The sequence below is a fragment of the Nerophis lumbriciformis genome, linkage group LG20, assembly GCF_033978685.3.
Source record: "Nerophis lumbriciformis linkage group LG20, RoL_Nlum_v2.1, whole genome shotgun sequence".
Lineage (NCBI taxonomy): Eukaryota > Metazoa > Chordata > Actinopteri > Syngnathiformes > Syngnathidae > Nerophis > Nerophis lumbriciformis.
The window spans coordinates 30,267,086-30,339,174 of record NC_084567.2 but is presented as its reverse complement, the minus strand read 5'-3'; the positions used below and the strand labels follow the sequence as shown (position 1 = coordinate 30,339,174).

Sequence of the window (72,089 nt, the reverse complement as noted above, 5' to 3'; positions counted from 1 at the left end):
TGAGTTAGTGAGAACTAGTTTGATTTAGAATGGAGAATTGTCACTCCTGAGTGAGTCAGTGAATGAGCAAGTGAGTGATCTAGTAAATGAGTAGGGATGATGTTTGATAAGAAATTATCGAGTTCGAGCCCATTATCGAATCCTCTTATCGAACCGATTCCTTATCGAATCCAGATAGGTTGTTGTATATGGAAAAAAACACAATATTTGGTTTAAAAAGCTCACTTTTATTTTGTAAGAAAAAATAAATAAATAAATATTGACTGTTGTTACCCCCCTAAAAAATATATATATATTGACTGTTGTATGGTATTTTTTTTTTTTTGTCATAAAAAATACAATCATGTGTGCTTACGGACTGTATCCCTGCAGACTGTATTGATGTATATTGATATATAATGTAGGAACCAGAATATTAATAACAGAAAGAAACAACCCTTTTGTGCGAATTAGTGTGAATGAGTGTAAATGGGAGAGGGAGGTTTTTTGGGTTGGTGCACTAATTGTAAGTGTATCTTGTGTTTTTTATGTTGATTTAATTAAAAAAAAAATTCAATCAATTTTAATTTAAATTTAAAAAATATATATATATTTTTTTATTTGTTTTATTTCTTGTGCGGCCCGGTACCAATCGATCCACGGACCGGTACCGGTGGTTGGGGACCACTGGTGTAGGCTACAAGATAACGTTAACGTTATCAGACACATACAAAAATGACTGAGCTGCGTCATTTCCTGGGACGTGCCATAGGGCATTTCCTGTGGGATTCGAATAAAGAACCAACTCTTTTTCTTTACTATAGTGGCCTCGATAACGGGAACCGGTTCTCAAAAAGGGATTCGAGTCCATGGAATCGGTTCTTTTCTTATCGAACAACCGGGAGAACCGGTTTCGAACATCATCCCTATAAATGAGTGAGTGATTGAACGAGAGTGAGCGAGCAATGCAGTGAAATTGATTTTTATTCTCGGGGTGAAAATTCGATGAATTGATTCTTGATTTAAATTGATTCTTACAATATAGTATTCTTTTGTAAAAAAAAATACATATACAGTATATTACAATACATCACTGTGGTATGAATAAATAAAGATGTATCTTTTATTTATGTTCCTCAGCCTAAAGCCAAAAGGAGCACAATTACATCAAAGAAGGCCGAGGAGAGTCTTCTATTAAATATTTCTCAGCGTGTTATTGAAAATGAACATCAGTCTAATGTTGACCTTGTGAGTATTTGAACTTGATGATGTCAACAAGGTGAAAGTGTTAATTACTGAATGGCATATGTGGACTATTAAATTACACATTTGTCATATTTTCCTGAAGCAGGAGCACAACTATTCGTTGCCCAGTTGCCCGTCTGCTCTGAAGGTGAGATTCATTAAAACGGCAGCTCGGGTGGTAACGCTGGAGAAGGAGAAGAGAAATGCACAAGTTCGAGAAAGGAGAGCAAAGGCCACCATCAACGCTCTCCTGCTCGTTCTGACCGAGAAGAAGCTGCTGAACGAGGAACTGTGTGACAAGCTGCAAATATATTTGGGTAAGAAGAAAATATTGTGTATAATGTGATTAATGTTTCGCACCGCCGACTCTTTGTCAAATTTACGTTCAGATCTTCCTTTGGAGCTTTTTAAAAAGAGGAAACAAAACGAGTATTCAGCAGAAGAGAGAGAGTTTGCCAACAATTTACACCTTCATGGTCGTAAAGCCTACAAGTTCTTCAGAGACACTCTGAATCTTCCTCTCCCTCACCCGCGATCACTTCAAAGGTAATATTCATGTTTTATTCTTGGCTTGTAAGAAAATAAACATTTGCAAATGTTACTTATACTCAGAGATGGGTAGTAACTAGGGGTGTAACGGTACACAACAATTTTGGTTCTGTACTACCTCGGTTTAGAGGTCACGGTTCGGTTCAATTTCGGTACAGTAAGAAAACAACAAAATATACATTTTTTGGTTATTTATTTACCAAATTTGTAAACAATGGCTTTATCCTTTTAACATTGGGAACACTATAATAATTCTGCCCACGTTAATCAACATTAAACTGCCTCAAGTTGTTGCTCGGATTAAATACAATGACAAAACTTTTCTTCTACATATAAAAAGTGCAACATTAAACAGTTTCAAGTCAACTCATCATGCTTAATTTATTACAGCATTTGGGAAGCCTGTGGTTGGTTTTTATTATGTAAATGTTATATTTTTATCATCATGTGATAGCAGGGACCCTGCCATTCCAAAACTAGGATGCCGCATTACTAATGATTAATGTAACTATAGCTGAAAAAATGGTACAATAGCAATAGGAGAGACTATTCATCCCTGAACACCATGGAGTTCATGTAGGCTTAATGATGCAGTTACCGTATTTTCCGCACTATAAGCCGCCCCGGGTTATTAGCCGCACCTTCAATGAATGGCATATTTCAAAACTTTGTCCACCTATAAGCCTCCCCGGGTTATAAGCCGTGCCTACGCTGCGCTAAAGGGAATGTCAAAAAAACAGTCAGATAGGTCAGTCAAACTTTAATAATATATTACAAACCAGCGTTCTAACAACTCTGTTCACCCCCAAAATGTAATGTGCAAATGTGCAATCACAAAAATAGTAACACTCAAATTAGTGCAGAGCATCAATAACTCAACGTTGCTCGAACGTTAATGTCACACAACACACAAAATAAACATTTAAAGCCCACTTTCTGAAGTTATTCCTCATCCATAAATCCCTCAAATTCTTCTTCAGTGTCTGAATTAAAAAGTTGGGCGAATACGGCATCCAAAATGGACGGCTCCGTCTCGTCGAAGTCATCAGAGTCAATGTTGCTGTTGTTGTCCAGCAGTTCCGTGAATCCTGCCTTCCGGAAAGCTCGGACCACAGTTGAGACCGATATATCCGCCCAGGCATTTACGATCCTCTGGCAGATGTTGGCGTATGTCGTCCGGCGCTGTCTCCCTGTCTTAGTGGCGCAGGTCATCTTGTTGCTTCCTCTACCTACGCACCATTGATTCATTTATGTTAAATTCTCTTGCTGCTGCTCTATTTCCGTGTTCTACTGCGTGACTTATTGCCTTGAGTTTGAATTCTGCGTTGTACGCGTGTCTCTTAATAGAAGCCATTTGTGGTCTTTACAGATGTAAACACACAAATTAAATGAAACGTAATATCCGCGCGCTTCTTCTTCTACGGGGGCGGGTGGTTGCTTACAGTAGAAGAAGAAGCGCTTCCTCTTCTATGGGGGCGGGTGCTTACCTTGGCGGTTGCTTACCGTAGAAGAAGAAGCGCTTCCTCTTCTATGGGGAAAAAAGATGGCGGCTGTTTACCGGAGTTGCGAGACCTAAACTTTATGAAAATGAATATTAATATTAATCCATATATAAGGCGCACCGGGTTATAAGCCGCACGTCAGCTTTTGAGAAAATTTGTAGTTTTTAGGCGCGGCTTATAGTGCGGAAAATACGGTACATTATTATATCAACTATCAGAGGCAGAAACTCTTCATTTAACATAATGTCCTTTTTTGCTGCTTCAACACAGCTCAATCAACGCAGAAAAAGGTAAAGTGAAATAACAGACAGACAGGGCTTTGCTGTCCGTAACACACACACACGGCAAAATGAGCTAACGTTATGCTAAAAGCGAATTAGCCTTCACCTCAAGCCAGGACTGCGAGCGGGCTGAGCTGCCTTTTATATTTCTAGAAGGTCAACGGGCTCATAGTGATGTTACTAGTAGTTGACTGGGAGGTGTTTATTATAATTTAGGGAGAGTCCGCTGCCTGATGCTTACCTGCTAAACGCTAAGCACTGACTACATGCGCTCTGAATACGCACTGCTGATTGGCTGTTACCGCTCTGTTTGTAACCAATCAGGTGGTTGTGTGGGTGGGACAATGCTGGGTGCTGTGTAGAGTACTGACAGAGACAGAGGCAGAAGGAAGCGGAGGCGGCTACTTAATATATTTGTGTGGAAACTCGTTCGGTACACCTCCGAACCGAACCGAAACCCCCGTACCGAAACGGTTCAATACAAATACACGTACCGTTACACCCCTAGTAGTAACTCATTACTTGTAGGACGACTTTTAGCGGGAACCAAAAAAGGGAGCAAATCACCTCAATTCTTGCCTCCCTGCATTGACATGCTGTTCGTTTCAGGATTGATTCTTAAATTTTACAGTTTGTTTTTAACACTTGGAATGGACTGGCCCCAAAGTACATCACAGGCCTCAGCCAAATTTATGCTTCAGCTCAGGCGTTGAGGTCTGAGGGCCAGTTTCAACTCGTGGGGCCTAAAACACGGCTTAAGACTAGGGGAGACAGGTCCTCTGCGTCCTAAACTTTGGAATGTTCTGCTCCCTCATGTCAAAATGGCCCCCACTGTTGAATGTTTTAAGTGTTGTCTTAAAACCCACTTTTATTCTCTGGCTTTTAAATTGGCGTGAGTCTTGCGGTCACCATTGTTTACTACAAGTTTACAACCACTTCTACACACAGGAAGCTTTCTCTCTTGGGAAGATAGTCAGCAAGAGTTCTGGTTGCTTACACAGTAAAACACTTTCCCTTAGGGTTTTGGAAGAGAATTACAAGTCATGTGCCACCTGTGGAAGGATGCATATATGTTTAAGAGTTCTTTCTTTTTACATAGCCATGTTTAGATCATTGGTACTTTTCCTTTGTGTATTCTACCAGTCTCTCTTTGTCTTCAGATTGTCTGTTTGGTGTCTTAAACCATCAGGAATGTGAAATACAACACCCACTGGTTTCAAATCAGTGATGCGAGGGGGAGATGGGGGTTTTCTTTGCGTGAGAAGAAGTTGTTTTTTCCCTTGGAATGCCAGATCATCCAGAGTAGCCGATATGAATGTATTGGTTAAGTTGAACTCCTAAAGCTTTAGTAAAACTTGAAAATATTCCAATTCTGTCTTGATGGTCCTTCTTACTCGGCATATATGTCATCGAAAGAACTTGGGATTGACCAGTAACTTAGATTCCCTTGGAGGAAGAACTGGTCTGACGCAACACAACCCAGTGGAATAGCTTTGAAGGAAACAATAAGCCGACAGAGTACCGCAAACTATGTGACGCAAGAGTATCCCAAGGCTTAACTTCCTTTGCAAAGGAAATCAAGTTTGCTCTTTTTGCTTCAGACTTTGTCACTCTTGAAATCTGCTGTGTTGTGATCTTGTTCGTACGCTCTTACTTTAGTTTTTGAAATGAAACAAGTTTTTTGAAGCAATTGTGATCAACTTTAACCTTCTTTTTTTTTTTTAAAGGTGGCTCCCTTGTTCGGAGAATCCTGAGGAAGCCGTCCTGTGATGCGTGCCAGGGAAACCTTGTTTCTGCTCTATAAAAATCATCGTTCACAAGCGCTACCACCTGAAGAAAATGGCCTGAAAAAAAACTATCGGGTTACTGGTTTTTTTATTGGTGACGTTTATGTGCTGAGAGCTGCTCAGTGGGCCATTTGCTGTAATCCTGGATGAAGACCACAAGAGTCTGTGGGTACACATTTTGTCCAAGAAGGACGACATTGCCACAACGACAAAAGTTTGTTGTACAAATGTATATATTTTAAAAAAAACCTCTCTTGATTGCTTTCAATGTGTATGTTTTCTTACAAATAAAGCTGCATTACATGTTTTACATTTACATTCTTAAATTTCCAAGGGGCAAGTACAAAGAAATCACACATAACCATTGGCGTTGTTTGGCCTAAAATATTCTTAAGCCCCCGTAATTAATTTAGTGTGATTTATTTTTTATTTTTTTAACAAACAATTGCCTACAAATTTACCGGTAATATAACTATGCAGGAATGTGAGTTCAAACAAATAATAATATAACCTGTCATTATTCACTAGGAATCTAAATCAGGGGTCCCCAACCTTTTTTGCACCAGGGACCGGTTTAATGTACGGTAGGCATTATTATCACGTGTGGCGGATAAATACATGTATAGCAAAAAAGTGCATGAAAAATGAATACATGAAAAAACTCACCATAACGTTGAATTGGTGGGAGCCCCTTGCCTTTTGCCTTTTGCCTTTGCAAAACAAATCTCTCCATAGACTTTGGTTTTGTACTCATTTTTGCTAGTCGTAGGCTTTTTTTTTGGCTTTAGTATCTGATGGGTTATAGGTGATACATCACATTCAAAGACAAGAGCATGGATGTATAATAAAGCTACAAATACTTGCCATTAGTTACAATAGATTCCTGTCTATTTCCATTCTAAAAGTTATGTATTGATATTTTGTGCAATATTTCATACGTAAATACACGGTTAGCTTTTTTTGCTCCAATTTTCTATGCGTAAATATATGTGTTATTGCTAACTACTTGTGTAATAGGAATGTGTGAAATCATAACAGCACTTTACCTTATGTGGAGGAGGCATATGTGATTAAGAGTTCTTTCTTTTTACATAGCCATGTTTAGAGTATCTAGTACTTTTCCTTCGTGTATTCTATCAGTCTCTCTTTGTCTGAAGATGTCTGTGTAGTGTTTTAGGCATTAGAATGTGAGAAAGATGCATCCCCCTCCTTATCAGTGTTGGGGAAGGGGGAGGCATTCCTTTCTGAGGGGGGGGGGGCTGTTTTCCTATTCAAGAAGTAGGCTCTTTCCGTTTAAATGTTCGATTAACTACTGTAGCCAATATGGTCTCCCAAAGATTTGGTATAAATTTAAAATATTCCAATTCTGTCTTGATGGTCCTTCTTACTCAGCATATATGTCATCGAAAGAACTTGGGACTGACCAGTGACTTAGATTCCCTTGGAGGAAGAAGTGGTCTGACGCAACACTTACTAGGCCAAAGGAGGTGTGTATTTTCTTCCTTCAGCACAATTATTTTATGCAACAATTTAGCACTTCTCCATCTTTTAACTACTATGGTCACTTTGTTCCTGATCTGCCCTGATCTTCGGTCATCAACTTGCCACGGACTGCAGATGGAGCCTAGCTTTTGGCTACGATTTGACACCTTTACGTGTGTATTAATGTGCATTGTCCCATGTAAGAAATATGTAACAAATCTAGCAAATGGCGACTTCCTATCAGGAGTTGTATAATACATCTATGCATACTTGCCAACCTTGAGACCTCCGATTTCGGGAGGTGGGGGGTGGGGGGCGTGGTCGGGGTGGGGCGGGGGCGTGGCTAAGAGGGGAGGAGTATATTTACAGCTAGAATTCACCAAGTCAAGCGATTGTAGCTGAGATAGGCTCCAGCGCCCCCCGCGACCCCGAAGGGAATAAGCGGTAGAAAATGGATGGATGGATGGAAGTATTTCATATATATACATATATTATATATATCTATATCAAGAGGGACAGAGACAGCGCACAGTGCATGTGGATCACATGTTACCATGGCGAGAAAACATGGAGAGACTGCCAGTTATCTAGTCTCCACCAGTTGCAAAAAATGTGCAATCAGTACAACTGCTGTTTTAGTTCCATCACCAGGACCATCAGTGAGTCAGACACAAACTAGTCATCATTGAACCAGATTCAAGGGCTGCTGAGTTGCCATCATCACAACCCAGATCACCCACAACAAAAACCCCACCAGTGATCCGCAGGTACCCAGAAAGGTTTCGAGTACCACCAAAAAAACTGAATCTCTGAAGACAGTATAAAAATCTGTGTTAAAGATGTACAAATACTGTTTGTATAATAAGCATGTTATTGTTTACAAATGAGGGTTAAGAGTTCAGTACTAAAAAAAAGAAAAAAAGAATGTGGCTAAAGTACAGTTTTTTAATTGAGCTGCTGCATTTTTTGGTTGGGTTGTTTGGGTGATCTATGTTTGTCTATTGCCATCTACTGGTGAATGTTGGTTATAGCGTACTGGGGTTACTTTTTGGTTGGCCAACGATTTACGTGGTGTTGCGCACCTGACGTCAAGTGTGTGAGTCTGTTCTGAAGTCTACAGTAAAGAGACGTACTTCATCACCTCGCCTGTTTATTGCCTCCAACTCAATATATTACAACAACATTGCTCCATGCAGACCCTCCAGGTCCTCATGGAGCTGGAGGGGGCGTGGCCTCCAGGTCCGCCTGAATTTCGGGAGATTTTCGGGAGAAAATTTGTCCCGGGAGGTTTTCGGGAGAGGCGCTGAATTTCGGGAGTCTCCCGGAAAATCCGGGAGGGTTGGCAAGTATGCATCTATGAACAAGCTAATTGGTGTGTCTGCTGGGACTGATGAAAGTTAAGGAGAAAATGTGGTCGTTTATAAATTATTTAATGTTTATGTGCAGCCCGGTAGCAAATGCGTCATGGACCATTGTACTTTCAAGTACAACAATGAGTAGATGAGTGTTATGTGTGTGTATATGTGTAAATAAATGAACACTGCAATTCAAGTATTTCTTTTATTTATATATATAATAAAATAAATATATATATATATATATATAGCTAGAATTCACTGAATGTCAAGTATTTCATACATATATATATGTATATATATATGTATATGAAATACTCGAGTTGGTGAATTCTAGCTGTAAATATACTCCTCCCCTCGTAACCACGCCCCCCGCCCCACCCCAGACCACGCCCCCAGCCCCCACCTCCCGAAATCGGAGGTCTCAAGATTGGCAAGTATGCCCTCAATTCCCCCCAAAAATGGATTAACTCGCTGGAATATAAAGACAATATAACATACATCCATAAATGTGGACGCATGTGAAAAAGTGCAATATATTTATCTGTACAGTAATCTATTTATTTATTTATTTATATATATTCATTTATTTTATATATATATATATCATATATATTATTTATGTGTATTTATTTATTTATATATGCACCTTATTGCTTTTTTTATCCTGCACTACCATGAGCTGATGTAACGAAATTTCGTTTTTATCTGTGCTGTAAAGTTCAAATTTGAATGACAATAAAAAGGAAGTCGAAGTCGAAGTCTAAGCGTAGTATTGTCATAACGCCACAAGGTGGCAGTAAGAGTCTACAATCAAATGGGCATAACCATTTACGTTATTGGATTTCTTGAATGTCTGTACGCGACTGTTATCAAAATAAAGTTTTAAGGAGAAAAAAAACATTCGTTGTGTCAGCCATTTTGAATCACGTTACAAATTTACACTCTCGCGTTGTCACCACCACGGTGGGCGTTCTCTTACAGACCTTTCTCGGCTTTTGACCAATCAGAGAGCGTATCAGCCAGAGCCGCCAGATGATCTCCTTAATGATTGGTCCAAAAAAAACAAAAACATTCGACAACTCCCCCTAGTGGCGAAAGAGATACAACTCCCAACATGAATGACGTGAAAAGGCTTTTGCATACAAATATAGCGTGCAAAAATACAGAGTCATTATTTGACGTGAACACATATCACATTGTGTGACATTAAATATTATACTTTTCTTAAAATATGACCATTTAAAGCTTTTGGTGTGTTTTTGTGCTTTTTTTCTTTATTCTGAGTGCATACTCTAAATCAGGGGTGGGCAATTAATTTTTACCGGGGGCCGCAAGAGCAACCCGAGCACTGCTGGAGGGCCACGCCGACAATATTTCAATTAAATTTTGCTCAAATTATTTTCGATGTACCGTAAGATAAATAATCATACTTGCCAACCTTGAGACCTCCGATTTCGGGATGCGGGGGGCGGGGGGCCGTGGTTGGGGGCGTGGTTAAGAGGGGAGGAGTATATTTACAGCTAGAATTCACCAGGTCAAGTATTTCATATATATATATATATATGTATATATCCATCCATTTTCTACCGCTTATTCCCTTTGGGGTCGCGGGGGGCGCTGGAGCCTATCTCAGCTACAATCGGGCGGAAGGCGGGGTACACCCTGGACAAGTCGCCACCTCATCGCAGGGCCAACACAGATAGACAGACAACATTCACACTCACATCCACACACTAGGGCCAATTTAGTGTTGCCAATCAACTTATCCCCAGGTGCATGTCTTTGGAAGTGGGAGGAAGCCGGAGTACCCGGAGGGAACCCACGCAGTCACGGGGAGGACATGCAAACTCCACACAGAAAGATCCCGAGCCCGGGATTGAACCCAAGACTACTCAGGACCTTCGTATTGTGAGGCAGATGCACTAACCCCTCTGCCACCGTGAAGCCCATATATGTATATATATTAAATATTAAATATATATATATATATATATATATATATATATATATATATATATATATATATATATATATAAGAAATACTTGACTTTCAGTGAATTCTAGCTATAAATGTATATTTATTTTATTATATATATATATATATATATATATACAGGTAAAAGCCAGTAAATTAGAATATTTTGAAAAACTTGATTTATTTCAGTAATTGCATTCAAAAGGTGTAACTTGTACATTATATTTATTCATTGCACACAGACTGATGCATTCAAATGTTTATTTCATTTAATTTTGATGATTTGAAGTGGCAACAAATGAAAATCCAAAATTCCGTGTGTCACAAAATTAGAATATTGTGTAAGGCTAATACAAAAAAGGGATTTTTAGAAATGTTGGCCAACTGAAAAGTATGAAAATGAAAAATATGAGCATGTACAATACTCAATACTTGGTTGGAGCTCCTTTTGCCTCAATTACTGCGTTAATGCGGCGTGGCATGGAGTCGATGAGTTTCTGGCACTGCTCAGGTGTTATGAGAGCCCAGGTTGCTCTGATAGTGGCCTTCAACTCTTCTGCGTTTTTGGGTCTGGCATTCTGCATCTTCCTTTTCACAATACCCCACAGATTTTCTATGGGGCTAAGGTCAGGGGAGTTGGCGGGCCAATTTAGAACAGAAATACCATGGTCCGTAAACCAGGCACGGGTAGATTTTGCGCTGTGTGCAGGCGCCAAGTCCTGTTGGAACTTGAAATCTCCATCTCCATAGAGCAGGTCAGCAGCAGGAAGCATGAAGTGCTCTAAAACTTGCTGGTAGACGGCTGCGTTGACCCTGGATCTCAGGAAACAGAGTGGACCGACACCAGCAGATGACATGGCACCCCAAACCATCACCCAACCATGCAAATTTTGCATTTCCTTTGGAAATCGAGGTCCCAGAGTCTGGAGGAAGACAGGAGAGGCACAGGATCCACGTTGCCTGAAGTCTAGTGTAAAGTTTCCACCATCAGTGATGGTTTGGGGTGCCATGTCATCTGCTGGTGTCGGTCCACTCTGTTTCCTGAGATCCAGGGTCAACGCAGCCGTCTACCAGGAAGTTTTAGAGCACTTCATGCTTCCCGCTGCTGACCTGCTCTATGGAGATGGAGATTTCAAGTTCCAACAGGACTTGGCGCCTGCACACAGCGCAAAATCTACCCGTGCCTGGTTTACGGACCATGGTATTTCTGTTCTAAATTGGCCCGCCAACTCCCCTGACCTTAGCCCCATAGAAAATCTGTGGGGTATTGTGAAAAGGAAGATGCAGAATGCCAGACCCAAAAACGCAGAAGAGTTGAAGGCCACTATCAGAGCAACCTGGGCTCTCATAACACCTGAGCAGTGCCAGAAACTCATCGACTCCATGCCACGCCGCATTAACGCAGTAATTGAGGCAAAAGGAGCTCCAACCAAGTATTGAGTATTGTACATGCTCATATTTTTCATTTTCATACTTTTCAGTTGGCCAACATTTCTAAAAATCCCTTTTTTGTATTAGCCTTAAGTAATATTCTAATTTTGTGACACACGGAATTTTGGATTTTCATTTGTTGCCACTTCAAATCATCAAAATTAAATGAAATAAACATTTGAATGCATCAGTCTGTGTGCAATGAATAAATATAATGTACAAGTTACACCTTTTGAATGCAATTACTGAAATAAATCAAGTTTTTCAAAATATTCTAATTTACTGGCTTTTACCTGTATATATATATATATATATATATATATATATATATATATATATATATATATATATATACATATATATATATATACATATATATATATATATATATATATATATATATATATATATATACAATAAATACTTGAATTTCAGTGTTCATTTATTTACACATATACACACACATAACACTCATCTACTCATTGTTGAGTTAAGGGTTGAATTGTCCATCCTTGTTCTATTCTCTGTCACTATTTTTCGAACCATGCTGAACACCCTCTCTGATGATGCATTGCTGTGTGGCACACACAAAAGTGCTTTCATCAAATGCACTAGATGGCAGTATTGTCCTGTTTAAGAGTGTCACAACATTGCTGTTTACGGTAGACAAACTGCTTTACGGTAGACAAAAACGTGACTGCTGTTGTTGTGTGTTGTTGCCGCGCTGGGAGGACGTTAATGAAACTGCCCAACAATAAACCCACATAAGAAACCAAGAACTCGCCCTCCATCATTCTACAGTTATAACGTGATTGGGCAGGTACGCTGTTTATATTGTGGGTTAGCGGACTCAGGTCCGCATGGACCTGAGTCCGCCTGAATTTCGGGAGAAAATTTGTCCCGGGAGGTTTTCGGGAGAGGCGCTGAATTTCGGGAGTCTCCCGGAAAATCCGGGAGGGTTGGCAAGTATGTAAATAATAATAATAATAATAATTTCATTTAACCTAACTTAACTTTATACAAAAGCAGATTGCTTTTGATGGTTTTATTTTTAAGACTGTCTTACACAACACTTCCTGATGTATAATACAATGCAAAAATGTCAATTTCTGTCACTTTATCCTGCATCCTCTTTAAAAGTCCAACATTTTTCCCCATCAGATTTGGACAACCATCTGTTGTCACACCTGCCAGCTTGTCCCATTTCAGTCCTAACATGTCCAAACACGCATTTACCTATGTGAACACGATGTGGTTGTCTCTTTAATTGACTGCATGGCTGCCAGCTCCTCCGTGATTTGAAAGTCTGCAGTTATCCCACGTAAGAAGATGAGCAGCTGGGCGGTGCCACGTACATCGCAGCTCTCATCCAAAGCCAGCGAAAAACAGTCAAAGTCGGCCGTTCTGTTCTTCAGCTGAAGCTCCAAGTTTGCAGCGATGGTCTCGACCCGCCTCGTTACAGTGCGTCGGGAGAGTGACACGTTCTCAAATGCGCCCCTCTTCTCCGGGCATATCAGTGCAACAGAGTCCAATAAGCACTCCTTAATAAACTCTCCGTCAGAACACGCCTTACTTTTTCTGGCGATTTTGTGAGAAATGACGAAACTTGTCCTGACAGCTGCATCTCTGGGGTGTGAAATTTGGCAAAAAGTCCTTGTTGGGTTTGCAGTTTTACCATCAAATCAGACAGATTCCGGTATTTTTCCTCGTGCTTCGTCATGTAGTGGCGATACAAATTATATTCTTTAAACACAGCAACCTGTGTACCACAAATTATGCACATGGCTTTACCTTTAATTTCTGTAAAGAAATACTTGGCAGTCCATCTCTTGTTGAAAACACGCCATTCGTCATCAACTTTTCTCTTTTTAGCGTCTCGGGGGGATAACCGGGCATCACTTGTCGCTGTGCACCTTCACTCACAGGTTACACACGGACATACGCCCATAAATAACACTTTTCAAAATAAAAGCAGCACAGTTGTATTGCACGCACGACATAGATGTTTTGATGAGGATGGTGTTCTGCTGACCTCGACTGCGGATGTTGTGGATCGGTGGAAGGAATACTTCGAAGACCTCCTCAATCCCACCAACACGTCTTCCTATGAGGAAGCAGTGCCTGAGGAATCTGTGGTGGGCTCTTCTATTTCTGGGGCTGAGGTTGCTGAGGTAGTTAAAAAGCTCCTCGGTGGCAGGGTCCCGGGGGTGGATGAGATCCGCCCGGAGTTCCTTAAGGCTCTGGATGCTGTGGGGCTGTCTTGGTTGACAAGACTCTGCAGCATCGCGTGGACATCGGGGGCGGTACCTCTGGATTGGCAGACCGGGGTGGTGGTTCCTCTCTTTAAGAAGGGGAACCGGAGGGTGTGTTCTAACTATCGTGGGATCACACTCCTCAGCCTTCCCGGTAAGGTCTATTCAGGTGTACTGGAGAGGAGGCTACGCCGGATAGTTGAACCTCGGATTCAGGAGGAACAGTGTGGTTTTCGTCCTGGTCGTGGAACTGTGGACCAGCTCTATACTCTCGGCAGGGTCCTTGAGGGTGCATGGGAGTTTGCCCAACCAGTCTACATGTGCTTTGTGGACTTGGAGAAGGCATTCGACCGTGTCCCTCGGGAAGTCCTGTGGGGAGTGCTCAGAGAGTATGGGGTATCGGACTGTCTGATTTTGGCGGTCCGCTCCCTGTATGATCAGTGTCAGAGCTTGGTCCGCATTGCTGGCAGTAAGTCGGACACGTTTCCAGTGAGGGTTGGACTCCGCCAAGGCTGCCCTTTGTCACCAATTCTGTTCATAACTTTTATGGACAGAATTTCTAGGCACAGTCAAGGCGTTGAGGGGTTCCGGTTTGGTGGCTGCAGGATTAGGTCTCTGCTTTTTGCAGATGATGTGGTCCTGATGGCTTCATCTGGCCAGGATCTTCAGCTCTCGCTGGATCGGTTCGCAGCCGAGTGTGAAGCGACTGGGATGAGAATCAGCACCTCCAAGTCCGAGTCCATGGTTCTCGCCCGGAAAAGGGTGGAGTGCCATCTCCGGGTTGGGGAGGAGACCCTGTCCCAAGTGGAGGAGTTCAAGTACCTCGGAGTCTTGTTCACGAGTGAAGGAAGAGTGGATCGTGAGATCAACAGGCGGATCGGTGCGGCATCTTCAGTAATGCGGACGCTGTATCGATCCTTTGTGGTGAAGAAGGAGCTGAGCCGGAAGGCAAAGCTCTCAATTTACCGGTCGATCTACGTTCCCATCCTCACCTATGGTCATGAGCTTTGGGTTATGACCGAAAGGACAAGATCACGGGTACAAGCGGCCGAAATGAGTTTCCTCCGCCGGGTGGCAGGGCTCTCCCTTAGAGATAGGGTGAGAAGCTCTGTCATCCGGGGGGAGCTCAAAGTAAAGCCGCTGCTCCTCCACTTCGAGAGGAGCCAGATGAGGTGGTTCGGGCATCTGGTCAGGATGCCACCCGATCGCCTCCCTCGGGAGGTGTTTAGGGCACGTCCGACCAGTAGGAGGCCACGGGGAAGACCCAGGACACGTTGGGAAGACTATGTCTCCCGGCTGGCCTGGGAACGCCTTGGGATCCCCCGGGAGGAGCTGGACGAAGTGACTGGGGCGAGGGAAGTCTGGGCTTCCCTGCTTAGGCTGCTGCCCCCGCGACCCGACCTCGGATAAGCGGAAGAAGATGGATGGATGGATGGCATAGATGTTTTTTTTTAATTTATTTTGTAATTTGTGATTGCCGCTGTTCACATTCACTCACAATCGCGCACGAGCATACGTCCACACGGAAGTAATACAAATAACGCTTTTCAAAACAAAAGCAGCACCGTTGTATTGCACACTCGACATAGATACTTTTTAAAATGTATTTTGTAATTTATGATTGGCCTCACGCGGGCCGGACAGGGACGCACTAAAGGCCGCAGAATGCCCAGGTCTGCTCTAAATTAAACAGAAGAGTAATGCGACAGTAGTCGCCGTCTTGAAAGAGGCGTGACTAATTTGAAAAAATACATTACTGTTTATCCATCCATCCATTTTCTACCGCTTTATATTTATTTTATATTCCTACCGCTTTTTGACATGTGTAACTGACAAGACAAAAACACATTTATACTGCAGTGGACGCTGCTTCTCACGAGGATATATTATAAAAATGACAAATGTCATTTTATTGTGTAATTATAACACACCAACTTGTGTGCGCTGCTTAAAATACAAAACAGAATGTGTTTCTTCAGTTTATTCAGTGTAATTGTGTGACAACATCCAGGTCCAACATATTCCGTGTACATTCACATATGACGGATATTTCTAATTTATGAAGTGATATTTCATTTGCTTTGTTGCCTCAATGAAGCACAACGAGACCTTTGATAGATCTTTGGTCCAGAGTGCTGTGCGACAAGGAACATGCGGGTCAAAGGTCAGAAAACAAAGTCCACGTTGTTGTGCGCGATACACAATAAGGCCGTTTGCGTGATATCAAACAGGATGCGGAGAGAAGAAAAGTTACTGAAGGAGTGAAAGTTGGAAGAAGAAGAAGGTCAGATGAAGACCGGCTGCTCCTGCGCTGTCAGCAGGCGATACATGGCTGCTGGCATTGTCTTCATGTGGATCTGAAACACCAAACATGATCTTATCACACCAAACATTATCTTTGTGCAGAGGAATCTTTCCATAATTGACATAACTATTGCAGATTTTGAAAGAACCATATTTCATTTTATATCATGCAATGATATGTGGGATAATTGTTGCTCCTTCCAAATATTATACGGTTGCAGCTGATGATAAAATGATGTGTCAGAAAATACAAACACACACACACACACACACACACACACACACACACACACACACACACACACACACACACACACACACACACACACACACACACACATCAGGAATTTCACCGTGGGGTCCAATACACACACTGCAGTGCCTATGTTGGATCACTTGTCATAGACCAGTGGTCCCCAAACGTTTTGACTCGGGGGCCGCATTGGGTTAAAACAATTTGGCCAGGGGCCGGTCTGTGTATATATATATATATATATATATATATATATATATATATATATATATTAGGGCTGCAACAACCAATCAATTAAATCGATTAAAATCGATTATAAAAATAGTTGGCGATTAATTTAGTCATCGATTCATTGGATCTATGATGCGCATGCGCAGAGGCTACTTTATTTTTTATTTTTTAATATAAACCTTTATTTATAAACTGCAACATTTACAAACAGCTGAGAAACAATAATCAAAATAAGTATGGTGCCAGGATGCTGTTTTTTTCCAATAAAATACTGGAAAAGATAGAAATGTAGTTTGTCTCTTTTATCCAATTATTAATCGATTAATCGAAGTAATAATCGACAAATTAATTGTTAGTTGCAGCCCTAATATATATATATATATATATATATATATATATATATATATATATATATATATATATATATATATACATACATATATATATTAGGGCTGCAACAATATATATATATATATATATATATATATATATATAGTTGCAGCCCTAATATATATATATATATATATATATATATATACACATACATATATATATATATATATATATATATATATATATATATATATATATATACATACATATATATATAAGGGCTGCAACTATATATATATATATATATATATCCTAATATATATATATATATATATATATATATATATATATCCTAATATATATATATATATATATATATATATATATATATATATATATATATATATATATATATATATATATCCTAATATATATATATATATATATATATATATATATATATATATATGTATATATATATATATATATATTAGGGCTGCAACTATATATATATATATATATATATATATATATATATATATATATAGTTGCAGCCCTTATATATATATATGTATGTATATATATATATATATATATATATATATATATATATATATATATATATATATATATATATATATTAGGGCTGGGCGATATGACCTGTTTTTAATATCGCGATATTTTAAGGCCATATTGCGATACACGATATATCTCTCGATATTTTGCCTTAGCCTTGAATGAACACTTGATGCATATAATCACAGCAGTATGATGATTCTATGTCTCTACATTAAAACATTCTTCTTCATACTGCATTAATATATGCTACTTTTAAACTTTCATGCAGAGAAGGAAATCACAACTAAAAAAATCACTATTTTTTTCATACAGTGTTGATCTGGAAATGTTTGCCTCGGCATTTTGATGGTGTGGGCGTGTGACACCAAACGGAGATATTGACGTGCGGAGTAAGCCCTCTTCATTGTCTAGCGGGTGACTTTTCAAATAATGCTACATGTTAGCAGTGTAGCCGAGTGTCCTGGGTTCGCCTATACAGTGTACTTATCTAATAAAATGATAAACGGGAGACAATAGAGCAGGTTCGGTAGCCACCGCTTCTTTAATGTCAACATCACACACCTCCTTCCACAACCACACACACCTTACGTCACAGCCCTACGGGAACAAGGCTGGAGGGACAAAACTCCTCCTCCTTACCTAACACACTCCGGTAACTTTTGTAACGTTTGTTACAGCAGTAATGCTACTTTTGCCCCACACTTGACAAATTACGGTTGTCTGTTCGACATGGACATCGATGGACCCCCTGCTGTTTTTTGGGGGAACTAATTCTTCCTCCATTTGTTACCAGATTCGCACCTTATTTATCTTGTATTACCACTAGTACCACTCCGCTAGCATCACAGCTAACGTTAGCCATGCTGCTACCTCTCTGCTCGGAGAGGGCGTATACGTATGTGACTATGACGTGACAGTATGTTACGTATGTAAGAAGGTGCGCTTGCTGTCTGTGAGAAGGAGACACAAGAAGGAGTGGGAAGAGCCTGTAGTGTAATGCCAGCAGCTAAAAGCAACTGCGTGAGAACGTATACTCGATATCACAATATAGTCATTTTCTATATCGCACAGAGACAAACCCGCGATGTATCGCGTGTATCGCCCAGCCCTAATCTATATATATATATATATATATATATATATATATATATATATATATATATATATATATATATATATACACATATACAGTACAGGCCAAAAGTTTGGACACACCTTCAATCAATCAATCAATCAATCAATCTTTATTTATATAGCCCTAAATCACAAGTGTCTCAAAGGGCTGCACAAGCCACAACGACATCCTCGGTACAAAGCCCACATACGGGCAAGGAAAAACTCACCCCAGTGGGACGTCGATGTGAATGACTATGAGAAACCTTGGAGAGGACCGCATATGTGGGTAACCCCCCCCCCCCCTCTAGGGGAGACCGAAAGCAATGGATGTCGAGTGGGTCTGACATAATATTGTGAGAGTCCAGTCCATAGTGGATCCAACATAATAGTAAGAGTCCAGTCCATAGTGGGGCCAGCAGGACACCATCCCGAGCGGAGACGGGTCAGCAATGTGTTTTCTTTACTTTCATGACTATCAAAACTATGAATGAACCCATGTGGAGTTATGTACTTAACAAAAAAAGGTGCAATAACTGAAAACATGTTTTATATTCTAGTTTCTTCAAAATAGCCACCCTTTGCTCTGATTACTGCTTTGCACACTCTTGGCATTCTCTCGATGAGCTTCAAGAGGTAGTCACCTGAAAGGGTTTTCACTTCACAGGTGTCATAGTTTTGATGCCTTCAGTGACAATCTAGAATGTAAATAGTTATGAAAATAAAGAAAACGCATTGAAATGAGAAGGTGTGTCCAAACGTTTGGCCCGTACTGTGTATATATATATTTATTTATTTATTTTTATTGTATTTTTTTTTTAAATATATTTTTTATTTGTATTTAAAAAAAAAAAAAGTTCTATTTTATTTTTTTATTTTTGTTTTATTTTCTTTTATTAGATTTTTTTTTTTTTTTAATTTCTCGCGCAGTAATTGACTGAAAGAGCGCGCACTTGCCGATGTCACATTAGCGATGGGAAAATGCTATATTTAGACAATATGATTTGCCTGGGCGGCTTGGAGATACCGAGAGTAACAAGCAGTAGAAAATGGATTAGAAAGGACAGATTTTTAAAAATAATAATGAAAAAAAATATATACCGTATTTTTCGGAGTATAAGTCGCACCGGAGTATAAGGCGCACCTGCCGAAAATGCATAATAAAGAAGGAAAAAAACCATATATAAGTCGCACTGGAGCCCGGCCAAACTATGAAAAAAACTGCGACTTATAGTCCGAAAAATACGGTATATATATATATTTTTTTAACTTGGGACCGGAGGCCGGATTTTGGACGCTGGCCGTAGTTTGGGGACCCCCGTCATAGACACTTCACAAACTAAAGTCATGAACATTGACCTCCAGGGGACCATTTTTACAAAATGACAAATATTCACAAGGTCTATTAGGAGGCCATTTGTTTGCATTTTAAATGTATCACTGAGCTATGTAGAATATTGTGGTATATAAAATAGATTTGAATAGAACGCTTTACTGTCATCAAACATGAGAGCATGATGAAAATACAGGTGGCTCCTCTGTTAAGTACAGTCAAAATACAAGACAAACAATAAATAACATGTAAAAAATAAATACATAAATGTTCAAACATTACAGTAAATGCCACAAAAGAGGAGTATTTTTGGGGAGTAGTGCTGCTCGGTCATAAACTTTGAGCTTTGTGCGCACAGATCGCCGATCACTTTCAGCTTGCATGTGTCATGACTTGGTCCTGGGTGTTTGCTTTTCCGGAATGCAACGGAAAGTTGGCTTGGGCGAGACGAGAATGTAAATACATGATTTATTTAATATATCCAAAAAAAAAGTACAAACGAAAAGCGCGCACAGTGGCGGATAACAAACTATGAAACCAAAAGACTATAGCATTAATAAACAAAACTTACTTGGCATGGACTAAAAGGAGCAGCATGAACGATGGACATGAAATCAAGTGTCAGAAATGTGCAGAGCATAATTGTGGGATGTCACCAGAAAGACAAACTGAAAACAATGAACTTAAATACTACAGACATGATTAACGAAAACAGGTGCGTGACTCAAAACGTGAAACAGGTGCGTGACGTGACAGGTGAAAACTAATGGTTGCTATGGTGACAAAACAAAAGTGCACAAGAAGTCCAAAAACAAAACCGAACATGACCAAAACAAAAACATGATCACACAGACATGACAGCATATACCTCTGCGGACTACGTTCCACCCCAGTATGTTTCGGCCTTTACATGTGTGCATTAAACAAATAAATATACACCTCTACACTGTTCTCTGCAGCACTCACACACCACCCATCTAATGTGTGCTCTATCGCAGGGGCCGTGCAAAAACCATATCTTCACGTGTTCATTAAATCAATATAAATCAAGCTTTTTTCTATTCCTACAATACTGTATCATAACGTGACTCAAGTATTGTCATATTGTGAAGTCATTTCCAGCAATGATGGGACACAATATGAGCAAAAAAAGCCATCAACAAATGAAAGATAGTTCATTGTTTAACTATCATACCTCTCCCATGGCGTTGGACAGGATCTGAACAATCCTCTCATGAGGCGTCGCCACGACACTCTGACTGTTGATCTCGATGATGCGGTGACCGACACGTACGCCACCCCGCTCGGCGATTCCTCCCCTCATCAGGCTGCAGATCTGCACACATAATACATGAAATATTATAGATTGTGCATTAAACAGTAACGTAATGTTTAACATAATGAAGTTGCAGGACTGTTGATGGGACTGGTGGCGAGTTCTTGCCACATCGGGTCTTTAAAGACATCTTGTAATGTTTGCTTCGTGGAGTATGTGATAAGCGACGAGAGTTGTAGCAGGACAACTTCACCATGGCAACGTCTGCTCACAAAGGATCATCAGCGTTAGAAGATGTAGAATAGAGAATAGAATAGACAGTACTTTTTTGATCCCTGGGGGGAATTCATCACCACAGTTCGCTCACAATAAACAATAAACACTTAATTATTTTTTTTACATGTGAATAATATAAATACAGTCTATTATACAGCATTATTCACATGTGAATAATATAAATACAGTATATTATACAGCATTATTCACATGTGAATAATATAAATACAGTCTATTATACAGCATTATTTACATGTGAATAATATAAATACAGTCTATTATACAGCATTATTCACATGTGAATAATATAAATACAGTCTATTATATAGCATTATTCGCATGTGAATAATATAAATACAGTCTATTATACAGCATTATTCACATGTGAATAATATAAATACAGTCTATTATACAGCATTATTTACATGTGAATAATATAAATACAGTCTATTATACAGCATTATTCACATGTGAATAATATAAATACAGTCTCTTATACAGCATTATTCACATGTGAATAATATAAATACAGTCTATTATACAGCATTATTCACATGTGAATAATATAAATACAGTCTATTATACATTTAAGTACAGTCAAAAAGGAACATATGCATTATACAGTCTGATGGCTGTCGGTATGAACAAGATTAGACAACATTAAAGTACCAGTAGAGTGGAAAAAAAACACTTTATATGCTTAATTATGTTTCATTGTATCACTTAAACCAGGGGTGGCAAACTCATTTTAGCTCAGGGGCCGCATGGAGGAAAATCTGTGCACACACGAGCCGGACTATTAAAATCATGGCATTAAAACTAAAAAATAAAGACAACTTCAGATGGTTTTCTTTGTCTTACTTTGGCCCAAAAAAAAAAACATACTCTGAAAATATTACAATAAAAATATAGAAAAAAATACCAGTAGAGGTAAAGAACCATGAAAGAAAGAAGAAAGTTAATGAATGTTTGTAACTGAATACATTTACATATTCATAAAAAAATTTGTTTTCTTTTGAATTATTTTTTTTAATTAATTAAGTAACGTTTATGACAACCTTTTTCCAAAATATAGAATGTGAGATATAACAGGATAATGCATACATTTATCATTTGTTTTCAAAACGGTTACAAAAAAGTGGGACCCCAAAAATTGACTGCGGGACCTAATTTTTATGACTTGATGGGGTCCCTGGCAACTCATTTTGAAAATTCCTAGCGCCAACACTGATGGAGGAATTGGTGCGTGCAAAACAGCAGCAGGCGGCTGTGGCCTGCGGGCCGGTTCTAATACTAATCAAATATCATCCCGGGGGCCGTAGATAATTCATTCGTGGGCCGGATCTGGCCGACGGGTCTTGACTTTGACACATAGGCATTAAACCATACCCAATTGTGTTTACATTCCGCAAAGTCTATGAAAATATTGTTTAAACATCACAAAATGCCACAAATTCAGTCAGCCATTTTGAAGATTTTCGGCTATTTCCGGAGATTGACGTCACTGGAGGAACGCTTCTGCACTGGCCATTTTATCAGAACAGTCATACTGGAAATACGCAAATATTTGAAACAGATGTGATGTCTATCATTCACAAATCCCTAATAAGCTATGAACACATACGTATTTTCTTTTTTTATGCATTCTAAGTCGTAAATAAATGAATACATAAAAAGTCCGCGAACGTAACAATTGAGTCAAAGGGGGCTCTCTAAATAACCATCCAAAACCTGCCAACAATACTGTATTTACATCTCATGACCTGAATATTAACCAATTATTTGTAATGTTGTTATTATAAGCGCTAACGCAGACAAAGTATTTTTAGTATTGATAACCGAGCGCTAACAATAGTTTATGCTGCACTGGGCTCAAGGAGAGACTTTAACCTCTTAAGGCCCAAGCTCTTTGTTTACATGCTTTTTTTATTTCTCTTTGCTATTTGGGCTTATTGGACCCTAATTAGAATAAAAACTAAAAATCATCTTTTGATATGATGTACTGTATTTTTCGGCGTATAAGTCGCTCCGGAGTATAAGTCGCCCTGGCCAAAAATGCATAATAAAGAAGAAAAAAAAACATATATAAGTCGCACTGGAGTATAAGTCGCATTTTGGGGGGAAATTTATTTGATAAAACCAAACACCAAGAATAGACATTTGAAAGGCAATTTAAAATAAATAAAGAATAGTGAACAACAGGCTGAATAAGTGTACGTTATATGACGCATAATTAACCAACTGAGAACGTGCCTGGTATTTTAACGTAACATATTATGGTAAGAGTCATTCAAAAAACTATAACATATAGAACATGCTATACGTTTACCAAACAGTCATTCAAAAAACTATAACATATAGAACATGCTATACGTTTACCAAACAATCTGTCACTCCTAATCGCTAAATCCCATGAAATCTTATACGTCTAGTCCCTTACGTGAATGAGCTAAATAATATTATTTGATATTTTACGCTAATGTGTTAATAATTTCACACATAAGTCGCTCCTGAGTATAAGTCGCACCACCGACCAAACTATGAAAAAAACTGCAACTTATAGTCCGAAAAATACGGTACTTAGTCCATAAGTACACAAACGTGTACTTCATGTGTAGTGACATGATAATTTTTATTTTCCAAATTCCATTGTATGTTTTACTCTTCTGACACCACCAGATGACAGTATAAGTGTCCATATGTCAGCATAAAACACCAATTGAGTAGTGTACACAATTTTGGAAATAAAAGCTAAAAGGTGCTGTCCACGCATGTGGCCACTAAGGCCTTTAGAGTAATTATAAAATGAAACTGAAGATGGCAGTAATGCAACATATGTGGATGTAAACGGCTGTAAAACTGTAAAGAAGAAGAATATTATGTTTTGTTTGCTGCCGTTTCTGCTCCCGCTGCATCACGTCTCGACTCGTCAAAGTTATTTTACATTTTAAATCATGCCTCTCATCTGGATATTAGGAGGTTTTTAGCCATGAATCTAGAAGTTGTTCATCTGTGACATTCGATTTATACTATGAGATGGAGACAAACACACAGAACCGAAGACAGTGTCAGCAGGAACTTTTTTAACCCTTTGCCGTGTGGATTAAAATGAATTATTCATCGAAACGAGAAGCTATGGACCTCCTGTCAGTCGCCATCGAAGTAAGAGCAGACATTGTACAGTAGGCAATTGTTTTATTATGTTTGTAGTTTGTATTTCTTGTTAAACTGCTACATGATGCTGAGAGGTTCACTAAAGCTGGCTCTGTTTAGCAGAGCTTCTAAAACTTGGAGCTCATCCTCATTATATTCAGGTTAAAAAATGTGAGGTTCTGGACCATCATTTGACCCAATGGTCAGTAAATAAAAACTTAGAAAAGGGACATCCAAATTGTGATTTTTATTTATTCAGATTCTATATCAATTCATAATTTTTGAGAATCAATTTAAGAAAAAAAAGGTTTATTGTTTTTTTTTCAATAATAAATGTTTGGCATAAACAACTATTACTAATATTATTATTATTATTGATAATGTTGCTTTTTATTCATGTTAGTTTTTGTATTTATTAGGGACCGTAATTTCCCTTTGGGACAGAGGACCCTATTGTAATTGTAAGGTTTTATTATTTTTATACCGGCCGCCTCTTTGAGCTGTAATTTTACCCCCTTAACATGCTTCAAAACTCACCAAATTGGACACACACATCAGGACTGGCGAAAATTGCCATCTAATGAAAAAAACCTAACCCCAAAACTCAAAATTGCGCTATAGCGCACCCTAGGAAAAAACACAGACAAAACTGTCTATAACTTCAAGTAGGAATGTCGTAGAGACATAAAACAAAAATCTCTATGTAGGTCTCACTTAGACCTAGATTTCATACACTGACATCCTTCAGCAAAAATCAACAGGAAGTTGGCAATTTGCCCTTCAAAACAAAAGTTTTGTAAAAACGGTCACTTTTGCCTCTTTGAGCTGTAATTTGACCCCCTTAGCATGCTTCAAAACTCACCAAACTGGACACACACATCAGGACTGGTGAAAATCGCAACCTAATAAAAACACCAAACCCCAAAACTCAAAATTGTGCTCTAGCGCCTCCTAGGAAGAAAACACAGACAAAACTGCTCCTATGAAGAAAACAGACAAAACTGCCTGCAACTTCCAGTAGGAATGTCAGAGACATGAAACAAAAACCTCTATGCAGGTCTCACTTAGACCTACATTTCTAAAATTGACGACCCACAGCAAAAATCAACAAAGTTTGCAATTCCCCCTTCAAAACAAAAGTTTTGTAAAAAACGGTCACCTTTTTTCAAACATTATCTCCTCTGAGCGCGTTTGTCGTGTCGGCTTCAAACTAGCACAGGAGAGAGATTGAACCCTTCTGATTAAAAGTTGACAAAAGAGTTTTAATTTAGTATTGTGTTTTATGTCTTCTAAATTGTTTTGTACATTTTGTATCCTAAATATTGTAAAACTGGGATTGGGTTGGAGTTGCTCTATTTTCATTTATTAGATTGACTGATATTCTGTGACTTTTGTAAATACATTTTTAAAAACAAGTTTTTTTTAGGACAACACTGCGCGTTTAAGTTGCACGTCAGCCGTCAAGCTTTGGTAACCTGTAACCTGTTTTGAAAAGTTTTTATCATAATTTAAATCATACTTACCAACCTTGAGATCTCCGAATTCGCATTATCCTGGTAGCGGGGGTGTATATTGTAACGTCCCGGAAGAGTTAGTGCTGCAAGGGGTTCTGGGTATTTGTTCTGTTGTGTTTATGTTGTGTTACGGTGCGGATGTTCTCCCGAAATGTGTTTGTCATTCTTGTTTGGTGTGGGTTCACTGTGTGGCGCATATTTGTAACAGTGTTAAAGTTGTTTATACGGCCACCCTCAGTGTGACCTGTATGGCTGTTGACCAAGTATGCGTGGATTCACTCATGTGTGTGTAAAAGCCGCATATGTAATGTGGCTGGGCCGGCACGCTGTTTGTATGGAGGAAAAGCGGATGTGACGACAGGTTGTAGAGGACGCTAAAGGCGGTGCCTTTAAGGCACGCCCCCAATATTGTTGCCCGGGTGGAAATCGGGAGAAATTCGGGAAAAAGGTTGCCCCGGGAGATTTTCGGGAGGGGCACTGAAGTTCGGGAGTCTCCCGGGAAAATCAGGAGGGTTGGCAAGTATGATTTAAATACCCAATAATATACTGTAGTACGAGAATCATGTTGAATCGAGAATTGATTCTGAATGGAATCGTGAGGTGCCCAAAGATTCCCACCTCTAATGGTCAGTAAATAAAAACATAAAAAAAGTGACACAATTATCAGTAAAAACTCACAATGCCGTTCTGGACGCTGAAGCCCAGCTGGTATCTGAGGTCCGGCCTGCGAATCAGCACCATAGTGACAGGTGGGCAGCGGACTATGTTCATCTTGATCCTGCACTGACATTTCAGTCCCTGGAGGAAGAACAAGACTGATTGGCCACAAAACACTCAGCAAGTTCCGACATGCGTGGAGAAAGCCGCCGTACTTTAATGATGCTTTGGCAGGTGCTGAGCGGCAAACCGACCAAGCTGGTCCCGTTGATCGTCATGATTTGGTCGCCGATGTTGAGTCGGCCGGACTTCTCGGCAGGACCGCCGTGCATCAGGCTGGCGATGATGACGGTGGGGAGGATGGATCCCCAACCCGACTCCACGATGACCACGCCCACAAGCTCTCCTTTCTGTTTCTCAATGTAAACCTAACAAGAAAAGATCTGATGACCTCATCAGTTAAATTGCATTAAGAAACAAGCAAAACAAATGTTTACAAATACCAATAAACTTAAACAGCTGGACTTGTTGCTCGATAAAAAAAGCAATTCAAACATTGATCTCATAAAGTGGGCAATAAGACTAATCTAGAAGAGTCTGAATTCAAGGTGCAGCTGTAGAGCGGTTATCCAGAAACTTGAGGGTTCCTGGTTTTATTTCAGTTTCCGCTAATGTAGTCATTGCCTTTGTGTCCTTGGGCAGGACACTAAACCCACATTGCCCTCTTGGATGCCCACACATTTAAGCTTAACCTACCGAGAAGCCGAACCATGAGGAGCCAGATACGGTCCCCGGGCGCTACACAATGGCTGCCCACTGTTCCGGTCATGCTTAAAATGACCAAAATACGGTAAATATTGTACATATTTCTCCGTAATATTACATATTATATTACGGACAATACCCAGGACATTTTTGGGGGGACTATGTGTTAGAGTAATTGTTTCTAAATTATCACAAAAGCTTTGTATTACATTGAGTTCCTGGCAGGGAGACGGGAGCTGTCTTTGGGGCCTACCCGGAGGAAGGCTGGTAAAACTCCACTGTGATTTCAAAGCGGACAGATGGCAGGATCTGCCCAATTTCCAGACGAACTCTTTTTGAAGAATTTTACGAACTCTCTTTGAACTATTTTATGGAACTCTTTTTGAACTATTTTACGACCTCTTCTTTTGAACTGTTCGGTAACCAAAGGCAACGCTGTTTACGACCCACTTCCCTCTGGAAGCAGCTGTGGTCAGGTGGGGCGAGACAGTCAAATAAAGAAGGAGGAGTGCAATATTTTGGCAGAGCGTGGTGCAAGACTGTACAGAGAGTACAGCGGCCGCGTCTCTCCTCAAAATTGAGTCCAAATGTAATTCTGTCTCTGTTTGATTCTTTGCTTCTTGTCTTGTTTAATAGATGTCATCAGTGTTTGAACCTGACACTATGTCTCCCAGCTGGTATGGAAACGCCTCGGGATACCATGGGTGGAGCTGGACAAAGTGGCCGGGGAGAGGGAAGTCTGGGCTCCTCTGCTGCCCCCATGACCCGACCCCGGATAAGCGGAAGAAGATGGATGGATGGATGGATGGATCGTATGACAGCGCCAGTTAAAACACATGTTTAGAAGGTCATAATCAGACTACGAAAATATTCAATTAACAATTCCTACTTCGCAGGAATTAATTTACCATTGTCAAGCCTGGGACCAATTCACAGCAGTAAAATAAGGGTTTACTGCATCCCAAAGTCCTCCGCTGCCACCTGCTGGTGCACTTACATCTCTACAGTTCTCTGATTTGGAGAAGTGGATGAGGTCGTCGTTGTACATGTCCTGAGTGTTGAGCAGGTCGCTGTACTCCCTCTGACTCAGATCCTCTGGGTCGATGCCGTTGGCCCTGAGAAACTCCTGGTAGGCCACGCTGAAGGATTGACCGATGGACTGAGCAATCAGCTGAGCCTGGAGGAAAGATGACGCACAAAAACAGTACCTGAACTTAACAATAACTTTTAACAGCAGCACATATAAAAACATGATTTGATTGTATTTCTTATTTTCATCATTACCTTCATTTGCTTATTGGCTAGGAAAAAGTAAGCAAATACAAACCCCGTTTCCATATGAGTTGGGAAATTGTGTTAGATGTAAATATAAACAGAATACAATGATTTGCAAATCATTTTCAACCCATATTCAGTTGAATATGCTACAAAGACAACATATTTGATGTTCAAACTGATAAACCTTTTTTTTTTTTTTTTGCAAATAATCATTAACTTTAGAATTTGATGCCAGCAACACGTGACAAAGAAGTTGGGAAAGGTGGCAATAAATACTGATAAAGTTGAGGAATGCTCATCAAACACTTATATGGAACATCCCACAGATGTGCAGGCTAATTGGGAACAGGTGGGTGCCATGATTGGGTATAAAAACAGCTTCCCAAAAAATGCTCAGTCTTTCACAAGAAAGGATGGGGCGAGGTACACCCCTTTGTCCACAACTGCGTGAGCAAATAGTCAAACAGTTTAAGAACAACGTTTCTCAAAGTGCAATTGTAAGAAATGTAGGGATTTCAACATCTACGGTCCATAATATCATCAAAAGGTTCAGAGAATCTGGAGAAATCACTCCACGTAAGCGGCATGGCCGTAAACCAACATTGAATGACCGTGACCTTCGATCCCTCAGACGGCACTGTATCAAAAACCGACATCAATCTCTAAAGGATATCACCACATGGACTCAGGAACACTTCAGAAAACCACTGTCACTAAATACAGTTGGTCGCTACATCTGTAAGTGCAAGTTAAAGCTCTCCAATGCAAAGCGAAAGCCATTTATCAACAACATCCAGAAACGCCGCCGGCTTCTCTAGGCCCGAGATCATCTAAGATGGACTCATGCAAAGTGGAAAAGTGTTCTGTGGTCTGACGAGTCCACATTTCAAATTGTTTTTGGAAATATTCGACATCCTGTCATCCGGACCAAAGGGGAAGCGAACCATCCAGACTGTTATCGACGCAAAGTTCAAAAGCCAGCATCTGTGATGGTATGGGGGTGCATTAGTGCCCAAGGCATGGGTAACTTAAACATCTGTGAAGGCACCATTAATGCTGAAAGGTACATACAGGTTTTGGAACAACATATGCTACCATCTAAGCGCCGTCTTTTTCATGGACGCCCCTGCTTATTTCAGCAAGACAATGCCAAGCCACATTCAGCACGTGTTACAACAGCGTGGCTTCGTAAAAAAAGAGTGCGGGTACTTTCTTGGCCCGTCTGCAGTCCAGACCTGTCTCCCATCGAAAATGTGTGGCGCATTATGAAGCGTAAAATACGACAGCGGAGACCCCGTACTGTTGAACGACTGAAGCTCTACATAAAACAAGAATGGGAAAGAATTCCACTTTCAAAGCTTCAACAATTAGTTTCCTCACTTCCCAATCGCTTATTGGGGGATGTAACACAGTGGTGAATATGCCCTTTCCCAACTACTTTGGCACGTGTTGCAGCCATGAAATTCTAAGTTAATTATTATTTGCAAAAAAAAAAATAAAGTTTATGAGTTTGAACATCAAATATCTTGTCTTTGTAGTGCATTCAATTGAATATGGGTTGAAAAGGATTTGCAAATCATTGTATTCCGTTTATATTTACATCTAACACAATTTCCCAACTCATATGGAAACGGGGTTTGTAAAAAAAACAGCAGCAGAAAATAACATTATAATAAGTAATAAAACTCACATCCTCAGACTCAAAGACGTGACAAATCATTCTGTAGACGCGTCTGTCATCATTGGACATGGAGCTTTGCTCAGCTGTGTTGTTCAGGCTTTCCTGAGCGCTGCGAGAACGAACCATCTTCCCTCGGGCCATCAGAACCACCATGTTGCCAATGTCAGCGATGTAGGAGATGGTCCTTAGCGGCAGATCCATTAAAGACTCCTGGTGGACCACACAACTTTTTCAACAGTGCTTCAAAAGACAACTTACTTTAGGAGTACTTTTTATATAATCTATTGATATTAAATTGATGATTGAATGTGTATTATTGTTTTATACACTATTGTGAAGATGTACTAAAATGTGCATTATTGTTTTTGTATAAACTATTAATAATCAGAATCAGCTTTATTGGCCAAGTAAAAGGAGGTATATAATTGTTTTTGTATTACTATACTGCACTGACGTGCAGTCAGGTGAGGCAGTTGAGGCGAGGCTTCACGTGCCATCATGGAAAGAACAAAAATGTAAAAAGAAAAAAAAGTGATTATACTATAAAGTTATTTTCCATTTAACTTCACCAGTTTTAGATTATTTTTATTCAAAATCGCTGAATTTTCACATTTGCCGTTCAAATACTGAGAAGAGACTTGCGGTGAGTCACCAGCCAGTTGAGCCACGTCACTCAGTGCCTCAACATGGATTGCGCAATGACTCGGCGCACTGCTGGCCTGCTGTGCAGTGAGACCGTATTGCTATATGAATTATATTATACATTTCCATAGTTTAGTTAGCTGAGGTATATAATGTACAGTGTATTTTGTCAACAACTGTATGTGTGTAACGTATTTCTTGTGCTGAGCAATCATAAAACGGCTGCGAAGACGCACTGTGTGAGGCTCGCAGTAATCTCGCCTCCTGGTGGTAGAGGGCGCTAGTGATCCCAGCAATCATTTTTGCGACTACTCGGCTGCAGAATAAGTGACAACAAGCAACAACAGTTAGCGATCGTTTATTTTTTCCTCTCGCCTGGACTTTTAACATGGAGGATTACATATCTAAAATAAAACAGTTTTCTAAACTGGACTTTCAATCGAAGCAGGAGGTAATAATTGAAGGAAGATCTCCATCGAGACAGAGAGACTTTTAAAACTGAAGAAAGATAACGAAGACTTCTATAAACAAGTTATCGATGCTTTTGTTCAGAAGGAGCAACACATGGACTTCATTTATAAGTAAAGGTAAGACCATAAAAACGCTTTTTTTTATTAAATGTGCTTTTTTGTGTGCTACAGTTTGTATGTGTAAAGTTAAAGTTAAGTTAAAGTACCAATGATTGTCACACACACTAGGTGTGGTGAAATGTGTCCTCTGCATTTGACCCATCCCCTTGCTCACCCCCTGGGAGGTGAGGGGAGCAGTGGGCAGCAGCGGCGCCGCACCCGGGAATCATTTTTGGTGATTTAACCCCCAATTCCAACCCTTGATGCTGAGTGCCAAGCAGGGAAGAATGCTGGTATGAGCTTTTAAACATAACCCGTTAACTGCTGCCAATCAAATGGTGAATAAGATACTCTTTAGGGTTCATATGTTTGTAAATCTGACTGTGATGAAGTCAGTGCCTCACCAGCCATCAACCTCACCGCACGTCACTGCTATACTGATAAACAGTATGAAAGAAATTATTTAATTAAAAATTTAATTCATTATTTACCTGAGTGTCTGCATTGAGGACTTTGATTCTTTGCGTGGACATGAAAAGATCCACTTCAGCAGTGGATGGAGTTTCACTGTCAGGACTCTGTTGAGTATAAAAAAAAAAAAGTTTTCAGTTTTCACAGACAACAACTGTAAGGTCTCAAAGAGTTATTACAAACTTTATTTTAACTTCAAAACAAAGTTTGAATAAACAATTTACCTTTTTCCTGTTTTTTGCTTGCTTTTGCGCCGCCTGCAGAGTCAAAAAGCACAACTCAGAATTCAGTTTTTTGGGGCTGGGGGACAGTGTCATTATGTTGTATAAGGAAATCAGGGGAAACATTACTCTTTCCAATGACATAAGGCGACTAATAGATGCATGTAAATCAGTCACCAGAGACATTATAATAGTTGCACATGAAAAACTTTCAGGCATAGACGACTATGATAGTGAGAAAGTGAAGACACGTCTCCATGAGCTGGTTGTACCAGACTATGCTCAATCCATTCATAGTTCATCAGTCACACACTCAAATAATTGTTTCTAAGTTATCACAAAAACTTTGTGTTACACTGAGTGCCTGGTGAGAAGCAAAAGCTGTCTTTGAAACCTACCAAGAATAAGGCTCGTAAAACTCCACTGTGTAGGGGGGAAGCAGCATGAAGGTGTTCTGTTTTCTTTCATGTATTGCAATCAAACAGTAAGATATTGTCTGACCCAAGAACAACAAAAGCGAAGAGGAAGCAGGACCAGACTCCCCTCTAGGCGACCTTTTTTTGAACCTCCTTTTTCAACTGTTTTACGAACCTCTTTTTGGACTCTTTTACAACCTTTTCTGTGAACTGTTTACGACCTTTTCTTTAGAATTGTTGTAATCAAAGGCGATAGCTGTTTACGACCTCAACCCTTAGAAGCAGCTGTTGTCATGTGGTCAGAGAAAGTCCAAATAAAGGGGAAGGCGTGCAATCTTTTGGCAGAGCGTGCTGAGACACTGTGCGGTGGTACAGTGTCCGTGCGTCTCTCCTCAAATTGAGCCAAATTTAATTCTGTCTCTGTTTAATTCTTTGCTTCTTGTCTTGTTTAATAAATGTCATCAGTGTTTGAACCTGATAACTCTTCTGCCAGTACATCATACTCTGCAAGGTCAGTAGTAGCTGGCAAGAGAACAGAGGCTGCAGCAGAACTCCCGACAAAGGAAGTAGAGTATGAAGTGTTACTAGAAGACGAAAAACAAATGGAAAAGATTAAACTTTTAGAGAAAAGGTAAAGAAAGGACAAACATGAGTTAGAGAAACTAAAGGCTAAAAAGGAGTTAAAGGCTGCTCAAGCGATACTAAGGACTTATGATCAAGAAATAAAGAATGAATATAGTGTTCACAGTATTGACATACGCAGAGCAGGTCAGAAGTCTCCTACAGTTTCTGCTCCCATTCAAGACCCTAACAGTAACGTGGTGTTAACCTCATCTCTACAAACAGACGTCCTTTACTTAGCTCAAGCAGTGCAAGACAGTATTGTCATTAACAGACTGCCAATGCCAGAGCCCTCCATTGTCACTGGTGACCCAATCCAGTTCATTGAGTGGAAAGCTTAATTTGCTGCCTTCATTGATAAAAAGAACATTGCACCTGCTGACAAACTGCACTAATTAAGGAGATACTGTACAGGTAAAAGCCAGTAAATTAGAATATTTTGAAAAACTTGATTTATTTCAGTAATTGCATTCAAAAGGTGTAACTTGTACATTATATTTATTCATTGCACACAGACTGATGCATTCAAATGTTTATTTCATTTAATTTTGATGATTTGAAGTGGCAACAAATGAAAATCCAAAATTCCGTGTGTCACAAAATTAGAATATTACTTAAGGCTAATACAAAAAAGGGATTTTTAGAAATGTTGGCCAACTGAAAAGTATGAAAATGAAAAATATGAGCATGTACAATACTCAATACTTGGTTGGAGCTCCTTTTGCCTCAATTACTGCGTTAATGCGGCATGGCATGGAGTCGATGAGTTTCTGGCACTGCTCAGGTGTTATGAGAGCCCAGGTTGCTCTGATAGTGGCCTTCAACTCTTCTGCGTTTTTGGGTCTGGCATTCTGCATCTTCCTTTTCACAATACCCCACAGATTTTCTATGGGGCTAAGGTCAGGGGAGTTGGCGGGCCAATTTAGAACAGAAATACCATGGTCCGTAAACCAGGCACGGGTAGATTTTGCGCTGTGTGCAGGCGCCAAGTCCTGTTGGAACTTGAAATCTCCATCTCCATAGAGCAGGTCAGCAGCAGGAAGCATGAAGTGCTCTAAAACTTGCTGGTAGACGGCTGCGTTGACCCTGGATCTCAGGAAACAGAGTGGACCGACACCAGCAGATGACATGGCACCCCAAACCATCACTGATGGTGGAAACTTTACACTAGACTTCAGGCAACGTGGATCCTGTGCCTCTCCTGTCTTCCTCCAGACTCTGGGACCTCGATTTCCAAAGGAAATGCAAAATTTGCTTTCGTCAGAAAACATGACTTTGGACCACTCAGCAGCAGTCCAGCTCTTTTTTTCCTTAGCCCAGGTGAGACGCTTTTTGCACTGTTTCTTGGTCAACAGTGGCTTGACACGAGGTATGCGGCAGTTGAAACCCATGTCTTTCAAGCGTCTCTTGGTGGTGGATCTTGAAGCACTGACTCCAGCAGCTGTCCACTCCTTCTGAATCTCCCCCACATTTTTGAATGGGTTTTTTTTCACAATCTTGACCAGGGCGCGGTGATCCCTATCGCTTGTACACTTTTTCTGACCACAGTTTTTCCTTCCCTTTGCCTCTCCATTAATTTGTTTGGACACAGAGCTCTGAGAACAGCCAGCCTCTTCAGCAATAGCCTTTTGTGTCTTTCCCTCCTTGTGCAATGTGTCGATGGTTGCCTTTTGGACAGCTGTCAAATCTGAAGTCTTCCCCATGTTTGTGTAGGCTTCAGAACTGGACTGAGAGACCATTTAAAGCCCTTTGCAGGTGTTTTGAGTTAATCAGCTGATTAGTTTGTGGCACCAGGTGTCTTCAAAATTTAACCCTTACACAATATTCTAATTTTGTGACACACGGAATTTTGGATTTTCATTTGTTGCCACTTCAAATCATCAAAATTAAATGAAATAAACATTTGAATGCATCAGTCTGTGTGCAATGAATAAATATAATGTACAAGTTACACCTTTTGAATGCAATTACTGAAATAAATCAAGTTTTTCAAAATATTCTAATTTACTGGCTTTTACCTGTATGTAGGAGGTCCAGTTCGAAAGACACTTGAAGGCATCTTCTACCGAAATGACAGTGACGTATACAAAGATTCATAGGAATGCCTTAACCAAAGGTATGGACATTCATTTGTCATACAAAAGGCATTCAGAGAAAGGCTGGCAAAATGGCCAAAGAGACAAACAAAGGACTCTACAGGATTTAGGCATTTGCTGATTTTATTCAAACATGTTACGAGGCCATGCCCCACGTTGAAGGCTTAAACATTCACAGTCGTTGAGACTGTGAGGAGAACCAAAAACTTGTACAAAAGTAACCTGATTGGCCAGCCGCATAGATGGAAACGTCAAGTAACTCACCACATTAGAGAAAGTGGGAACTTCCTATTTGAAGGATTTTCTGAGTTCGTTTTGTCTGAAGCAGAGATAGTGTGTAACCCCATCACATCATTTCAGGCTCTCCACTCTACAGACTTCTCTACAAGGACAGTCAAGAATTACCAAAGGGAAAAAGACCCACATCCACTGTTCTCCACACGCAATCAGTTGCAGAGACTGACAACACAAAACAAAGGTCAAATGTCAAACCACCCTGCATGCGTTGTCAAGACAGCGGTCACAAACTTCACAGTTGCTTTCAATTTAAAGGCAAATCAATTGAGGAACGGAGACAGTTTATAAAAGAGTAAAAACTCTGTTATGGCTGTCTTAAACCAGACCTCAATGCAAAGGACTGAAGTTTGTAAGAAAAAAACACCCTACCTCTCTGCACGACTTCAACTGTGACAATGATAAATTGGCCACGAACCCAACTCAGAGCACCACAGAAAAGGCTGCAACTACCCTGGCTCTAAATACGGAAACCAACAAACAATGTGTAAACACATCTATGGTTGTACCAGTATGAGTTTCTTCAGAGCCACACCCAGGTAAAGAAAATATAGTTTATGCACTCTTAAGACACTGAAAGTGACTCTGTATTTATTGACCAAGATGTGTCAAATAGTCTTAATGCTAAGTCTACACCAGGGGTCGGCAACCTTTACCAGTCAAAGAGCCATTTTGACCAGTTTCACAAATTATAGAAAACAATGGGAGCCGCAAAATTTTTTTGAAATTTTAAATGAAATAACACAGCACACGAAGTTTTTTTTTGCTTTGTGCTATGTATAACCAGGGGTCTCAGACACGCTGCCCACACCTTTATGTGGAATTTGAAAGCTGGTTCGGCACGCGGGTTTTAAATGAATGGCGCTTGTCAGCGTCATTCGTGCCGTGATGGTACAGCATATAGCACCCAGCGTGCCTGATCAGCCATACGTTGTATGAGGCTTCCGCTTAGCTCACGTAGGTGACAGCAAGGCATACTTGGTCAACAACCACACAGCTCACACTGACGGTGGCGGTATAAAAAAAAACTTTAACACTCTTACTAATAATGCGCCACACTGTGAACCCACACCAAACAAGAATGACAAACAAATTTCGGGAGAACATCTGCACCGTAACACAACATAAACACAACAGGAGAAATACCCAGAATCCCATGCAGCCCTAACTCTTCCGGGATACATTATATACCCCCGCTACCAAACCCCGCCCACCTCAACCGACGCACAGAGAGGGGGGCGGGGGGGCGGGGGGGGGGTTGATGTGTGAGGGAGCAGGGTTAGGGTGGGGGCGGGGTTTGGTGGTAGCAGGGGTGTATAATGTAGCCCGGAAGAGTCAGGGCTGCATGGGATTCTGGGTGTTTGTTCTGTTGTGTTTATGTTGTGTTAAGGTGCAGATGTTCTCCCGAAATGTGTTTGTCATTCTTGTTTGTTTTTGGTTCAAAGTGTGGCGAATTATTAGTAAGAGTGTTAAAGTTGTTTTATATGACCACCGTCAGTGTAACCTGTGTGGCTGTTGACTAAGTATGCCTTGCTGTCACGTACGTGTGCAAGATGAAGATGTATATTGTATAACAAGTGTTGGGCTGGCACGCTGTTAATACAGATTTTAGAGGGCGCCAAATGTTGTACCATCATGGCACGCCCTTATTATAGCCATAAGGGTGAAAATCGGTGAATATTAATCCCGGGAGTTTTCTGCGAGAGGCACTGAAATCCGGAAGTCTCACGGGAAAATTGGGGGGTTCAGCAATTAAGCTGCTGAGCCGCATCAGAGTGATCAAAGAGCCGCATGCGGCTCCGGAGCCGCGGGTTGCCGACCCCTGGTCTACACCAATAAAGTTAAAGCTCTACCACAATGCTTGGTAAATATGCTGTTAAGCCAAGCAAAGGGGTCTCAGGTCTTAAAGTGAGAGGCTATAACTCCTTAGAAACGATAAAACTCCATCCTACGGCAAGGCAATTAAATCCTTTAAAGGTAAGAGTAAATAAAATTCCCCCAGAGTTCGAGTGTGAAGTTAATAGGCTACATTTGCTCAAAGGCCCCGGCTTCAAGGCAGGTAACAGAAGGAGGAGAAAATTAACCTTATGCAGTCCGCACAGCATTGGGCTTGAGTATTGTAGGTGCCACATCATCACACAATAACTCATTAAGCATGTCCACTGTGTGTCACAGAGTTACAGTCAAAGAGTTCCCACTAGTGACTCCAGTTGATGCACTCAAAGTTGTGCTCCAATCTGGTATGCACTTAAATAAACTGAACTGAATCCACTGTAGAGGTCAATGGCCATGACCTTGTTTAGTAAAAAAGTCATATTTGTGAAATACTTTATATAATAACATATTCAACTAGAAATGATGTCCTTACCCTCACTTGGTTCATGGCTTCCTGTGCCTGCTCCATGCGGGCACTCTTTGTAGGCGTCCTCTCCGAAAGAAGGTTGGTACAGCCCAGGTAGGTTGCAGCAAAGATGATGCCATCAATAAGGTCTTCAGGGTCACATGGTCCGGGGACTACACAAATTATATGCACTCATTAGACACACATTTTGCAGTTTCCACTCTTTTGAGATGACTGGTGTGCGTGTTTGAATTTTTGTCAATTAATCCTTCAGAACATTTGTGAGGTTGTAACACAGTATAAAAAAGTACCGTATTTTCTGGACTGTAATACGTAGCATATACTGTCAAAGAAACACGTTCAAGGCTCCCACTAATACAGCGTTGTGGTGATTACTATTTTTCAAGCACTTATTTTTACTATACTCATCTGCCATACGTGGAAAGCCGGATTGTGAAAATAATGCCTGTATTAAACCAGTCCTCAAGGACCCCACTTTAAATTAATATATCATTCATATACTGGAAATCATTAAATACATTGCTTTATACAGTATTTAGATTGCCATGAACCAAATGTACAATTGTAACGTATTATGTAATGTGTGCAAATAAAATCATGGGGGTGGAGGTGAGAAAAAGTGTCTACTCACTATCCACAAATGTGGGAAATGGAGGAAGAGATCTGCGTATCTGTAAAAAGACAAAGAATACCTATCACATGTTGTTTTCTGGTTCCTGTGATTGCTGTATCTTCTTGCTACCCACACAAATATCAAATATATTAATTTTTTTCTGATTCCTGTGATTGCTGTATCTGCTTGCTTGTAGAGGTGGGAATATTTGGCCACCTCACGATCCGATTACGATTACGATTCAAAAGCTACGATTCTATTAAAAATCGATTATTGATTCATCTTTAATTTATGTATATTGATGCAGTTTTACATTTCATTTCACTAAATGAGTGTGTGGAGGGAGGTGTGGCCAGCGCGCCTGCAGGAGCAAAGGTCACCGCCTCTGTCTATGGTGCTGAGGACAAGCACCATTGGATAGGGGCGGGGCATGTGCTGACGGCGAGACACAGATGGCAGGTGATTAGATTTCACAGGTGGTACGTGTTAATCTAATCATCTGTTGTCTTTAACAGTAAGCGGCCGGGAGCAGGAGGGGAGAGAGAATACGGACGTGGCTGAAAAGTCGCGTCCTGCTGGAGAGAAAACTTTTGATAAAATCTACGTACATTAAAACCTGGTTAAAAACTGCACGCTTGGCTCTGGTGCTGTCTAATAGTGGAACTGCTGGGAAGCGACTTCCACAGAGTGTTTATCACTTGCAACTTAAAAAAAACACGCATTTGTAATAAGAAACAGTTAAATTAATTCCCACATTTATTAAATTGATTAAAAATGTGTGCAAAACTGGAACATACCGTATTTTTTGGACTATAAGTCGCAGTTTTTTTCATAGTTTGGCCGGGGGTGCGACTTATACTCAGGAGCGACTTATGTGTGAAATTATTAACACATTACCGTAAAATATCAAATAATATTATTTAGCTCATTCACGTAAGAGACTAGACGTATAAGATTTCATGGGATTTAGCGATTAGGAGTGACAGATTGTTTGGCAAACGTATAGCATGTTCTATATGTTATAGTTATTTGAATGACTCGTACCATAATATGTTACGTTAACATACCAGGCACGTTCTCAGTTGTTTATTTATGCCTCATATACCGTACACTTATTCAGCCTGTTGTTCACTATTCTTTATTTATTTTAAATTGCTTTTCAAATGTCTATTCTTGGTGTTGGGTTTTATCAAATAAATTTCCCCCAAAAATGCAACTTATAGTCCAGTGCGACTTATATATGTTTTTCCTTCTTTATTATGCATTTTCGGCAGGTGCGACTTATACTCCGGTGCGACTTATACTCCGAAAAATACGGTAAGTGCCTTAAAATAAAGCAGCTGCAGTCAGCCAAATTTTAGAACGGTCTGCATTAAATAAATAAATTATCGATTATTGACGTTTACTAATCGATTCTATAATCCTGCATGTCCAAAATGCGATGCATCCAAAAATCGATTATTTCCTCCTCCTCTCCTTGGTATCCACACAAATGTATTGTATATTAAGTTAAAGTACCAATGATTGTCACACACACACTAGGTGTGGCGAAATTGTTCTCTGCATTTGACCCATCACCCTTGGGGGAGGGGAGCAGTGGGCAGCAGCGGCGACCGCGCCCGGGAATCATTTTTGGTGATTTAACCCCCAATTCCAACCCTTGATGCTGAGTGCCAAGCAGGGAGGTAATAGGTCCCATTTTTATAGTCTTTGGTATGACTCGGCCAGGGTTTGAACTCACAACCGACCGATCTCAGGGCGGACACTCTAACCACTAAAATATTGTTTCCTGTAATTGCTGTATTTCCTTGCTATCCACACAAAGGTAAAATACATTAAATATTGTGTAGTTACTGGACTTGTGTGGTCGTCACAGATTGTCCATAACAAACACCATGTTCAAAAATAAGGTTGTCCATACGTGCACCTGGCACAAGGACACCCTGGGCCTTATTTTGATGATCGACTCTGTGGTCGTGTCGTCAGATTTGGGGACCCATGTCTGGGACACTTGGGTGAAGAGAAGGGTGGAGCTGTCAACCAATCACCACTTGGTGGTGAGTTGGCTCCAATGGTGGGGAAGGATGCCAGTCAGACCTGGCAGCCCCAAACATATGTGAGTGTGTGCTAGAAACATCTGGCGCAGTCTCCCGTTGGAAGGAGTTCCAATTCCCACCTGTGGGAAAGCGTTGGCCTTATATATGAGTACAAGTGGGCCATGTTCCGTGCCTCTTTTATTGAGGCGTCCGATCGTAGCTGTGGCCCTTACGCAAGGTGTTTGGTGCCCCCGCCGGTGGACACCAGACCTGAGTTATGTTGTCAAGCTTGAAAAAGGAGTCCTACTAGGCATTATAGACTTCTGACAGGCACCAAAAGGCCAAGCAGTGCGTGGCATTGGTGGTTGCCGAGGCAAAACTCGGAACTGGGAGGACTTTGGCGAAGCCAAGGAAAACAACTTCCAGACGGCTTCGAAGAGATTCTAGACAACCATGCACCGTCTCAGGTAGGGAAAGCAATTAACTGTGAACACCGTGTATAGTGTTGATGGTGTGCGACAGTATATTGACCTACACTGATTTGGTTTTAGTATTTCTAATGCTCTTGTACGGGCACTCACTTCCTGGACTGATGGCTGCTGTGAAGAAGGCTGAACCTGATGTGACTGATGTGGTGGATGTTGATTCTGTTGGTGATACTGCTGTTGGTGTGCAAGTTTTGGCTGCATGTATGGGTGAGGTTGCTTTGTGACATCCCTCTGTTGTGATGGGCGGCCTTGGTGGTGATGGTTGTTGCTTTGGGGCTGATGTTCAGGATGTTGTTGGGAAAGGGGGACTTTGACGGACTCGTCGCTCAGTGGACTGCAAGAGTCCGGATCACACAATGAGGCATGGTGTGATGGAGACCTTGATGCTGACTGGGAGAAGGACTGAGGAGAAGACTGTAGCAAGGAAACAATGAAAAGAAACAGACCGGTAAGTTAGAATAAACACACTCAATCAAAGACTCGAACAAACACTGAGTGCAATCAATCAAGGACCATGTTGACTGATCAATAGAAATGTGCTGACAAAAATTATGTAGTTATATAACAGTTCAATAACAGATTGGAGAGTTTCATAAACAAAAATAGAATACTCGCTGAGAACCAATATGGATACAGAGCTAATATTTCAACTTTGATGGCTTTAATCGAAATAACAGAAGAAATTACCACTGCAATAGATGGTAAAAATGTGCAGCAGCAATGTTTATGGATCTGACTAAAGCATGTGACACAACTAATCACAATATTTTAATTTAAAAATTAGAATGGTATGACATCAGAGGGTTGGTCCTAAACTGGATTAGAAGCTACTTAACTAACAGGAAACAATACGTAAAGCTAAGCGAACAAACGTCTACAACACTAAATATATTCTGTGGTGTACCACAGGGATCAATACTGGGACCAAAATTGTTCAATCTTTATATAAATGACATCTGTAAAGTTACAAAAGACTTAAAGTTAGTATTATTCGCGGACAATACATCAGTGATTAGTTCAGAAGAGAAGACACAAAAGCCAATACAAACAATAACAGAAGAAAAGAACAAATTAAAAAGATGTTTTGACAAAAACAGACTATCTTTAAACCTCAGTAAAACTAAAATAATGCTAATTGGTAACAGTAGAAGATAAAGTCAAACACAATTACAAATAAACATAATAGAAAATGAAAGAGTAAATGAAACCAAATATGTAAGTATAATGATTGATGTTAAAATGAACTGGAAATCTCATATAAACAATATACAACATAAGGTGGCAAGAAACACGCCAATAATGATTGAAGCTAAAAATTAACCAAAAATCACTTCATATTCTCTACTGCTTACTTGTGTTACCATATCGGAGTAGTTGTGCAGAAATATGGAGAAATAACTACAAAGGTACACTTCATTCATTAATGGTGTTACAAAAAAGATCAGTTAGAATAATTCACAATGTTGGTTAAAGAGAACATTCAAACCCTTTATATATTGAATCGAAAATATTGAAATTCCACAACATAGTGAATTTGCAAACAGCTAAAATTATTCACAAAGCGAACTATAACCTGCTACTGAAGAACGTACAACAGTTATTGTCAGCAAAAGAGAAGAAATATAACCCTAGAGAAAAATTTAATTTAAAATGTTTGTATGCATGTACAACACTTAAGACATTTAGTATATCAGTATGTGGAATTAAATTATGAAATGGATTAAGCAAATAAACCCAACAATGTACTAATATGACCCAATTCAAGAAACTCTTCAAACTTAAAGTGTTTACAAAGTACAAAGAAGTGGAATCATGATAAACATTCTGAATGTATTGAGAATCTTATTTATCTCACCATATGAAATACAACTTACTTCACTAATTATTTATTTACAAATTAATTAATGTTATTACTTATGGAGTATATTGCGAATTAAATGAGAACAGCAAGTGAGTAACAGTGTTAGCAACTGCTATGTAAAGGAAAAGGGGTATGATTAAATAAGCTTTGCTTATTCCTACTCCTTTTTGAACATGTTGAAAAGAAAAAACTGGAAATTGTGATGTATCATTTTGTATGGATGCATGTTCGAAATAAACTCAAACTCAAACTCAAATTTCAAGACCATGCCGAGGGGCAATAAAAAATGGCTGTTGGATCAAAAACGGCCCCAGGACTGCACTTTTAACACCTCAGATTTACTCTTATTTTACCAACATTGGGTGCGTGTTTTTTGTGTCACTGAATAAAATGTCTGTTAAATAAATGCAAAAATGATTGGATAATTTTGCCCACTATTCAAATCAAAGCATAACAAACATACCATAACTAGCACAACTGCTGTGAGTTTTTGAAGTAAACGAAAGCACACACAAGGATGCATCAGTTATTTTTTGGTGTTCAAACTATAGTTTTAGAAACTTAGAAAATTCATCATTAACTTGCCAATGATGAATCCAGATGTGTAAAATGCTATAATTTTGGCATCATTGGTTACGTCAATAACAGATATTTTAATCAAATTACGTACATTTCTGCAACTTTCCATTTTAAATAGTAGATTCTGTTTTTCAGTAGCTGATTCCGTGATTCTGCCCACGATTCCATCACAGGCCGTTATCTTTGTTCAAGGAAGAAAACAAACCACTTTTAAAAACACACGCTCATCAAAAAGCTGTAGGTTATCTCAGCTGATTTAAAGTGAGAGGCAGGGTACAACCAGAACAGACCAGAACCACAGACCTGACAAAAAAGCTACCAATATTCACACTCACACATACAGTTTATCGGGAGTTTTTATCGATCTGGCACACGATACATGTTTTTAGACTGTGGTAGGAAACCTCAGTACCCATACAGAGCCCACATGCGCAGCGGGACAGCACATTCACTAGGACCAAACCTTAGTCACGTAACAATGCTCACTATAAACAGTAAGTCTGGTAAGCATGAATGATAAGGTTCACACTCACGTTGCCTGCCATCATCTGTAGTGACTTGACTTCCTCTGTGGGGCTGATTTCCTGCCTCATCACCCAAATGGGCTCCACTGGCTGGTCAGGAGTGTAAGGGGACCGCACAGTCTTGGTCTTAACCTCCTCAATTGCCTCCCTGATGTCTCTTATCACAAGGCTGATGGTGTCTCCGGATACCTCTGCATTCGGACCTACCTCATCCCTGGTCCCGCCTGACCTGCTCTGTCCAGGGGATGAGTGCTTGGTCCGTGTATCTGCTTGTCTAGGTGCATTCCAAAAACTTTTCTGAATAGGGCTATGATTAGCACTGCCCCCCTCTCCATCAGACTGGGCATCATAGTGGTGCAGCCGGCAGCCGACAGAGCTGTCCACATGGGGGAGATGGAAACCTCGGTCCCTGGAGCGCCTTGGTGCATAATGGGTGCCTTTGGTAGGCGAGACTTTTTGTACATTCTCCTGTTTATGGGTGGTAAATAGCTCATTGGGGGGCTCCTTCTGGGCCTCATATGGCTTAGTCATTTGACAAGACTGAATGTGAGGTTCTCTGAGTACCTCAGAATAAGATGCATTAAGGGGTTCTGGAAAAGACTTGAGATGGCAATTTGTCTCTGACTCCTTAACAGGCTGCAGGTAAGACTTTTGGTGGGATTCTGTGTAAAAGTCTGCATAGGTTTTGGGGTAATATTCAGAGGGCGATTCGGAGCACTCCTCTTCATCTTCAGGCAGCAGATCATTGTCTGGCAGAGGGCTCATATTAGCATCCTCACTAAAGTGGTCCAGCATTGGGAAAAATGGAGCATCAGGAGACGATGGCGGAGTTGGGGACTGTAGTGGGGGTGGGCTGTGGAGAGGTCCATCGTTATTGAGAGAAGCAGCACTTTCTGTGTCCGAGCATAGATCAGTGATTTCAAATCCCTGAGCTTCAACATCAAGAACATCATCAATGATTTCTTCCTGATTTTCTACATCCATGTCTGGATTTTCTTCATCCTTCACTGACTGCACGTTGTCATGGCTGAAATCCGAGTAATCTGTGGTTGGTTGATGATCTCCTCCATTTAATGACGGCTCTGGCTTTTCATCCTCCTTAACTTCCTTCACGTCATCTTCACAGACCACATCAATATCCTGGAAATTCTGTTGCAGGTCAAGATGGACTGCCTCTGATGAGAGGTGGGTAGGGGTGACCACAGCAACAGGAGTCTGATAGGGAGATCCTCTGCCCTGTATTTGGTCCTTTGGAGATATATCTGTCATGTCTTCCTCTGTAATGTCTGCCGGACCTTCCCTTGGTTCTGCAACTGATAATGTTTGCAGTATCTCTTTGTTTGCAGGCTTCGGTTTGTGAGCTCTGAGTCTTGGATTTGGGTCACCACGGCGGCGGTAACGGTTAACAGCAGCGCGAGGCTGTTGGACAGGACGTTGATCACTTTCTTGACTTTCATTAAAAGGGACCACCTCTGGTACAGTACCAGAATACTGACCCTGGTTTTGGCTTAGTCCATTTACTGATGACTGACGATTGCGTTGATGTGGTGGATTACGAGCTGCGTGTGGGTGGTAGTGATGAGACAATTGTTGATGATGATGATGATGATGGTGGGAACTCAACTCTCCATCTTGACTAAGCATCTGACACGGCCTCCAGGTTCGGCGTATAGGAGGGTCTCCTGGCACTGATCCATTGTCCTGCCTAGGCCGCTGAGGAACCGAGGCTGCTGGGCGTTCCTTGCCTACTTCCCCAGTCCACCCTTCCGGATACTTATGGCTCATTTTATTGTGTTGATGTGACTCCAATCTTTAGAACTCAGCCTGCAGATTCATAAACAGAAAAGACAAAGAAGTTATCACAAACTGCCCAAGAAGAGGTTTAAAAGTGACCTGCCGAACACGTGTATTGTGTATTTGGGATCTGCATAAGTCCCGAAAATTTGAACTCAAACTAGCGGAGATATTTATAAAACAATCTTGCCTTTCTACATACTTCCTCCAAACGAACATTTGGATTTTGCACAATCTGTGACATTTTCCCCGTCTGTGACGTCACCGGATTATCCATATATGGTAAAAATTTACCCAAAGTGGTTTTGTGCAAGTCCACTGTTGTAGTCCGACGTTGTAGTCAAAAAGCTCCTTCTTTTTCACTATGCTTTTGTTGTGGGGAAGACTGGCTCGTACATGCAAATAAATCCTCTGCTGTTGCCATTTCTAATACAAATTAGCGTATAATTTTAATTTAAATCAGTCAGTAGACTCACTATCGTTGCACTAAAAACTACAATATGGATGACGGCGGAACACGCTGTCGAAGTGGAGGCACATATGTAAAGCGGCGCATCCTGAATAGACGGTCAGAAATCGGCTGTAAAACATAATCGTTGCAAAACGTTGACCACAGAACCACCATTACATGTTATGTAGACCACAAGGAAGTGTTTTAAATGTAGAAAAATAATCAAATGACCCCTCTGTTAAGTAATAATAGTGTCATGATCCGTGGTCCGGATCAGGTTTATGTGTTTTCTGTTAGTTTTGGACTCCTTTATTTCCTGTTTGTGCACCTTCCTGAGTTTGTTTTGGTTGCTATGGTTGTTAATTACGTTCACCTGTCTCTGATTAGTGTTCGGCCGCTCACCTGCTACCCGAGCACTAATCAGAGGCATTATTTAAGCCTGCCATTGCCGGTCAGTCGGGCTGGCGTCATTGTTTCATGCAATGCCATAGTTCATGCTGTTTGTTTGATTCATGCTGTTGCCACGTAAGTCTTGTTAGTTTTCATGCCACAGTTCTCAGAGTATTGCTTGTCCACAGTCCATGCTAAGTGGTAGCTTCTGTTTCCTGCGCTAAGTTTTGTGCTTTAGCTCCAAATGCGATCAGAGCGTTGTGCCTTCACCTTATGTTCAATTTTTGTTTGAACCTCTTTGAGTTTTGGGTAATTAAATCATGTTTTTACCTACACGCCTTGTCCAGAGTAGTCCGTCTGCCTTCCTGTGAGAACGACCCCGCATAAAGATGCGACCCCGCCGGGACAAATAGGACTTTAAAATCGAGCTTGAAGTGGACGGGAAGCCCATTCAGCAACTTTAAAACACCTCATCACCACACATGCAGCTGAGTTTTGTTATAATTGTAGATTTCTAATATTCTTTTTGGAATACCAGAGAGCAGGGCATTATCACCTCCATGCTGGCCTGAGAGAGAAACGGGAAAAACTCTGACTATGTTCTTAATATAATAAAATCAAAAGAGACGTGTAAATCGCGTCATGCATTATAATTCGCTAATTACATCCAAGCAGTCAAGTATTTGCTGCGCGAGTGAGCGTGTAGATCTGCCACCACAAGCCCAGAGAGGAAGCCAGTGGCGATTGCACTAAGACTGCAGCTTCCGCTACGATGAAAACATAGACACACATGTCCTCTCTCAAAAAATGTCACTTTTAATTGAGGTCATGTGTCCCATTTCGCTTCAGTTGGCCCTCAAAGACAAAAAAGTCAGCAAAATCTCTCATTGACTCCAAATTTTAAATGTCAGCTGTGGAAACCCCCAAAACACCAAAATTCACAAGCTTTAACTCGCTCAACCTGGGTTATTTTTCCACTTATCGGAACCTTCCCCAAAGCCTTGAGGCGCTCACGGTATGCTCGAAAAGTCTAGATCTCAAAGCGTCTGGCCACAATCAGACTTCGTTTGGCATGAAGTTTTTCAACAAATCATACAGAAAATGCTGTGTCATTGTTTAATGGCCACTGCATCTAATTAAATAAAGTATATTGAAAACACGTGACAGCCCCTTCACTCATGTGTCTGAGTCTGGTATCTGTACAGTGACGTAACTAAAAGTTCAATGGGCACACAATGGACAGACAACAGGGCAACCCCCAGTAGAAAAATCATAGTTTTTTCAATATGCAGTGGTGTCAGCATACTTGTAAGAATGTTAGCATGCTAGCATTTCTTGCTACATTTATTTCCTCTAATTCCACAGCCATACACCTTAGAGCAGTGGTTCTTAACCTGGGTTCAATCGAACCCTAGGGGTTCGGTGAGTCGGCCTCAGGGGTTCGGCAGAGCCTACGCCACTGAGGTCAAGACACACCCGACTCATCGTGTAAATAAAAACGTCTCCCTATCGGCGTATTACCCCCAAACAATGTTCCTTTGCGTCGAATGAAAAGAGCACAGCTCCCTTCCCCCATTCTCACCACATTCTACAGAGGCACTATAGAGAGCCTACTGACCAACAGCATCTCTGTCTGGACTGGAGCCTGCAGTGCCTCAGACTGGAAGTCTCTGCAGAGAGTGGTGAGGACGGCGGAAAAGATCATCAGGACGGTATAGCTTGGTTGGTAGAGTGGCCGTGCCAGCAACTTGAGGGTTGCAGGTTCGATCCCCGCTTCTGCCATCCTAGTCACTGCCGTTGTGTCCTTGGGCAAGACACTTTACCCACCTGCTCCCAGTGCCACCTACACTGGTTTAAATGTAACTTAGATATTGGGTTTCACTATGTAAAGCACTTTGAGTCATTAGAGAAAAAGCGCTATATAAATATAATTCACTTCACTTCACTCCTCTTCCTCCTATCCAGGAAGTCGCAAAAAGCCGCTGCCTGAACAGGGCTCAGAAAATCTGCAGAGACTCCTCCCACCCCCACCAAGGACTGTTTTCACTGCTGGACTCTAGAAAGAGGTTCCGCAGCCTCCGTAGCGGAACCTCCAGGTTCTCTAACAGCTTCTTCCCTCAGGCCATAAGACTCTTGAACACACCATAATAATCCCCTCAATTCCCCCCAAAAACGGATTAACTGGCTGGAATATAAAGACAATATAACATACATCCATAAACGTGGATGCATATGCAAAAGTGCAATATATTTATCTGTACAGTAATCTATTTATTTATATCTGCACCTTATTGCTCTTTTATCCTGCACTACAACGAGTTAATGCAACGAAATGTCGTTCTTATCTGTACTGTAAAGTTCACATTTGAATGACAATAATAGGAAGTCTAATCTAACTAACTAATTTTCCATCTGATTTGCAGGTGTGTAATTTGTTGTGAGTTCATGCACTGTGTTGGTTTTGTTCTTTGAACAAGGTGATGTTAATGAACGGTTCATTTTGCGCACCAGTAAAAAAAACATTTAACTTTGCCTTGAATTTGAAAAAAAAAAACAACAACATTTTATTTTTCACTAAAGAAGGGTTCAGTGTATGCGGTAGAGATGCGCGGTTTGCGGGCACAACCGCGGAGTCCGCGGATTATCCGCGGATCGGGCGGATGAAATTTAAAAAAATTAGATTTTATCCGCGGGTCGGGTCGGTTCGGGTCGGGCGTTTGAAATAAAAAAAATTATATTTTAAATAGATTCAGGCGGGTGGCAGTTAAACCAATTCGGAAATATATATACATAGTTAAATGTTGTTACCCACATACGAAAAACGAGCAGGCACCTGCTGCATATGCCACAACAGAAGAAAAAAAAAAGAAGAGATGGACACTTTTACGGAGCGGAGAAGGCCCCCGACGCCTCGCCGGGGTCCGGGACCGAGGCCCCTTCCCCCGAGAAGGCCCCACCGGGAGCCGTAGCTAAGGCGATCTGCGAGAAGGGCCCGACGCACGTCCAGGGTCACCACCGCGCCCACCGCACCGACACCCCGCCTCGTCCGCCTTCGCCGCGGCCGGCGTCACGCGCAGCAGGTAAGCAGCTTACCTGCCCGCCACCCCCGGGGCTCGTAACAGGGGTCATTCCGCGCGCTCCGCCCGCGCAGCTTACCTGCCCGCCACCCCTGTTGCCGGGGGCGCGTAACAGGGGTCACTCCGCGCGCAGTGCGCTCACGAAAGGGGTGGGGCTCACCCTGGTTGATATAGACAGCAGCTAGGACGGTGGCCATGGACGTCGGAACCCGCTAAGGAGTGTGTAACAACCCACCTGCCGAATCAACTAGCCCTGAAAATGGATGGCTCTGGAGCGTTGGGCCCATACCCGGCCGTCGCCGGCAGCGAGACGCGCTTGGAGGTGCGCTCAGCGCGGCTCCCATATGATTGCGCACTAGTGTGCGTCTGGGTCGTGACAGCGTGGCACGCGAATGTCTGTGCTGCATTGGATCAGTCTCCTTTCTTTAACAGGCAAAAGCTTTATAACCTCACTAATGCCTTGCATCGTCTATATTAGATATATAACAACGGGCGGGTGCGGGCGGATGGCGGGCGGATGCGGTTCTGGTCAAATGTTAGATCGGGTGGATTGCGGATGGTTGACGACTTTCTGATGCGGTTGCGGATGAAATAATTGCCTATCCGCGCATCTCTAGTATGCGGGTATGAAACTGGTGGGGTTCGGTACCTCCAACAAGGTTAAGAACCACTGCCTTAGAGTAATGCAACTTGGTATGTTACATATGCTAACTCTAAGCATGCTAATGATAGCATGCTGGTTAACGTCTTCAGTACATTTTAAATTTTTTCTCTAATTCCACAGCCACATGTGACACATGCTAACTTTTTGAACAAGTTTTGCAACCGTTTACATCAGAGTAGGGATGTCCCGATCCAGGTTTTTGCACTTCCGATCCGATACTGATATTGTTTTTGCACTTCCGATCCGATACCGATACTGACCGATACTGGCCTATCCGAGCATGTATTAAAGTTTAAAGTTATTTAGCCTATTTAGTTGTCAGAATCATGTTGAAAAGGGTTTTAGTACTCTTGATAACAACTAGCCAGCTGAATTAGGTGAGTTTGAATAATACACAATGGTTGGTATCAAGAAACTGACCTGTTTATTCAAGGATAAACACAAAATAGACAAAATTATACATGACAAACAGAAATGGCATCATTGAACTAGGGCTGGGCGATATGGCCTTTTTTTTAAAATTGCGATATGTTTAGGCCATGTCACGATACACGATATATATGTGGATATTTTGCCTTAGCCTTGAATGAACACTTGACGCATATAATCACAGCAGTATGATGATTCTATGTGTACATTAAAACTTTCTTCTTCATACTGCATTAATATATGCTACTTTTAAACTTTCATGCAGAGAAGGAAATCACAACTAAAAAAATCACTATTTTTTTCATACGGTGTTGCTCTGGAAATGTTTGCCTCTGCATTTTGATGGTGTGGACGTGTGGCACCGAATGGAGATAAGCGTCTCGGCAGACGTTACAATATCTGAACAATGATGACGAAAACTGTTTTCTCTGTCGTGTCCGTGTGTCGAAAATTGTTATGCGCTTATTTTTTTATTTGATTTTGTGCGTGGCATAGATTTGCCGTGCGCAATTGCACAGGCGCGCACCTTAGCGGCTGCACTAGCATCACAGCTAACGTTAGCCATGCTGCTACCTCTCTGCTGGGAGAGGGCGTATACATATGTGACGTATGTCGCGACAGTATGTGACGTGTGTAAGAAGGTGCGCTTGCTGTCTGTGAGAGGGAGACACAGGAAAGAGTGAGAAGAGCCTGTCGTGTAATGCCAGCAGCTAAAAGCAACTGCGTGAGAATCCACAGACCTGTGGATGTGTTGAAGGTGTGCTGGAAAATGCAGAACAGAAATTAGGGAGCAGCAGAAAAGTGGAATGTATTATTTAAATCGGTGCGTTGGAAAACACGGACCGGATCTGGATCGGCATTTTCCCATGCCTTACCGATACGCATTTTTTGGCAAATATCGGCGGCCGATCTGATCCAAATATCGGATCGGGACATCCCTACATCAGAGTCATATAACTTGGTATGTGACACTTGTTAAAGAAGCCATATGTAACAATTTCATGTCAAGTCCTCATTAAATGGCCCTGATATGTCAAAAGGCATTAATAAATCATGTTCTTTTCGAATACCTTTATGACTGATAACGATATGTTCATTTCAAAATTAGATTTAAAGCCCCGAAATCTTGTTATTGTTTTCATTTCGATGTCCCGCCTTCTACCGTTTGACCAATTAGAAAGTCCGTGAGTATGTTACATCCAGGTTGCCAGTTACGCACTGCCCTCTTCGACTGGCTACTGCCACTGGTAAAGTTACTAAACATGTCTGATCTAAAATCTAAAAGGTGTTGTTACGATTCTCAACTTATTCATGACAAAACCAGGGAAAAAAATTAGGATTTGAGAATTTTTGAATGATGAAATCTACAGTAAGTGTGGTCAGCTGTGTCTTTAAGCAACATAAATACATAAAATAGTAGGGACTCCTTGCCAAAAGAAGACATTGATAATTTAGGCTCAAAGTGAAGCGATTGCAATGAATGTATGAACATTGGTCTTGGAGCATTCAGTGTGACAATGCTATCAAAACAGAAGCCAAGAACTTAGTGAAAAACACATCAACCATCAGAATTTAAGTGCTGGACTGAACTGTCATGCTTATATTCTTCCATTTGAATTCATTCAATGACCTAATCTAAACTCCACACATGAAGCTAAGACTGACACCAGAAGACCTTCTTGCTGTGAGGCAGCATCCAAACCACTAATTCAGTAAGTTACGTTTTCAAGGAAGCGAATACTAAATCCCTGGGGAATTATACGGATGCTCGGTGCACTTTCTTCTACTTCCACGCACCCAGCAGCAGCTGGCAGAGCAGAGAAGACAAAAGGTCAAGAGGGGACAGAGTGGGAGGACAAGTAGAGATATTTCTCTGATGTAAGATTAGACTCGACACAGAGCGATGGATAAGCCACTGATCTGAATAATAACTGTACTGGGAGGTACATGGCTGCATTTGATACTGATTAAATGTGACGTGGCTATCAGGGTATCTATCAGTTATAGACCTAGCCATGTATCGCATTGAGAGAGAAGACTCACAACATCAACTTACTGAAGAAAGAAAACCAAAGGACAAACTGTGCAAACTGATAGCAGGAAAGAAAACAACCACCAAAAATGGGCTTGAAATTAGAGGTGCCCTAATACAACCTTTTTAATTCCGATACAATACCAATTTTGGAGCCCAAAGTATTGGCCGATAATAGGGCTGGGCCATATGGACCAAAATTGATACCACTGTATTTTTAGTCATAATACAGGTATACGGTATATAAAGTACCAATGATTGTCACACACACACTAGGTGTGGTGAAATTTGTCCTCTGCATTTGACCCATCCCCTTGTTCACCCCCTGGGAGGTGAGGGGAGCAGTGGGCAGCAGCGGTGCCGCGCCCGGGAATCATTTTTGGTGATTATATACCGGTATCACATACTGTTAGGATCAATGTTCCCTCTAATTTTTCATGTGCGTGAGCAAACGCAAAAACTCCCTGAGCATTCAGTGGAGCCCATGTGAGCAACATCAGACGTGCACACTGTGGCTACACCAGCAGCACACCTGTCCCAAACCTGACTAAATAACAAGTTAAATCTCCATCCATCCATCCATTTTCCACCGCTTGTCCCTTTCGGGGTCACGGGGGGTGCTGGAGCCTATCTCAGCTGCATTCAGGCGGAAGGCGGGGTACACCCTGGACAAGTCCTCACCTCATCGCAGGGACAACACAGATAGACAGACAACATTCTCTTATTATTATAATCAAATGACAGCAGTCATTTCCATGAAATTATTTTCTAATATAAGTGTTTAGGCCCACTTACAATGACAATAACACAAAATATTGTTTTTCATGAACTGTGTACTTGTATTGTTTGTCTGGGTGGAGGTCCTGCTTTGGAAATAATTTGTACCCCTTTCAGACATTGCATTTAGTTTCCATTAAAACATTCACATGTTGTACAATGAGATGTAAGCAGGGGATCGTGTGTACATTCCTGCAACTTCCTGTTTGTAAAAAATATATTTGTATTAGTATTTATTTAATATACTAACAGCATTTCATGATTAGTATTTATAAATTAAGATTCCTAATAAATGACACTAGAATAAGCACACATTTGATTGGTAAATCATAGTGTAACGACCTGGAATGACACTTTATGTGTGGTGTTGGAGTTGTCCGACTTTTTGTGTGGCTGTAAACGCATCACTGCCCAAGTGCCATATGTGCATGTGTTGGCGCAAGTGAGAAAGAGCGAGCGGCTGCCGTTGATATCACAAAGTTGCTTTTGGTCTGGTTAGTACTGCAGAAAATGACCAGTTTTGCTAGATATCACTCTTTTTACTAATGTTTTGGTGATGTGTTTATGGCCGACAATAAAGAGTTTTGCTCAGTAAAGTGATCGATGGAATTAATGTCCTCAAAGCGTCTCGACAGACGTTACAATATTTGAACAATGATGACGAAATCTGTTTTCTCTGTCGTGTCCGTGTATCGAAAATTGTTATGCGCTTATTTTTTCATTTGATTTTGTGCGTGGCATAGATTTGCCGTGCGCAGAGGACGCTTGAGCAGTGCGCAATTGCACAGGCGCACACCTTAGAGGGAACGTTGGTTACGACTTTCACTTCCTCTATTCAATCAAGTTTGATATCTTCTTATCGCAACACCAGAGCTTAGGACCTCACAAACTAAGGCTACGAATCGACCTCAAAGGTTTTATTAATGCGGTAAATAGCCGCAAGAGGCTGAGGTTGTTTGTTTGTTCCACAATCAGAATTGTTTAGCCTAGCGTTTGTTTGTCTCTCGTTTCAAACAGAAAGTAAGACGTCTGACTTTGTGCATAGTACCTGAGCGTGTTTATTTAACAGTGCAATTAACTGAACGGCGTGACCCCTCTTTTCAGTCATTCACAATCTTTGTCTTGGCACAGACTTGAGCGGGGTGCCGCCGCCAACACACTCACAGTACAGACAGCCTCGCGACTCGCCAGTGAGAAGTGCTGCAAAGTAACACAAATTAGAAGAACAAATATAAGATTGTAAGCCCAAAGTTACCGTTGTGGAAACATTTCAGCTTCAAATATGATGAGCGATAGGAGCCTATCAACACGGACGAACGAGCGAAAATGTCGCCGTTATTGCGCGACAGCAATAAAGAAAAAGACAACGTGCGACATCCTTTTTACAACTGGGAAAAAAAATTACTTTAAGATGTTCAGTATTTATAGGGTTTTGTAAGGTTTTGTTTATGTATTTATTAAGGATAACAGTTATTTACCTTCCAGTTACAGTATAATAGTAAAAAAATCCTACAGTAATGAGGAATACAAGTTTATTATAGGCTTTTAAGTGGTTATCATCATCATCATCAACCTTTATGGCAGACCTTAAGATCCATTAAACATATAAAAACACAATACAAAACATTAAAAACAAAACAATAAAACATTAAAAACAAAACAATAAAACATAAAGCCCAAATGTCAGTTTCTGACATTATTATTATATATTATGATTGCATTACCTTATCATCACTGTATAGTTTTTATTATTTCTTCAGTTGAAGAATATGATTTAGACAAAAGCTTTGAGTCTGTCTGCATAAAGCCAAATATTTTTTTAAGTAAATGATTGCATATTGTTTTAATGTGTGGCACCTTGAGACAAGAATACGCTGGCAGTCTAATACCAACATGTCTTTCTTCACTTGTTATTTTCGCAGTTTTATGTATAAAATATAAAAATCCCAAATCAAATCACAATTGCAATTTTGGAGAGAAAAATTTGCAATTAGGTTTTTTCTCAAAATCGTGCAGCCTTGTCACAAACTATTCAATCTCTACCGTCCTGATTTGTTTATCAGAGTCTATGAGCATGAACTGATGAAGCCTACTTGGATGAGACACGAAACGCCTTCTAACAAAACGCAAACAGTCCAGTTGCGATCGATTGAATGCCCTGAGAATACACAATGACCTGGATGAATGACAACATCTATAGACATTTATCAGAGTGATTTAGAACTTTTTCAAACTAGAAAAAGTCACAAATTATATGTGTGTTGTTCTGTTTAATGAAAGACTGTATTCCTTTTATAAGTTTTTGTATTTAACTTTAGAAGAATCCCTGTATAACAGTTAGATCTACATCCATGTGACCTTACTGACACCGTGTCACCAGTCAGTATACATTACTACATTCCATCCCAATCCGTTTATTTCTCTTCTAAAAAACAATGCCATAGATTCGACTGATCAGATTTGACTATGAAAACCCTTAGTCCAAGAAGACAGCCCTACAATATACAGTAAATGGGGTACAACTTGTTCACAGTAAAGAATGGGCAAACTCCAGCACTCCATTCTCTGATTGTAACCGCAAAGTTGGAAGCATTTAGCCCAAAATATCTTGGTAAAAGCAAACATTCAGACTCATTGTCTTGCCATTGAGTGATTAATGAATGAAATCAGTAGGTGGTGTGTTTGCAATTAAATATAGTGAAAAAAAATCTAATCAACAGAGGGCCAAGGTTAATGTTGTCCCCAAAGTCGATCGAGTAATCTGACCACAAAAACCAGCAGGACGAGCAGACGCCGGGCAGCTTGGGAAGAGGCTCATGGAGGAGGGCTTGGCCCAGCTGCAGATGGCCCAGCAGAGCAGTGGTGCGTCTGCAGAGCTAAGTGCAACACTTCCATCTGTCAGGATGCAGTGAAAGCTGCAGGGAGGAGGATTTACTAACCCATTAAGTCGCTAATCCACTAGTGACAAACACCCGCTGACAACAACACACGTGCTGCTTGCACATACAAGTACCCTGAGTCATCAGTAATCGCACTAAATAGAATTTTGAAGGAATTTCACTCCCTTTAACAATCCAATATGTCTATTATCTTAGTTATTTGTTGTTTAACACAAGCAAAGTCTTGTATCCATTCCTGGCACATAACCCCTAAAATAGGGTAACTCTGGCATTTGTATTACTTTTATGAACTAATAACTAACTGGCAAGTCTTTGTAAGTTTGTAATGACAAATGTTTGAATAAATGAAGCTTCATCTCCATTACAACAGTTTATTTTAAGACCAGGCTGGTGCTTTGAATAAAATAATACAATAAAATAATATTCTCGTAACTATTGTACCCGTCCATCATGTCCACCAGAGATGTTGCCCATGAATTGAATGTTAATTTCTCTACCATAAGCCGTCTCTAAAGGCGTTTCAGAGAATATGGCAGTACATCCAACCGGCCTCACAACCACAGACCCCGTATAACCACACGAGCCCAGGACCTCCACATCCAGCAGGTGCACCTTCAGGATCGTCTGAGACAGGCCACCCAGAGAGCTGCTGCAACATTCGGTTTGCATAACCAAAGAATTTCTGCACAAACTATGAGAAACCGTCTCATGGAAGCTCATCTGCATGCCCGTCATCCTCATTAGTGTCTCAACCTGACTGCAGCTCATCTTCGTAACCGACTTGAGTGGGAAAATGCTCACATTTGATGGCGTCTGGCTCGTTGGAGAGGTGTTCTCTTCACGGATGAATCTCGGTTTTTACTGTTCAGGGCAGATGGCAGACAGCGTGCGTGGCATCGTGTGGGAGAGCGGTTTGCTGATGTAAACGTTGTGAATCGAGTGGCCCATGGTGGGGTGGGGTTATGGTATGGGCAGGCGTATGTTATGGACAACGGATGCAAGTGCATTTTATTGACTGCATTTTGAATGCACAAAGATACCGTGATGAAATCCTGATGTTGCAAGAATCTGTACACAATTCCTGGAAGCTGAAAACATCCCACTTCTTGCATGGCCAGCATATTCACCAGACATGTCACCCATTGAGCATGTTTGGGATGCTGTAGATCGGCGTATACAACAATGTGTTCCAGTTCCTGCCAATATCCAGCAACTTTGCATAGCCATTGAAGAGTGGACCAACATTCCACAGGCCACAATCAACAACCTGATCAACTCTGCGAAGGAGATGTGTTGCATTGCGTGAGGCAAATGGTGGTCCCACCAGATACTGACTGCTTTTCTGACCTCTCCCAGATCCCAATAAAGCAAAACTACTCATTTCAGAGTGGCCTTTTATTGTGGGCAGCCTAAGGCACACCTGTGCAATAATCATGCTGTTGAATCAGCATCTTGATACGCCACACCTGTGAGGTGGGATGGATTATCTTGGCAAAGTAGAAGTCCTCACTAACACAGATTTAGACAGATATGTTAACAATATTTGAGAGGAATAGATATTTTGTAGTCTGGTTTGCAAAGATTACATTACCTTCACCCGAGCCTGGGTGTGACATATCGTAAAAGGTTTAGATCTTTTGAGTTGAACTCAAAGCTGCCTTTGTCTGCCTCCTCAACCAGCTCTTTCATGGTTTTCCGATGCCCCGCTCCTGTGCATCCGATGTCTTGGAGTAGGCGGGCAGTTGAGGAACCCACGAAGCCCCTATATCCCACTTCCACAGGGCAGATGACAGCTTTCCAGTCAGCCTCCCTGCACTCTGCTTCCAGGTCAGAGTACTTGGCTCTCTTCCGCTCATAAGCAGCCTCCAACCCCCCCTCCCATGGGACAGTGAGCTCGACCAGAATAACCGTCTTGCAAGCCTCTGACCAGAAGACCAGGTCTGGCCGTAGCGATGTTTCGACGATCTCCCTGGGGAACTGGAGCTGCTTCCCCAGGTCGACCCTCATGCTTCACTCATTTCCTGGTGAGAGGAGTCTCGCTGTAGCTCTCTGGCGGGGGGGTTTGGCACCCTCTCCAGCCCTCGCGAACTGGATGGGATGTCTGGCTGGAGCGGAAGGTCTACTATTCGCCTCCTTTCTGCAGGTCTCCGACACCTCTGCCAGCTTTTTCAAGACTTGGTCGTGTCGCCATCTGTAGCGGCCTTGCGACAACTCTGTCGTACAGCCCCCGATAGGATGTGCTGAAGTCTCCTCGGCACCAAACTATTGTTGGAGGTTTCGGGGACAAGGCAAGGTGTCGTACGTTGCTCTGATCAGGAAGCTGAGCCTGGCTTGGGGGATCTTCCACAGGTCAGACCATGACATAGACCTGTCTGTGAGACCTTCCCACGATGTCCAATGACCTTGCTGGCCCTGGGATACCGCTTTGATGTTTCGGCGTTCCTGCTCAGTTCTTGCCACTTCTGCCACCACCATGGCTTCTTTGGAAGCCTTTGATCAGAACAAGGGAGCCTTGCTCCTCCCAAGGTCTGCTCGACCTTCCTGAACTCTGCCAACCACTTCACGGTGCTTCAGCCTGCAGATTGCCGTGTCGACCTCTTCTTGGGCTTTCCACTTTCTTCCTATTCTTATCTGGGTGCCCACTGCTCTCACCAACTGGTCAGTGGATTGCCTCAGCTGCAGGACCAGCCGAGCCTTCTCTTGCTTGTATCCTAGTTTGATGGATCGCAGTGGTAGTTGAAGCGTGTTCCTACCAAAGAGGCCTACGTCTGAGAGGCACCTTGGTAGTCCCAGTCACTTTCTGATGAAGAGTTTGCCAGCCCGTTCATCTTGCTTACCACTGAGGAGGGGATTTCGCTCATCTTCAGTGAACACATCACCCTTTGGTACAGCATGAACTGGTAGCACCATACTTAGTACTTCCCAGGGAGTTGGCATTGCTTGATCTTGGCCAGGCCATCTGCGAGCTGCTTCCTCACCGTATATATGAGTTCAACTCATGAAAATGGGAGCAAAAAACAAAAGTGTTGCGTTTATATTTTTGTTCAGTACATGTATATATATATATATATATATGTGTGAGTCAAAAAGTTTGGGAACCCCTGATTTAAGCAGTCGGCATCCCAGTGAAAGCAGACATTGAGTAAGGAATTGTTTTATTATGTTCGTAGTTTGTATATATTATTTCAAACTTAGCAATAGATCTGTTTATCAGTCAGCTTCTAAAACTTTGAGCTCATCCTCAATGATATAAGGTTCTAGATCATCATTTGTCCCAAATTAGTCGTGGCTTTCATGAAAGTTGCCATGGTTAGTGATAGTAGTTGTTAAGGAAATAGGGAACATTGTGATGCGTCTGTGAAATGAATGCGCCGCCCAAAATATGTACAGTAACTTTACATGTTATTATTATTACTCCATCCATCCATAATAATAATTAAGTCAGCCATCAGCTCAAAGATGGAATTGCTAGAGAGCCTAATATTTTTATATCTGACAGAAATATGTTTATTGACGACACGGAAAGTCTCTCCATTGTCTGTCATACAATAATTGCAGCAATCATCTCCTTCTGACCATGTCGCAACCATTTGTGCGTATTGTGCCAGTTTGCATGTAGATTTCAAATGTGCTAAAGATAAATGCAAAGCAGTTTAATGTTTGATTAATCATATTCCAAGTGCTCAATGATTGTATTTGTATCTCCTCCTCTCAGTATTGGGTGTTCTAATCAGCATATATACTGCATATAAATCAAGACAAACATACTAAATGGATTTTGAACCATTTTGATCATTCAAGAGACGCAATCCTCAGCGCACAAACTTAGTAGCTCAAGTTTTGCGTGCTATCAAGTTTGCGCATGTTTTAATAAATGCAAACCTTTTATAGATCACAGTGTTTCCCTTAATGTAATTGAATTTGGCGGACCACCACCCCATTTTTATCACCGCCACACCTTGAAAATAAGTTATTTTTTACTTGAAAACAAATTAAAGTAATATAATATATTGTACCCCCAGAAGTCCGACGCTATTCTTATTTTTTTTAACCAATCTTATGATAACAAATAGCACAATTCCAACAGGTTTTACCTCCCGTCTACACATTTTTTGTCTCCGAGTCCACGATTCCGCGCCGGACACACCACAACACTTCCTCATTTTCCATCAATTACCTTTCAGGCACGGACGGTGTGTTTGTAAATATGGGACAAACTGACATCAAATCCAAACCACACAAACATAAAACATTACCACCAGCAGGTTGTTACAGTTTGAACGGATATATATATAGCCTACTATTTGTGCACTAGTGATGAACAAAAACTCGACCACCAAAAAAAATACTTTGCTTACCGAAAACAGTGCTGCCGAACCAGGATATAAACAAGGCACAAAGCTTTGTCAGCATGTCTGTGATGTGGATGTAACCAAATACACCCATGGACAGTGATCTACAAAATGTGCAAATATTAAGAGGACAGTGGCGGCTTTAAAGAAGAGACAGTTTAAATGGAGAAGCGCGAAGCAAGTGTGACGTCATGCTTGCTATAGCTCGTCTCTTTAGTCAGGGACATCTAGGGACAGAAGTTAAGAGTCTGTAAACACGGCTACATTTTATAATAACACCAGAAAAAGATTAGATTTGTTGCTAGTCGTTTTTAATTTAAAAAAAAGTAATTAAAAGTCTCGAGAATGACACTTGAACAATTCTCAAAGTACACGGTACAATAAGCAACGATTGAAAATATGGCAAAATGATATAAAAAATATATCTTAATACTAATTATTAATAACAGATTTGTTTTTAAATGTATGTAAAAAAAATGTGTTGCTTTTTTATCCAATCCAATTGACCTTATTTAAATAGAACATTTTAGAAAACAAAGTTTCACAAAGTGCTGCACAGGAGTTAAAACACACATTTAGAAGCAGGATACAACTAAGGAGAGTCAACTGTAAAAAAAAAACACTCGTGAAACAAAATGTTTTAAGAAAATCATATCGACATAGCAGATTATGCAAATTATTCGATTATGTCATGGTGGCTACGCTCATAAGCATGCCCCTGACCATGCCCCCACCGCCACAGGTATCTTGGCAGTCTAGGGGAAACCCTGGATCAGACACTTCAAGTCTTAAAGGTGCCATATGTAATAATTTAATGTCAAGTCGTCATTAAATGGCCATGGTATGTCAAAAGGCATTAATAAATTATCAGAATCAGAATCAGAATCAGAAATACTTTATTAATCCCTGAGGGGAAATTAAATGTTCTTTTCGAATACCTTTATAACTGATAACAGTAGTTCAGCCGGGATATGCTCATTTCAAAATTAGATTTACAGCCCAGAAATCTTGTTATTGTTTTCATTTCGATGCCCCGCCCTCTACCTTTTGACCAATTAGAAAGTCTGTGAGTGTGTCACATCCAGGTTGCCAGTTACGCACCGCCATCTTCGTCGAGCTACTGCCACTGGTAAAGTTACTAAACATTTCAGATCTTAGTAAATCTAAAAGGCGTCGTTACGATTCTAAACTTTTTCATGACAAACCCAGGAACAAAACAAGGATTTGTATCGGGGATGCCTTTGAAAGATAGAGACGATTGAAGGCGGAGAAGATTTTTTCATCTGACGCCAAACTTGCTAATTTCCATCTTGATAGGTAAGTAAGGCATTTATGTTTTCTTATTACTTGTAATAAATAGAAATTGACATTTCGTATCCATCCATCCATCTTCAACCGCTTATCCGGAATCAGGGTCGCGGGGACAACAGCTCCAGCAGAGACCCCCAGACTTCCCTCTCCAGAGCAACATTAGCAACTTCCTCCTGGGGAATCCCGAAGCGTTCCCAGGCCAGAGAGGAGATGTAATCCTCCCATCTGGTTCTTTGCCTGCCGCGGGGTTTTCTCCCAGTGGGACGTGCAATGAGGACCTCCCTAGGGAGACGCTCGTGAGGCATCCGCACGAGATGCCCGAACCACCTACGCTGGCTCCTTTCCAAGCGAAGGAGCATCGGCTCTACTCCGAGTCTCTCTCGGGTGACTTAACTTCTCACCCTATCTCTAAGGGAGATGCCAGCCACCCTTCTGAGGAAACTCATTTTGGCCGCTTGTATCCGCGATCTTATTCTTTCAGTCATGACCCACACTTCATGACCATAGGTGAGAGTAGGAATGTAGATAGCTCGGTAGACCGAGAGCTTTGCCTTCTGGCTCAGCTCTCGTTTCGTCACAACAGTGCGGCAGAGAGCCTGCAATACTGCCCGAGCTGCTCCGATTCTCCGGCTGATTTCCTTCTCCATCTTTCCCTCACTCGTGAACAAGACCCCGAGATACTTAAACTCTTCCACCTGGGACAGAGTCTCGTCCTCTACCTGGACTGTACAAACCATCGGTTTCCTGCTGAGAACCATGGCCTCAGATTTGGAGATGCTGATCCTCATTCCAGCCGCTGAACACTCGGCAACATACATACGACATTTCGTATGTAAACTATATTGTCCAATACAGTCTATGATCTTTTCTAACAAAGCTAGTATGTTTGTGCAACAAATGCTTAGTGTGGTGGTGCTCAGCTCAGGTAATGCTAAACATGCTAGCCCGGTCAATGACACATCGACATACAGGCTAATGGGGGAAATATATGCCCGTTAGCCTGTATTGATTGATTGAAACTTTTATTAGTAGATTGCACAGTGAAGTACATATTCCGTACAATTGACCACTAAATGGTAACACCCAAATAAGTTTTTCAACTTGTTTAAGTCGGGGTCCACTTAAATTGATTCATGATACAGATATATACTATTTTCATAATACAGTCATCACACAAGATAATCATCACAGTATATAAATTGAATTATTTACATTATTTACAATCCGGGGTGTGGGATATGGAGGGGTGGGTTAAGGTATCAACACTTCAGTCATCAACAATTGCATCATCAGAGAAATTGACATTGGAACAGTGTAGGTCTGACTTGGTACATATGTACAGCAAGTATTGGACACAGAGAGAGAGATCAGAAATTATAAGAAAAAGTGACTACATTTGATTGTTTACATGTGATTATTTACAATCCGAGGAGGTATGATGAGGAAGGAAGGGTGTTAGTTTAGGGTTGAAGTTGCCCGTAGGTGTTCTTTTAGTGAGGTTTTGAAGGAGGATAGAGATGCCCTTTCTTTTACACCTGTTGGGAGTGCATTCCATTGATGTGGCATAGAAAGAGAATGAGTTAAGACCTTTGTTAGATCGGAATCTGGGTTTAACGTGGTTAGTGGAGCTCCCCCTGGTGTTGTGGTTATGGCGGTCATTTACGTTAAGGAAGTAGTTTGACATGTACTTCGGCATCAGGGAGGTGTAGCGGATTTTATAGACAAGGCTCAGTGCAAGTTGTTTTACTCTGTCCTCCACCCTGAGCCAGCCCACTTTGGAGAAGTGGGTAGGAGTGAGGTGTGATCTGGGGTGGAGGTCTAGAAGTAATCTGACTAGCTTGTCCTGGGATGTTTGGAGTCTAGATTTGAGGGTTTTGGAGGTGCTAGGGTACCAGGAGGTGCATGCGTAATCGAAAAAGGGTTGAACGAGAGTTCCCGCTAGAATCTTCATGGTGCTTTTGTTGACCAGAGAGGAGATTCTATAGAGAAATCTTGTTCGTTGGTATGTCGATGTGTCATCCAACTGACAGGTTTTGTGGATATGGGTAGTGTCAGTGCCTATTTCATTCTCAATAGGCTGATACGCTGAGGAAATGCGTTCCAACATTAGCACGGCAAATTGCAGTTTCTGGTACTGTATGTGCATCAGGCACATATGGGGTGGTATTTGCTTGGCACAATATAATGCATTACATGTAATGATTTTCTACTTTGTGTATTGACATGGTAGTAGGCTATATAATTTATGCGTAACGTGGTTTTTGCGTAACGTGGGTTGGCTCATAGAATTGCACTCTGCACTGAAAGATGGTGATGTGCGTACATGTAAGAGATAGCAGTGCGTCAGGTTGGATGCAACATGGAGTTATGTTGAACGAAATCTGGCGGTAATTTTACTGTTTGCCTTGGCTTGCCATCAAAGTAGGCCTACATGATATATAATATATTATATATTATTATAAAAATTATTTCGATGGTGGTCCGTGCGGTCAAACTAGACATTTTAACAGGGTAATGCCAACAATCTGTCGCGACTCCCGACGAAAATATTGCCGCGTAACTTTACAAATACATTTGGCTAATCGACATCAGTAAAAAGTGGCATAGTTACTTAGTAAACCATCTTGCAAGAAGAATAAACAAGAGAAACCTACAGCGTAGGACTCGTCGATTGCCATTTGAAGTTCCTTGGAGTAGGATTCGGATGCGTATCTGGCAACCTCAGTCATGGAGAGTGGGAGGGCACTACAGAATTTTGACCGTGATTGCAGTACCATTTCTGGCCACATCAGTACATATGGCACCTTTAAAAGTTTCATCATTACTGAGTTTTTTGTAAATTGTGTCATTTCATCTCCAATTATTTAGGAGTAATATTACCAGTATATTAGTAATTATCTATCTCTGGAATCAGCTGCACAAAATAGGGCATTTAAATGCAGTATTGCCAGCCTATTGTCCCAGGAAATATTGTCTTTAATTTGCTCAGTGCCCACTTTTCTTTATCTTTAAAATAATTGGATGCCTCATTCATCCTCTCGAGGTTGCTTAGTCCTACACGGACATGCACGCACACACACACACACACACACACGCACGCACGCACGCACGCACGCACGCACGCACGCACACACACACACACACACACACACACACACACACACACACACACACACACACACACTTACTCAGCAAACATTTGGTCCGTGTTAAATTATGTTTGTTGCATAGTGTCAGCATGATAATACCAACATTGCATATTTATTAGGGGTGGACAGATCAATTTAAACATTGATAGTATTCATACAAAAAGTAGTATCACTTTTATCACTGATATTTTTCGATCCTCTTCTATATTTATTTTCACAGAAATACATGTTTTTTGCTGTGCTGTTCATTTTGGTACACTGTTGATTTTGCTATTGATATATTGTTTACAAACTTAGGTAATAAGTTATTGGACATAGGAAGGCATTCAGGACAAAAAAAAAACATTAACATTTATTCAAGACAAAAGACTTAAGGTTGTACGCTATACATCTCAAAGTTGGAGTTTATTTATTTGCGTGCAATGATATGCAGAGGTGTGGACTCGAGTCACATGACTTGGACTCGAGTCAGACTCGAGTCATGAATTTGATGACTTTAGACTCGACTTGACAAAATGTAAAAAGACTTGCAACTCGACTTAGACTTTAACATCAATGACTTGTGACTTCACTTGGACTTGAGCCTTTTGAATTGACATGACTTGACATGACTTGCTACTTTCCCCAAAACCCAAAGATGAAAAAGTTATTCGGGAGCGCTCCGTATTTCTCATTGTGTACTTGTCTATCAGCGTTGCGTGTGTCAGCTGGTGTGGTCTCAGTACAACAGCCAATCAAATTAGATCTACTTTGTTTTCATCACACAGCATTCATCCAATCAAATTGCAGGACAACCAACGAAGAAGACATGTCCAAACCACACGCCAGTGAACAAAAAATGATACCTAAAATAATTTTGTTTGGGTATAAAAATTTCGAGGTGGTCAACACAAAACGGTTTGCAGTATGCAACACATGCGGTTCGAAAATTACTGATGGAGAGGCAACAACTTCCAACTTCGTCCGGCATTTGAAGTTGCACAAAGAACGGTAAGTTTTGAATGTAAGATAACGTTTATTGGCTAAGTAACGTGACTTTTATTTGCTGTGTAGTTAAATCAGTGAGGCTGTAAACTCACTGCTAACGTTATAACGTTATTGCAAACACGGGAATCTGTTGCAGTTCACTACCTTATTCATACTTTTTGTTCAGTGATTTTTTTTTAAGCAGGGTTACGTTAGTCAATATATCACACGTAACGTTAGACGGCGGTCAGCAGCACCGCGTATTTTAGCCACCTAAAAAAAGACAAAAATAGTAAAATAAAGGTCAGTTAAAATGTATACTATATTATGAATATGTGTACCGTTTTAGCTAGCTTTCTGACATACTGTTGGTTGTTTACCTCAGTGGTCCCCAACCACCGGGCCGTGGCCCGGTACTGGTCCGTGGATCGATTGGTATCGGGCCGCACAAGAATTTTTTTTTTTTCTTTTCTTTTTTTAATTAAATCAACATAAAAAACACAAGATACACTTACAAGTAGTGCACCAACCCAAAACAACTCTCTCCCCCCTTTTGTTCTGGGCATTGAACATGAAGACTCTTCCTTCACTGTTCCGAGTGGCCATGAGAGTCTTGGCAGTGCCTGCCTCCAGTGCTCCAGTGGAGCGAGTTTTCAGCCATGGTGGCATCATACTACGCCCCCATCGTGCACAAATGACTGACAGACTCTTGGCTAATTTGGTCTTTTGCAAATGCAATGCAGCATAGGGCCCTGACATATAAAAAGTACAACTTTTTTGTTATGTTCACGTATATGTCATGTTTTTTCAATGTTAACACTTTTGTACAAATAAGTACATTTGCACTTTATTTTTCCAATGTGTTTGTTCTGTAAAGGAATGAGTTAATGTTTAAAATGACTGGTTAATAGTGCTATTATAAAGTGCAATGTCAGCACAATTTTCTTTCCTGCAATTTAAAATGCACTTGTTTTAATAAATAAATACAGCGTTTGAAAAGCATACACAATCTGTGTTAATATATTAGTCTGTGGTTAAAAGGACTTGAAAGGACTCGAAACTCAAAATGCAGGACTTAGGACTTGACTTGAGACTTTCCAGTCTTGACTTTGGACTTGACTCGGGGCTTGCCTGTCTTGACTCGGGACTTGACTCGGACTTGAGGGCAAAGACTTGAGACTTACTTGTGACTTGCAAAACAATGACTTGGTCCCACCTCTGATGATATGCAACATTTTTGTTTACAGAAGTATTAAGACCGAAGTTTTGCCTTCCATAGTGAAGTGAAGTGAAGTGAATTATATTTATACAGCGCTTTTCTCTAGTGACTCAAAGCGCTTTTCATAGTGAAACCAAATATCTAAGTTATATTTAAACCAATGTGGGTGGCACTGGGATCAGGTGGGTAAAGTGTCTTGCCCAAGGACACAACGGCAGTGACTAGGAAAGCGAAAGCGGGAATCGAGCCTGGAACCCTGAGGTTGCTGGCACGAGCTATACTATATTGCACTGGTTCTTAACCTGGGTTCAATAGAACCCTAGGGGTTCGGTGAGTCGGCCTCAGGGGTTCGGTGGAGCCTCCGCCGCGGAGGTCAAGACACACCGACTCATCGTGTAGATAAAAACTTCTCCCTATCGGCGTGTTATGGATACCCCCAAACAATGTTCCCTCTAATTTTCCATATGCGTGAGCAAACGCAAAAACTCCTTGAGCATTCAGTGGAGCACATGTGAGCGACGTCAGACATGCACACTGTGGCCACACCTGTCCCAAACCTGACTAAATAACAAGTTAAATGTTTTATTATTATAATCAAATGACAGCAGTCATTTCCATATTTTCTAATATAAGTGTTTTGGCCCACTTACAATGACAATAACAAAACAATATTGTTTTTCATGAGCTGTGTACTAGTATTGTATGTCTGGGTGGGGGTCCTGCTTTGGAAATAATTTGTACCCCTTTCAGATATCGCATTTAGTTCCCACTAAAACATTCACATGTTGCACAATGAGATGTAAACATGGGATCATGTGTACATTCCTGTAACGTTCTGTTTGTAAAAAAAAAATATTAATTAGTATTTATTTCATATAATAACATCATTTCATGATTCATATTTATAAATTAAGATTAAATGAAGAAAAAAAAAGTTTTCTCTAAAGAAGGGTTCGGTGAAAGCGCATATGAAACTGGTGGGGTTCGGTACCTCCAACAAGGTTAAGAACCACTGCTATATTGAATTATTTCGATGGATCAGGACGGGGGTCAGCAACCCGCGGCTCTTGAGTATATTTTTGATTTTGTTTACTTATTTTGCACCGTTGACATTGTTTTGCTCAAAAGTGTTATGCAATAGTAGGGAATAATTTTAATATTTTGTGGTGTTGTTTTATATTGTGAACGAAGAGCATAGAAGAAAAGGTCATTTCCAACATCAGTATTCAAGGACAACTTTAAAACAAATGTGCATATCAGTGGTGGGGGTTAAACTATGGAATTCTCTTTACAATGACATAAAAGATTGTAAAAATATATTCCAATTGAAAAAAATATTTAAAGACAGAACAATAAGATCATATGGACAGCCATACGTGATTACATTTTGCTTTATATTTATTATTTTACTTATTTTTTGCCTGGTTTTGTATTTGTTTTGTATCATCCCGTGAGGTGTATATCACTATTGTTTTTTTTGTTCGGTTTGCATTGCAGTTTTGTTTTTTTGTTTGTTTTCGTTATATTTGGATGTAATTGTTGGTTTATATGATATCATTAAGTAAGACTACGTATTATGTTGAAGGGGGCAGGAAAATATAAGATTTTTCTTCATCCTGCTCCTTCTCAGGCATTGGTGTGTAAATGTATAATTGAATAATTGTGGTATAGTTGTCTATCGATCAAAGATGCACATCAATGAAGGAGATAAATAAAAATGAATGAATGAATGAATGAATTGTTGTATTTGTTGAAGGCAAAATCAGAGGAGCGTTAAATGAGCTTGGACATTTCCAAGTAAAATGTACTTGGTGTCGGGCAGATATAAAAGATTGCACTACCCCCCCACTATAAATATTACATATTTGTCAAACAGTCTAGTGCTTTTATTTTGAAGGCCTCATTCGCCTCTTAAATCCTTGCCTGGCCTTGAAAGATCATCCTGTTATAAAGGCTCAACAAAAACCATTTAACGAGCATACACATGGGTTTTAATGTTACGAGTAGAGATGAATGTACTTTTAAATTCAAGTAAATATGATGTAAAATGTCACCTGTCGATATGAGCCTCGATACATTACATTGGAGCAGGTGTTTGAACAAATTACTATAATGTAGTAACAAACGTACAATAAATACAAAATCACGGCGTCATTACCTGTTTGTCAGTACAGGAGAGGTGCCGCTTCGGCCGTACACACATGCTCCTCCCGGTGCTCGGTCGGCCCGCTGCGGTCGTGTTTGTCCGTCCAGACGACGACTTGTTCGGCTAAAGCAGAAAGCGGAGCCCCTCCTCCTTCTGCACGGTGACATCACAGCGGATTACCGACGCACGACCCATGGAGCCCATCTATAGATATATGTTAGCACATCTATAGATATATGTTAGCACAACGCTGGTACACTGTTAGCAGCTGGAGTGGAAGCTGCAACACAGATATGAATAATAACACGCCAAACTCAGGAGCGGCACAGCGATGGATGACATACAGGATCAGGTGGACACCTCCACAACGTCACCACAGAGGGCGCTGTTTCCCGCTTTTACCCTCAACGCTTTCCTCTGCTGCAATACTGCAAATGTTGGTGTAGGCCTGAACTTATGGAAGTAGGATTGTCTCACATCAACTTCCATCCATCCATCCGTCCGTCTTCTTCCGCTTATCCGAGGTCGGGTCGCGGGGGCAGCAGCCTAAGCAGGGAAGCCCAGACTTCCCTCTCCTCCAGCCACTTCGTCCAGCTCTTCCCAGGGGATCCCGAGGCGTTCCCAGGGATGTACTGGGTCTTGCCCGTGGCCTCCTACCGGTCGGGCGTGCCCTAACCACCTCCCTAGGAAGGCGTTCGGGTGGCATCCTGACCAAATGCCCGAACCACCTCATCTGTCTCCTCTCGATGTGGAGGAGCAGCGGCTTTACTTTGAGCTCCTCCCGGATGGCAGAGCTTCTCACCCTATCTCTAAGGGAGAGCTCCGCCACCCTGCGGAGAAAACTCATTTCGGCCGCTTGTACTCGTGATCTTGTCCTTTCAGTCATAACCATACTTGCCAACCCTACCGATTTTCCCGGGAGACTCCCGAATTTCAGTGCCCCTCCCGAAAATCTCCCGGGGCAACCATTCTCCCGAATTTCTCCCGATTTCCACCCGGATAACAATATTGGGGGAGTGCCTTAAAGGCATTGCCTTTAGCGTCCGCTTTTCCGCCATACAAACAGCGTGCCGGCCCAGTCATATAATATATGCGGCTTTTCCACACACATAAGTGAATGCAACGCATACTTGATCAACAGCCATACAGGTCACACTGAGGGTGGCCGTCAGTTTACTAGTCACTTTATACTTTTTATTGTCTCGTTTTTTTTTACATTGCCTCTTAGAGTGGTCTTAGGCCATATTGTATATTGCATATTGTGTATATTGTGTTGTTTCTGTATATTGTGTGGTTTCTTATCTTTTTTAAATGCAAAGCACCTCAGGGAAGCAACCTAAATTTCGTTGGACCTGTACCTGTACATGCACAATGACAAATAAAGATCATTCATTCATTCATAAACAACTTTAACACTGTTACAAATATGCGCCACACTGTGAACCCACACCAAACAAGAATGACAAACACATTTTGGGAGAACATCCGCACCGTAACACAACATAAACACAACAGAACAAATACCCAGAACCCCTTGCAGCACTAACTCTTCCGGGACGCTACAATTTACACCCCCGCTACCACCAAACCCCGCCCACCTCAACCCCGTCCCCCCATCTCCCGAATTCGGAGGTCTCAAGGTTGGCAAGTATGGTCATAAACCAAAGCTCATGACCATATGTGAGGATGGGAACGCATAGATCGACCGGTAAATTGAGAGCTTTGCCTTCCGGCTCAGCTCTTTCTTCACCACGACGGATCGATACAGCGTCCGCATTACTGAAGACGCCGCACCAAACCGCCTGTCAATCTAAAGATCCACTCTTCACATCAACTTATATATATCAATATGATATTAATACATATGCATATATTAATAAATATACAAATACAAATGTGATATACAAATAAATAAATAATTTGTATAAATAAACGTGTTTTCGTAAATATATTTTTGAGATTTGAATATGAACATGCTTGATTTTGTATTTGTATTGAATTTGCATATGTGGATTTCTTTTTTGCTTTTGTGTCGATGAGACATTCCTACCA

At 41.0% G+C, this 72,089-nt stretch overlaps 2 protein-coding genes across 5 annotated transcripts in view; one reads left to right on the top strand and one right to left on the bottom strand.

Annotated features, from left to right (window-relative positions):
* The window catches only part of LOC133619633 (THAP domain-containing protein 2-like), a 15,317-nt gene extending 9,666 nt beyond the window's left edge, over positions 1–5,651 (top strand). For 2 of the 4 annotated variants that reach the window (XM_061980780.2, XM_061980778.2), the window contains 4 exons: positions 1,120–1,227; positions 1,331–1,541; positions 1,614–1,770; positions 5,284–5,651. In XM_061980780.2, the coding sequence (XP_061836764.2) occupies positions 1,120–1,227; positions 1,331–1,541; positions 1,614–1,770; positions 5,284–5,326 (519 nt within the window). In that variant the 3' untranslated portion in view covers positions 5,327–5,651. Of the gene's footprint in view, positions 1–1,119; positions 1,228–1,327; positions 1,542–1,613; positions 1,771–5,283 lie in introns of all 4 variants that reach the window. The other 2 variants (XM_061980779.2, XM_061980777.2) reach the window with 1 other exon arrangement.
* Positions 5,652–15,791: 10,140 nt separating this feature from the next.
* LOC133619631 (amyloid-beta A4 precursor protein-binding family A member 1-like) lies at positions 15,792–70,370 on the bottom strand. The gene is made up of 13 exons (XM_061980775.2): positions 70,050–70,370; positions 44,390–46,204; positions 41,510–41,830; positions 38,911–38,950; positions 38,286–38,431; positions 32,494–32,526; positions 32,290–32,376; positions 30,597–30,797; positions 28,626–28,805; positions 27,079–27,291; positions 26,885–27,004; positions 21,183–21,323; positions 15,792–16,198 (listed from the first exon to the last, which is right to left on the bottom strand). Exons 2-13 carry the CDS (start codon positions 46,163–46,165, stop codon positions 16,127–16,129), a joined length of 3,330 nt encoding a protein of 1,109 aa, XP_061836759.2. The 5' UTR covers positions 46,166–46,204; positions 70,050–70,370; the 3' UTR covers positions 15,792–16,126.
* Between the last annotated feature and the right edge of the window lie 1,719 nt (positions 70,371–72,089).

Coding starts and splice junctions, on each gene's coding strand:
- LOC133619631 (XM_061980775.2), bottom strand. CDS start 46,165: ATGAGCCATAAGTATCCGGAAGGGTGGACTGGGGAAGTAGGCAAGGAA. Junction 28,806..30,596: donor ACGTCTTTGAGTCTGAGGAT/GTGAGTTTTATT, acceptor TCTTTCCTCCAG/GCTCAGCTGATTGCTCAGTC. Junction 27,292..28,625: donor AATCAGAGAACTGTAGAGAT/GTAAGTGCACCA, acceptor TTTTCTTGTTAG/GTTTACATTGAGAAACAGAA.